The following is a 72,089-nucleotide window of genomic DNA, read 5'->3' as shown; positions in this document are numbered from 1 at the left end:
CTATCAGAAAACTTGAAAGGTTTAAAATGTGGCTCTTGTGAACAATTGGTATTGATATGACACCTTGATAGTATTTGAACGTGACACAAAAGTCATAAAAGTATATAAGCAATTGTAAGGTGTAAAGTGATTTTTTCCCACCAAAGCTAGGCTTTAATGTGTTTCCAAATAAAACACAAGATTAAGTAATTTATTTTGTCATATGATTTATTTATGGGCTGAAACACTGTAAACAACAGATAAAAGATACAGACTCAGATGTCAAAGTAAAAGATGAAAATCATTACATTTTATTAGCAGAAGATATATAAAAATGCCAAAATGAACTGTAAAGAGAGGGAAAGTGTTATGCTCAGAGGTCCTGCATCAGAGTTGCATTTGTTTTTCCCACCTCCCCTAAAGGGGAATAATAGCTCTGAATTTAATTAAAAATCTATTTTTTAAGATTAAAGTCATGAAAAAGTTAAAAGACTGGATCACAAAGAAGAGTAACTGTGAGGATCTCAGGGAATATGAACTGATGAACTCCCTTATATTTTATTTCCTCTCAACTATTTGTGGGAGGATCACTAGCGCTGCATAGGAATTGTTAGTCCTGGATAAAAGCAAGGATTTTATAAACCAATAAATTTTTCATTAGTTTTACATAAATTTTAGTAGCAATAGTTTAATTCCAGTCAAATTATTTCAATCAGATGAGTTGCTGCTGAATGCAACATTATACATTATATTAACTGGGGCATTTAGAAACCTGGTTCCTAACCGTGCTGCAATGCTTGAGGCATTGTTTGCCATACATTTTTTCTTAACATGTAAAATAAAAATAAAATAGAAGAGATAATGAGAATGAAACTAAAAAGGAATTTCACAAACTTCTCTACCACGGAGAGAATCGGAAAACCCAAACTGACTGTTTAGACACTCGTATGGCTTTTCAGTATATTTATATGCCTAAAGTTTTCTTGGTCCTCTCAGAAATAAGTCAAAAGTGCTATGAAGTAACTTCTCATGCTTCGTGAAGGAACTTCCATGCTTCAACTTCATCTGTCCTTTTTCTCAGCTCACATACTGACACTCCAAGAAAAAAAGTCAAAGAAATAATCATGTTGCATTTGATCCTGACAATTTCTGAACCTGGACTTGGGGAAGGCACAGTGATACATCCCTGCAAATACGTTCACAGCACACACGAACATCTCAGACAAACTCAGGTGGGGAAAGAGAATTTCTCAGATCATTCAGAAGCATTTAAGGCTTGTAGGTCAAGACCAACCTCTTCTTCATCTAGGTATCTGGTAAGAGATCATGGGACTAAGCATAATGCGGCCTCACGCAAAGCAGGGGCAGCATCTACTCCCAGTTAAGCTTAAGGTTTTCAGGGCAGCTTCCTCTGGAGCATATTCTGAAAGTGCAATTCAGAGGAGACGAAAGTTTGGGAAACCAAATTTATGAAAGAACCACTACCATGTTTCTTTCTCGCAAAGTGCAGCTGGTTGTAAGCATCCATGGCTACTTGGCCATCTGCGCTACTTGGCCAGCCTGAAAGAGGTGAGGATGCGGTCATGAGAAAAGAATCGGTATTAATCTTCAAAGAATAGTTTCATTTCAGGGGGTGCATTCCAATATTTACAGAATTATATACTCTTTACTATAATTTTGATAATACTCATACATTAACCTTCCCCTGTTTCCCATTTTGCCTCAGTCAAAATCACGGAATGGCACCCAAAGGCCCATACATAGAGCTTTCCAGCGCCAAATAAACCAAGTATATCTTTTTATGCTGTATGGTTTATAATTTTCTTGATCCTGACTTCAATGGAAATGCTGTGTGTGGAAGGATGACAAGATTGGGCCCTCAGGCAAGAGCTCTGTAGAATAATGTGTAGGAATGTTATTGTTGGAATTTTAAGAAACAACATCTCCTAATTGGGCCAAACCCAGGCCATCTCCCTCATGCGAGTAATCGGTCAAACTGCTCACGCGAGTAAAGAAAAAAGCTATGAATCTATTACAGTTTACTTGAAAAGAGCTGTATCTTTTGGGGAGTCTTTCTCTGTTATCTACATACAGTTGTACTAATGCCATTTAGTTGGCAGGAGAGATGGTTTCCTAGCTCATTGATCCCATGATACAGATAAATGGATTGGTCTGATCCTCCATTTCTAGCGGTTATTTTGCCCTGTTTAAAAACGGGCAGAAACTTTGCTACCTGTGTTCCAGCGAGATTACGCAAAGTATGGTTCCACGCTGCCAAACGTGGCAACTTGGAACGCTTGCTACCTGATGCTCAGCACACATCAAACTAGCTATTGCTCATTTTCATGAGTAATAAAATCATTATTCATACAATTTGAATTTATATAACTACTCAGAGAATTTCAAATTTGCTCTTTAAACACTACGGCTCATAATAACTCGACCCTTCTCACAGAAACGTTTTTAGCACACTATTTGAGGACCTTATTAAAGTTCACAGTATCTCAGTGCAATTTTATGCAATTACGCAACATGTTTTGGACGCTAAAGGAACACTCTGTTACCATTCCTTGTGCATGGAGTACTTTTTATTGATAACTTTATAAAATGTAGTGTCTTCTACTAGCAAGCTTAATGGAGTGAGGTGGAGAAGGAGACAGAAGGATAAAAATAACAATGAGAACACAAAGCTGTAATAAATTCTTAATCTTTATTGCTTGATGTACCCTGAGAAGCTTGGAAGTACAAGTCTTTTCCCTATGAATTTTGTCCTCTGTTTGCCAAACATTTTAATTTGTTGTTTTTCTCGCACTGAAGAAGCCAGCATGGTTTTGCCTTTTCCTTGCATTTCTGTCGGTGTGTTAAATTCATACTATTATATTTGCAAAGGTGTCAGCAGCAATGTGCACAGCTCTGGAAACACAGTTGCATACGAGAAAATTGCCATGTAGTCCACCTATTGCTTTTCCTTTGTATAAAAGGCACGTTGTTTGTTAATTACACACCACAGTACATAGAACAGAGGGAAGTCAGGCAGGCAACGAACACACTGAGCCATATCGTCCCCCGTAGCGTAAAAAGGAAGAGAATGAAAAGATGCACCAAAAATCTCTTCCCAAATAGAGCAGCGCAAAAAGCACCCAATATCCCCATCACCCCTGGGTGAGTTTGTTCTGCAAACAGAAATCAATTTGTGTTGCAGTGGGCGAGAAAGCCTCAATAATGAGAGGGCAGCATTTACCTCTGTGCAGTAAAAGCATCTGATCTTACATCTTCTGGGCACCTAAGATGCAGCCAGTTGCATATGACCATATTCTGTGAAGGGGTAAACTCTGTTCACCAGAGTCTTGCTGTTTTACTGAGCTGGGGGAAAACTCTCGCTAACAACTCGGGAAGCCAAAACAGGCTGACGGCGGCTCCATGCTGTCGATCACCCAGGTAACCCTGCGTGACCACTTGACCACAACACAGCAAAGGGATGTACAGTAAGGAGTTTGTTATGCTAAGCAAACAAAGCTGCAGATACTACTGAAACAGTCAACGCACACAACTGCAAAAAAGTTACATTACTGGTTAAATGTGTGAAGAGATGCTGCCTGCAGGGGTAAGGCTCGTGGGCAGCTGGCATAAACACTGACTGTAGTGGCCTTCAACAAGCAGGGGAGACCTGCGCCAGTAAATTAGCTTTCCCCTCCCTCTTTCCACTCACTGAACTCAAGTCCTTCCAACGGATGCTATGGTTTTTTAGGTGTCATTCTACACCTCATGCAGTTTAATCTCAAGTTTTAAACAAATTGCAGAGGGAAACATTTTGAATATAAAAAAGTAAAATGCAGACTTGCTGTACAAGCCACAAAACCATGAAAAGATTTTTTAATATGACCATCGGAGACAATAGCTAAGAAAAAGAAAGCATATACATAAGAGACATATTACCGATTATGAGAACAATAAATCACAGACACAGTGCACCGGCACTTAACAGCGGAAGACAGAATATGGAATAGCACCTAGCCACAAAGAGACAAGCTCAAATAAATGTACTTTTAAGAATGGAAGAATCCACCCTATATATGCTGTGTTCACTAAAGGGTAGTCACCCTACACTGCTTTCACAAATAGGCGTGTTTTCAGGTGCAGAAATGATGGTGAACATTTTATTGCCACTTCTGTCAGCGTTCATTCACTTTATTTTTGACATGTATCATTACTTTACATTGATTTCAGACAAAAGAGAAAAGAAATGGGCCTAGGCTTTGAAAACTTCTTTACAAGTCTGTACCTAGCTTTCCTCACAGAAGGCCTGATCCAGATTCCACTGAAGTCAAAAAGACTCTTCCCATTCCTTTAATGTGACTTTGTCCAAAACAAACAAGCATATAGGAACCTGCACATATTGCCACTCAACCAACCCAAGCACCTGATAGCAATTTCATGGCAATTTTCTTTATCTTGTATTTTTGTACTCCATCTTATTTTGACTCTTCCCAACATAAAGCGATCCTGTTCTACAAGCAGAGCTCTTAGGCAGCATGTAATAATACCGCTGAATAATACAAGTGCAGAAGCTGATAGCAGTTTATTAATTTGTGCAGAGTTTAGTTTCCTTTAACTCATGACTATGCGGATATATTTTCTAAATTCCTGTATGTATTATAGTCTGGATTAGAACTGAGGCAGGAGCCTTAAATACTGTACAAAGCACAAAAGGGCTTAGAAGCCTCACCAGACCACAAAGCAGCCCTGCACAGCACACCCTCAAAGGCTCCCTTCCTTCTCTGTCAACGACGGCCACTGGGAAGGGGAGGAGGACACTAACTGGGAACACCAATTTTTCAATGGGTGATACAACCGAAGGTGGCAATTGTAAATTGGTATGAATACTTAAGTCAAGAAATCTATCCGTATAGATTTATGCCAGTTCAGGATTTATCCCAGAAGTTTTAAAACTATCCCCAAGAAACAGGCAGCTCTCTATGGAAAAATACCTGCGTCATATTGTTGTAACTGTTGTCTTCCAGGCAAAAAACACTGTTGAGAGGCAGTAAACACCAAAGCAAGAAAGAAAACAAACCAAAAAAAAAAAAAAAAAACAAAAAACAATGCAAAAGGCAAAAAAAGAGCTTGAAACATATTGGGAAGGCTTCCTTTCCAGTTGCGCTGAGAAACATCAGTTCAATCAAACCAACGACAGTGAAAGAAGTGCTTTTTTTTTTTTTCAAATTAACATTTAAGGTAAGTCATTTTGTCAGACTGATAGCCTTTTAACTGATGTTTATTTTTCCACCAGATTACACAGGACAGGCTGATTAAAATAAGCACTTTGTTAGTTTACCTTTAAATGTAAAACTTAAATCAGAATGACCAAGTCCTGTATTACTAAGCAGCCTTTGAAATGAAAAATGCCTCACTCCTAAGAGTGGTTATATTTTTATCATACACAGCTTATTTGTCCACGTTCATCTCACACTGCTTTGATATTTGTAATAATCTGAACACTTATTACAAACCTAATTGTGCCATCAAAAGAATAAGAGAACAAAGTGACTACACTAATAATTCAAACAGCAAAACTGTTTGGTAAAAATACCAAATGAAATGAGAAAATACAATATAGTTTACAATTTGCCTTAGCTAAATTTCACAAAGCAGCTCTATACAGAGAGAAAAGCTTCTTACTCATCTACAACTGATTATCAGCAGCACTCATTGCATAGATCTATTTCATACAACAATAAGGTGGATTTTCATTTCATCTCTTTAAAATATATATAAACCAGCAAGCACAACATTTATTTCAACAGCAGAGAGTAAATACCCGTATTAACGTCCTTCATTTGGAGATACAGCAAAGAACTCCAACTACCTGAGGAGCTTGCTGTCATCATGAGACCAGGCTGTATGACTACGGTGTCCGTTCAGAAATACTGTACTTCTGGCGGAGCTCTACTGCTTGCATTTCTATATAGAAAGGGTGACAGAACCTTCCTATCAGTTTGTCCAACACACGTGTAATAGAAAATCATCAAGAAAAATTACTTAAGTTCAGCTGAAAGTTGAACGGAAGGTGGATACTACGTAGTTAAAAAAATAAAGGAAAGAAATGATTGCAAGACTCAAATTTACAAACATGCAGACAAGCAGCTTTATTTTCTGAACCTGTGAGTAGCTCTGCCGACCCCAATGAAGTCAGTTCAGACTCCTTTTCTGTGGAAAATCAGTCTTATATGAGACGAGGCATTTTTTGCAGAGACAAAAACCTGTTTAGGAGTAAATTGAGAATTAAAGTGCATGGATCCTTTTATCTGATCACATACCAGTGAAATAATAGAGATAATTCGAAGAGAGGAGAATAAAAATGGTTTGCATTGGAGATTCAATACTCTATTACTTAAGGATAAAGAATTTCTAATAGCCATTAAAACGAAAATCAAGGAATATATAAATTTTAATTTGGTCTTTGCTTCATATCATAGTGTACTGAAGGCTTTCAAAGTGACTTTTAGAAACTGGATTTTAGGTGTATGTCATGAAATTAGGAAATGCCAAAGGCAAGAAAAATTGGAGCTATTAGCAAAGCTAACAATAAAAAATTAGAACATCAAAAATCCCATAGTAAAAAGCTTACGTAGAATTGCTACAGATTAAGGCACTATTGAATAATATTGCTGTTAAAGAAGCCAATTATTTTTATAGAGCAAATAAATTTTTCTATGATAATTCATATAAAACTGGTAAATGGTTAACTGCCTTAATAAAAGGAGAAGAGAAATCTCAACATAACAGCAATTTATACAAAACAAGGTGTGATAATGAACAAGAAGAATTAGGTACGTGATATCTCCAGGGCATATTATGAGACTACATAAATCTGAAACTTCTGAAGACGATAACCAAATTTTGGGACTGAAAATTAAAAAACTTGAGTCTCATCTATCTTTTCCTTAACATTGGAATAAAGAGATTGGCTATGGTCCAAAAGACGCTGGGAGCAGTCAGATCTCAGTCACAGCAGGCAAAGATGGCTGTCCGTCAGATTTTTTTAATGCTGTATTTAAAGCCCTTGGCCTCTTCACACCACGGACCTTCACATTTTCTTTTGAATGGAGCTAAATAGTCCCTATTACATTACTAAAATCATTCCTATTTTGAGACAGAAGAAAAGGTCTTTGTGATTGTTCAGCTGTCAGCCTTTTTTTCTCATTTGTGACAATACCAAAATGTTTAGTCAGCAGGAAAAGCAAGGTAGTGGGAAATATTCACGGAGATTGGACGGGTTCCATAAAAAAAAAGACTCCTACCATAGAACACAAACAAGGTATTGAACATTACTACTAGCTGGGCCCAAAATATTTTCTTCTCCCTTAACTGGTAGCTGCAGTAGCTACTGAAAGACTGTTCGAGCAGCATGATTGGCAGGGCTGTATAGATTTGTTTGAAATAGTGTCTTAAAAAGGTAGCTATTGAGAGCGAATGCTCTCATGGAATTAAGTCTTCAAACTCAACTTTGTTTCAAAGAAACATGTATTAGATGGGATATCCTCCTCAGAGCTCTCCTAAAGAATTTGTCCTTATTCATGAGTAAAACCAACTCTGGCTGAACTTAGTAGCTGAACCTACAGCAACTTCAGTAAGTGAAGATTCAGTTTTATTCACGTCTTATTTGCCTGATATCACAGGCAAAGACCGTTAATCCAACAAATATTAACTGCATTTGGTTATTTTCATATTGTTCCCACTTACTCTGTTTTGCTAGAAAGAACAGACTTGGTGAAGAAGTTGTTCTTCCGTTTAGCATTTGCTATTCAGGAACAGAGGGACAATGCAGGAACATGGATGTTCAGGTGTCTTCCTTTTAACTCACCTACCTTTCCCTGATGCTACTTGAAGATGTTTTGTTTCATCCTGTATAAAGATTTATGCTGAGAAGAACAGGAGACTTGGTTTCTGCGTGACTCTTGGTCTCATACACAACCGGCTCCAACTGACCCACGTTCTTCTGCTCAGGATAAAATTGATAGTCAAGGAGAATCAAGCACACTGTATGAAGTTTAAAACCTTGGAGTTCTTACTTTCTCTTGTTTTCATTTTCCTTTGACGTAACAAGAAAAAAACTTGTGCCTGGGGAAGTCAAAAGTAATAATGTTCAAGATGAGGATAGGAACATAAGGTGTCTGCAGGTGGGTCATAAATAAAAGGGACATATTTACATTTGTCTAGCTAAAAAGATGTCCTTTGTGCGGTGTGTTTGAACTATCTGCCTTCAGTTGCTAATGTTACAGATTGACACTTGCATTTTTTTGCAAGAGAAACTGATTGTCCTTTCGAAGGTTTTTGTGTAGACTTGGTAAAGATAGGGAAAGGAATTACAAAAGGTCATAGAAGACATTACCTATTCTTCACACAGGTGTCAGTCCCCCCTCAAGAAAACTTGCCCTTTGATGGGAGAATGGCTTTTGTTTTACAACACTTGGGGTAGGGATGGTTACATCTCATTGGTGTGCTGGCACAATAGTAGTAGATACCCTCAAGCTTTATGATTATTTAGCACCACGGGGACTATTAACTGCTGGTAAGACTGCAGTTTGAGTTATTGGATTTCAATAACAGTTGCAGACTTGGCCTTTAATCTAATTTCCAGTGTGCTGTTTTATTTCTGCCTCATCCAGCATGGTGTCAGCAATGCAGGATCAGGCCCTTCAAATTTGCTTACTGACTGCTAATAAAACCCAATGCAGAAATCATGGTTTGAAGTCAGTATTTAACGAAGGACACAACAAGACTTCTCCTACTGAGAGACATTTTAAAAATGTGTAATAGTTTGACTTCTTGTGATCTCAGGAATATTTTCACTTAAAATGGGTTCAATGAATTAGTGCATTTCAGAAAGGAGTAGCAAAGCAAAAAATAGGCTTGTGTTCTCTGTGCTTTTATAACAAATTAAACATATTAGGAAGATTTTTTTGGCAAAGACAAGAACGTGTGCGTGCTCAAGGGATCTGTTTCATTTGCTTGGGCATCTTTTTATAGTACGAATTTATATTCCGTACAATTTGGAAGAATTTGTGATGATGGGCAAGTGACTGACAATGTTATATGAATGAAGAGACCAGCTACCTGAAAACTGAGAAAAGAATGTGGTTTTTACAAGGACTATAAACACAAAAATTTCTTCAGGGAAGAATTCTGCCATACCGAAGCTCTCCAAGGAAGGAGGAATCTACACCACACTGGGATTTTGGTCAGAGGGAAGGGAAGAAAAAGGGTTCAAGGAAAGAAAAAACTAATTGAAAGAGAAGGTGTGTCCTTTGCATGCCTTAGCTGACTTCAGATTTTAGAGGACATGATGGTAATGGAAAGCCATTTTCCTTTTCCCAGTCCCTGCTGAGTCTAAATAGAAAATTGGAGGACTAGTCTAGGTTTGTTCTCATAAATATCTATCAAAATCTTAGCTTAACAAATTCTTGACATATGATATACCACTGCTAACGTTTCGGCACTTTTCGTGTTCAGAGATGGTGCTAAAGATCAGTTTTCCCATCTCTGAAATTAGAGGTCCCCTAGCAAACTCATAGAAGATCATTCACTTTCATAAAATTTTGAAGAAGATTAAGGGAAGCCATCTGCCTTTCCTTTTCTGTTCTTCACTGCAGATCCTTGCAAGTTTTCAGACTCATCCTTGTAAAGAGTAAAGAAAAAGAAACAATAAAAACTTAATTGTGTTTAGAATTCTAAATCTTCTTGAAGAGCTCTATATAGTTCAGATTTGGGAAAAGAAACTGCTTTTAATTCAGATATCAAATTCAACGGTAGAGAGCCTGACCGTTTTTAAGGGACTGAAAGAAATTTGGAATGTAATTTCTGCATGTAGTAACATTTAGAGAGACTTTTCATTTCTTCAACACCTTCTAAAAGATGTCTAGAAAAAACAAACTTTTTTACAGCTTGCAGAATACATTATAAACATCCAAAGAAGACAGATGTTCAATTTCACAGAATCACAGAATATCTTAGATTGAAAGGGACCTCTGGGCGCTGCCTTTTCCAGCCACCTACTCAAACAGGACTAATTAGATCAAGTTGCTTATGGCCATGTCCAGCTCAGTCTTGAATACCTCAAAGAATGAAGATCCTCTCTAAGTAACCTCTTACAGTATTTGACCAATATAATAGTAAAAAAAAGGTATTCTTAATATCTAATGGGAATTTCCCATGCTCCAACTTGTGTCTGTTGCCTCCCTTGTTGCGCATCTCCAAGCGAAGTTTGTTTCTGTCTTCTCTGTATCCTCAGATCAGGTCGTTATAGACAGCAGTAAGGTCTGCCCTTCTCTTTTTAAGACTAAACAGGCCCAGTGCCCTCAGCGTCTCCTTGTCCATCATGTTCTCCAGTCCCCTGACCATTATGGCGGCCTCCACTGGACTGCCTCCGGTATGTCAACGCTTTTCCTTTACTAGGGAGCCCAAAGCTAGACACAGTACTCCATATGCAGTCTCACGAGTGCTGAAAAAGAATATAAATAAGTGCTAGTGGTAAGAATATTATGGGAGTCTGTATCGAAGGCTTTGCTAAAGTCGAAGCATACAACATCCATTGCCATTCCTTTGTCCCCAGCTCCAGTCTCCTTATTGTAGGAAGCAACTTACACTACTTTGAAATTGTTACAATTCGGAGCCATGTAAAAATAAGTCTAACCAGTTTATACTCTCCGGTTTATTCCTTGTTTGTGTCCTGCCCCGCTATGTGAGGATAAAGGCCGTTAGATTTTCTCTGTAGTTTCACTCCTGCAGCAACTTACCCACATATCACTTACACCCCTACCTAATACCAACAGAAAAAATGAAAAGCTGTTCAAAAAGGGTAGCAGTATAGATACAAATAATGGTAGTTGTCTTTATTTGTCTTCACACTGGCAAAGTGATTTTTTTCCACTGTCTTGTGTTGTCCCACTCAAAAGCCACAGAAGTTTATTCGGAGAGGAATAGGGCCAGCTGCCTCGGTTCACTCAAAGGGGAAAGAAGAATTACAGAGAGAACAGAAATAAGACAACCTTCCCCTGGCAGCACTGCGTAAAGTGTTCTAGAAGAAACAGTTGCTTTATCCCTTCCCAATCTCTCACCGGTTATTACACTAAAATGCACCCCAGACAATCACTATCATAATGAGGTTAACGGATATGATAAATTCAGCAGAAGCATTCTTTGTTTTTGATTGACTTTGTGGCTGTGAACACCTAAATTTCCCACGCTTTCCTCTATGACTGACAAATATTTTTAGGGCTAATCTGAATGTTCGTTGACATATTTAAAGCTTCTGTGAAATCCTTGAATGAAAATTGTGGCAATAAAAAGTAATATTATTTTGGAAACACCTTGGAGAGGGAGTTCCTTCTTTTTCTAGGACACCCCTCTGGTGAAGAGACATGCTGCTACATCAGATCACCAGAGAAGAAAAGATTGTGCTCGAGCACAGTGTACATTTTGCAGAGCCAGAGGGCAATTACTGTACTGTTGTCTGGCCCACACAAATACTGTATCAGGAAAAAAGAAAAATTAAAACACATTTTTAATGCTGCAGGATGGAAAAAGAGTGACATAAACAATTGGCACTATCCGGTGTTTGATATTTCACTCATTTCAAATTGTCAGTATCCCTTTTAAGAGCCATAAAAATCTTAACAGTTGTGCTGCTGTAGGGCTTACACTTAATTGTTGTAAAAAACAAGTGGGAGTCAGTGTAATGAAAGAGGTGCTCTTGCCCTCAAATTCCTTTAGGCACTAAATTAGAGTTCTCCAAAATAGGGCATGGATCAGAACTACCGTTTTCTGCTTACCAGGGGAACAGGCGTTTTCAGCATAAACGAAAGCCAGCGTGTGTTTTTTCACCTGTACGTGGGGATATTCCTTTATTAAATAAATTCTGGAAATCTAAAAATCAAAGTGAAAACGAGCACTCCCTTTTACTTTTTTTTTTTTTTTCTGCACCCTTGCTCCAAACTTCCACCTATACTGTACCTGCACGCTGGCAACGGTGTGCACAGCCAGCTATTCTGATCAATGTAAGCTGAAGGAATCTTCTGCATCAAGAAGCGAACAGCTGGGAGCATCCTCAATTATGTTCTAGGCTAGGGAAAGGACAGCATAAAATAACTACTGGCACGGCACATTAGTGTTTAAGAACAACAGCTTTAAGATTTGGGGTTATTTTTAGAAAAAATAGCATAAAGTTCTACGTGGAAAGCGACCGAGGAAAGAAAGCTAACTGCAGAAAAACTACTGAAGCAGCTGGACAGCAGAACAAGATTAAAAAAGCTGCCTGAGGAAAAGATACTCGAACTTTCAATTTACTACTCTTCTGTTCTCAGTTTTGGAGAACAGGCAGGCGCTCTACCCCGACTCTCTCCCACCTGCCCTGCCTTCAGTGCGGTTGCCTTCCTTCCCCATCTTCTTGCCTTCCTTCTTTCTTCACTTCACTAGCTTTAGTCCCTTCCCTTTATCGAGTGTCAGCAGCAAGAGAGACGACCTGTCACGCCGCCGCTGAGGAAGGCTGTGCTCAGAGGGCCGTGCTGCTCTGCGGTGGGCCGGCGCAGTGGGGGGAAGCCTACCAGAACCCCATCATCCCTGTCACTTTCAAACTGCTTTGTAATCTTCTGAAATAAATGAGCAATGCAGAGGAGTCTTAAAAACTGCCCTTTCAGTAAGGATCGCTGGTTACCAAGCACTAAACACGTATTACTATAAGGAGCAAAGGCTCTTTTAATCACGGGCGCTTTTTTTATTTTATGGAAGTACGGCTATAACACGAGCCTCACGCATGTATATCCAGCCAAGGCTGGAAAGCAGTCAGGATGCAGGCACTATCATCAGCGCAGCTAAAGACAGTATTAGTCTCATAGCAAGTTCCAAGTTTTAAATATCAAAATTGAATTACACAGCTTAAATAAAAAAAGACTAACCTTTTTCAACAATATTTTTATTTAAAGAATTGTCACTTTCAGCAGAGGAACAGATTTTGCTTAAACTAAAAAAAAAAAAAATCAAACAAAATTTTTCCCAAACTTATCATTTCTAAGTAAAGATAGGACCATCTGCCCACTTACACCAGCTGGGTGTCTGGCCATGAATGTCTGATATTTCATGCCAAATTGAGTAGTTATCAATGGCTATTTATTTATTTATTTATTTACTAAAAAAAAAAAAAAAATAATCACTCCTCAGTCAGTTAATTTGTATAGTTTGCAATTCCACATTTTTCCCTCCTTACATTTTTAATGCACCTGAAAAGTCTGGTTGCTGTGGTAGCCCCCCAGTTTGAAGCCAAATGAAGTCCCACCACTTCCAGTGGAACTCTAAGCAAATGCTATCCAGGGAATAAGACACTAGTTTTCAAAAGAACACAAATGTTCATTTACCAAAATAATAATATCAACTGCTATTTGAGTGTTTTATTTATATATCATATTTAAGTGGCTAATCAGAAGTAATAGCTTATTATTAAATACAAATGGTTTCTTATTTACATAAATAAGGCTTATCTTACTTCTCTTGCCAGTTTTGGCTTCCTTGCTAGCCATCACAGACTGTATTGGCAACCACAGTACCTTCACTGGTCTTGCCAGCTAAAGCAGAAATAAATCTGATCTTTTATTTTTAAATTGCAGTTTAATATTGCCGAAGTACACAAGACTGATTTGAAAATTTGGTTTTTATTCCGATTTTTTCTCAGACCCGCCTTTCCTACAGAGCTTGGAGTTTCACGGCTTAGTTCCATTGCCATCTTCACTGACTGCAGTTTGATCTCATCGCTGCTGTTCCTCAGCACGTTGGTGGTACAGTCACTGGAATTGTAAAAATTAAAGATTTCATCCCTTGCCAATGCAGAATTGCTATTTATTTAGTTTGGGGTCTATTTTAATTTTGACTCATTTGGGGACTTTATTCAATACACTAAGGGTTTGCTTAAACAGGGACACTCAGGAAAGTTAATCCAAAGTAATTAAAACAGTGAATTTAAAGTGGATTAGTTAAACCACATTAAACCCCAGTGTGGACTGGGGTTTAATGTGGTTTAACTAATCCACTTTAAATTCATACCTTTAGTTAATTTGGATTAATTTTCCTGAGTGTCTCTGTTTAGACAAGCCCTAAAGCCCCAATCCTGTAAACAATTTATGCACACGAGTATTTGTATGTGATGCACTTAATTAGCCTCGATTCAGGAAAGCACTTAAGCTCTGCTGAAATCAATGGAACTTAAGTGTCAATGGATGGTTTTGCCTGAATTGGGACCAAAGGCACCACATGCAAAAATGTTGCCCTGGACACTCACATTCACAGGAATCACTGTGTGTTTTCGGATAATCTTAGAAGAAACTTTTTCCAATAACCAGTTTATCTTCTTTTTGCCCATCTGCTTTAAATCTTTATTTTGCTCTGCTCTGCTCTAACCAGCTTCATCTCTCTGGGCACTGATCTGACAGCTATGTGGTACATCAGATTATGCTGATATGACTCTCCGCTGATGCACGGTGTCTTTCAAGATCAGGAGGTCGGTTTCTTTACACCTTTCAGAGAAAGTCTCACCTGCGGCAAATTTTAGTTGAGCTAATCTGGAGTCCCTGGTTCTTTTTATTCTTTCCAACAGTAGTTGATCAGTCTCTATTCCTCTTGCTCACTCCATTTTGCTTGATTCCTTTAAAAATTCTCAGAACGCATTTAGTGTGCCTCTGTAAAACTTATGTGATTAAACTTATAATTTTGAACATAACTGTCAGGATGCCAAGCTATTTTACTAAGAAACCATGAGATGTCTGGGTTTCCACTGGAAGATGCTGTATTTTTGGTTAGGTATTTGAGAAGTGTAAATAATAACAGGAGAATTACACTGAATCCTATCATTTGACATCCAGGTTCACTGAGAGCTGACCTAAGCTTCACTAAAAACAAGAATTTTAGAATTATTTAAGACACATTTCAGTTAAAGTGTGAATGCCTACAGCCAAGCCATATTGCAATTCAGAAACAAAACTTTAACTTTTTTCCTCAAGAAAGCTCAGATGGAAAAAAGGACAGAACAAAACTTCTATTATTTTTTTTTCTTCTAATTGGTAAATATTATAAAATAATGTACAAAACCAGAACTTGAGAGTAAGCGAATATTTACAATGGAAACGGAAAGCTGACAACGGTGTCAAACAGAGTCTACTGTTTAAAATCAGTATAACTTTGTTCTTAATGGGTCTGTATAGAATGCTTCTCATTATAGGGTCTAGAAACGCTAGAAGTACTCTGCAAGTATTTCTCAGTTTCTATATGAGAATACAGCTGATACAGAAGCAGAGCTTCTTTTGACTCCCGGGAGAAGCCGCAGTCATTACAACTTTCCTGAGATTTTTTTCAGATTCCTGAGATTCCAAAATTTCCTGGATTACAGATGAAATATGAAATCCAAACAAGATACTGTTACAATTTAAAATACAACTAGTGTGTGTATGTATATTTACATAAATATATTTGTATATGCACACAATCATACACATATATACATTCAATAAAATACTTTGTATACACTTCACATAAATATGTATTAAAAATCTGTAGCAATGTTTATATTCTGTTTGAATGCATGAGTTAACTAAGCCAAAAAGCCAAGACTTTTTACTTTATATTTTGTTAAACTGGCAAATCTATACTATATGCTTTCAAAACAGATGAAATCCTGCTAACTAGTTCATATGCATGTAATACCTTTACTCTATAATTGACAACCAAATTGGACACCAACCCCACGCCCCCAAAGGACTGGAAATTGGAATGTATTTCTAAATATTTTATCAGGTGAGACCTGGAAGGAATGAATACAGAAAGTAAGTATTTTCCACTTTTCCTACTCTTATATTGGCTTCTACCGAGAAAAGTATGCATTTTTTGTTATGGATACCACTTACATTTGAGATGTTAAGGACTTATATAAAACAGATTACAGACTAAACTATTTAAGTGAACAAGCAAATAGAAACCAAGATTTTTCACAAATCCAAAGTGCAGTCAAGTAAATTTAAAATATATTTCTAAATCTAAGAATATTTTAGTCAACACCGTTGAGTCAAAATGTTATTTTCTTCACCTATACAAAGCTTACACACCTTCACTCATGTCTCTGCAGTAGGACATCTTTTGAACATAAACTGAGACAGTCTAAGCAGTTTGTTCTTAACCCCCTGTAATCTTGAAAACAGAGAAATTATTTGGAATTTAATTTCCATTTATTGTTGTGTAAGTAAAAGGGATTAATCTCCTTACAATGTTTTAATTTTGGGGTGGAACCTCCATTCATGCTTAAATTGGCATTTTAAGTGTTATGATGAGCCTAACAATTGATTGCCAATGAAACAAGAATAAACTACTTTTGGCAGATTCTGCTGTTGTTTTTCCTGCTGGCTTTTGTTCTAGCTTTTATTTTCCATGGGAAAATTTTCATATTGAGAATACTGAGAGGGCCAAATCTTTTAAGACATCCCCTAAGTGCACAGACAATTAGATATCCTATGCTCATATAATTACTCCAGTAGTTATTTAGACAACTCACAATTGCCTGATTTGAGTACACAGTGGGAGTATGTGCCAAAGGCAGGTGCACACTTTTTTTTTTTTCTAAATAGTAGCACAAATCTAGAGGTTTATAAAGGTTTTAATGCTTTCAGTAAAATTTTTACTTAGTGAATTCTGCCTATACACCTGTATCTTCAACATATGATGTGCTATAATTCCTTACATTACCATTTCATCTCAAAGCACATGCTACTTTTGCATGCATGTATTCCAAAAGCTGAAAATACGCATTTCCACGTATTTAGAGTGGACAGGTCACTGTGATATACGCAGACTGACTGTAGATGGCTGTATGATTTCTAAATCAAATGCTGTGCCCCGTTATTGAACAGAATTATCATTTTATCACTGAACTCTTTGAAGTATTCAAAACATGATATTAGAAGAATTATATGCCTGACTGCTTGGCTTTTTTAAATATTAAGATCTACTCTAAGACAAAATAAATGTAAGGAGAGACAAACAGAAAATTGTGATTTTGAATAGAACTGTCTGTCCGAAATTAACGGATATATGGACGTGCAAAGAAATTCTTATGTCTTCATTTTTTTTTGTCCTGTGCTTTTTTCATCTACCAACATTTAACTTTAAATGTCTCTTTCTACTTTAAACAATCTGTTGTAGCAAGAAATTTAAATGCATTGCTGTAAAACACTATCATCAGCAGGCCCGAATCTACTTTGGTCTCTCTTTTCTTAATCAAACATCTGGGAATCAAAAACATCTGTAGACTGGCGTGGAGTTGAGACTTCCTCTATAAGTATCTTTGGTAAAACCACATAGACGGGCTGATTATCTTGCCCTGAAATGGCTCAAAACCAAAAAAGTTCCTTTCTGGGAATCAGCAGAATTATAAGAAATGACTTCAGAGATTACCTACAATATCATTTATTTAATGCTAAACTTACTAGGTTTTATTTGTGTTTCACATTTCTAGGTACATAGCAGATCAATCACCTTTCTTCCTATGTTGCCCTAAAGCATGACCTAATAGTCAAACAGTGCCAGTTTTAGGCTCATTTTTTCAAGACTCGGCTTCAAATGTGTAGATGATGGAGTATGTCTCTAGTTTGTCCTTTCTGTCTTGCACTGGAGCCGCCAAATCTGGCAAGCAAATGGCAGATTTACCGCATTTCCCAAAACTTAAGCAAGCCAACCTTTCTGATTAAGCTGATCTCAAAACGCATGCCAGTGATTCAAGTCTGCCTTGCAAATCTGCTTTTTGTCTCAGGTGAACTTCTACCGGTTTGTAGACAAACGTGTTTCAGAAGGGATTATTCATGCTCGGCAGCTCAGGAGACAACTGCTGCCGGGACACTGCCTCGGCTCAGGTGCAGGAGGCTCCAGCCCGGCCCCAGCAAACACGGCCTGCCACCCTCCATTTTTACCCCACCACCTGTCTCCCCCTTTCCATGAAGAAGTTTCCCAACCAGTCCGAACCCGGTCAGTCACTTCCAGGGAGCAATATACAACATTCACGTTAAATTACCTCAGTTTAAGCTTCTTTCCACCCCCACCACCCCCGGCCTTGCGTGACTGGTAACTACAACTCTGCATACGCCTCAGGTAAATAGAAGCTCCTCGGGCTTCCTCAGAAGCCAAAAGGCCGCGAACAAACGGAAAAACTCTCGATTTAAAAAAAAAAAATATCCCAGCGCCCGCCGGGGCTGGCGAGAAGCAGGCGGCGGCCCGGCTGCGCTACAACCCGCGACGAGGCAATCCCCGTCCCGCCCTTCCTTCCCCGTTCCCCTCCGCCTCCTCGCCGGCCCGGGCGGACCACAGCCGCGGCCCGGCTCCCCGGTCACCCCCAACCCGCGCCTGCCTAACGGCGGCGACACAGGCAGGGAGCAAACGCTGCGCCAGGGCCCCTGTGGGCGCCCGCGGCCTCACGGCATGGCCGACGCCTGCGCGGAGCGAGCGGGAAGGAGGCGGGGGGGGGAGGGGAAGGGGGAGGCGGCGCCACAGCGCGTCCCCGCGTGCGGGCAGGGAGCCCTTCCCCTTCCCATCCCTTCCCCGGGCCTCCCCCACCGCCTCCCCCTGCCCCGCGTCCCTCGTAGGGCGCCGGGCCGGCGCGGGGGGTCTGTGTGCCGCGCAGGGAGGGAGGGAGGGAGGCAGGCAGGCGGGGAGGGGGGGAGAGAGAGAGAGAGAGAGAGAGAGAGAGGCTGAGCCAGATCTTCATGCCACTGCAGGCAGCAGCAGCAGCAGGTAAAACCAACCAGCCCCAGAGCATCTGCTCCCCTTAACCCGCTTGCACCCTCTCCCCGCTGGCCGCCCTGCAGTCAAAGTGCGCCGGCCCCCGCCGAGGCCTTTGCTCCCGCCGGCCCCGGCCGTCAGTGGGCAGTAGCGGGGCCGGTAGGGGCGGCGAGGCCTGCGCGTACCGGGCTGCCGCCGCCGTCGCCGCCGCCGCTTCTCCTCGGCCTCCTCAGGCTCCTTCCCGCGGGGCTGCCCGCCGGAGCGGGCGGCGGCCCGCTGCCGGGCCTGGTGCTGGGCCCGGGGCGTGCTGAGGGCAGGTGCTCCCCGGCAAGGATCTCTGGAACCAGCGCCTCGTTTCTGGGAGGTGAAAGCCGGGAGGGAGGAGGAGGAGGAGGAGGCGGCGGCGGCTTCCTCCTCTGGATTTTTATTTATTTATTTATTTAGTGGTGGTGGTGGTGGTTCTGGTGGCTGAAGAGGGAAGTTAAGGTCTTCGTGATTTTTTTTTTTTTTAATTTTATTTTTTTCTTCCCCCTCCAGGCCTTGAAAAAGAGTTTATAGAAGCAGCTTGCTTTCCCTCCACTTTTCCTGCCCCAGAGCCTCTCTTCCTCCCTGTTCTCACCTCTCTGACTCAGGCTGTGCTACCTGTCCAGTTTATTGCCATCAGTGGTAGATGTTTAACTGTCACACTTGTTTTTCTTCTGGATACAGTAGTTCAAGTGGTGTACAAGTCTGGATTTCAGTGCAAGGGCTGCAATTAGCGCGTTTTAGCTGTTTTAAAAGTTTTATACTCTTAGATTGCTGGACCGTACCCATCAGTAGTTTAGTTTAGCTGCATATCCTATGGTATTGCACATCTTGGAGGCTTTATTGCTTTTAAGAAATAGTTGTTCTATCATATTGGCATAACATTCCTTTAGTGGTGTACACGCATGAAAGTGGTATTCATGTGAAACAATCATATTCCAAAATGTGCTGGGATGGGAGACAAGAATACTCTTCCAGTTCTACCACTCAGCTCTACAGCATCCGTGCACCACTTTACCCTCAGTAGTTCTGCTTGCCTTCCCTTACAAAGTACTCTGAAACTTGGTTAAAAAGCACCACATGAGAGAAGTATTTCTTTTCAGACCAATGAAAGTTCGTTAAAGTTCTTATTTGTCACTTCTGTTACTTGCCACACACTAATTCATCTATTTACTGATAGTCCCTCCTCTGTGAAAACTATAGCTTCCAAAATGTATTCCAAATAAATATGGGCTGATTATTGAAAATATTTTCAAGAATTTGGGGATCATGAAGCATTAAGTTAAATTAGTCTTAGATCCCACCTTGCTCTGAATTATCATCCACTGTTATGTTTGCAGCTCGCAGGTTGAAATACCATAAAATCTAAAACTGGGCAGTAAGAAAAATATCTTGATTGTGGATGATACTGATTTATATTTTTGAAACCAGTCCTTTTTTTGGTAAATGTAATAGTTGTCTGAGTTTACGCAGTTGTGAATTACCAGTTGTTAAACTTCTTTTTTACTGACACGTGCCTGTGTATGGCCTAAATGCTGTTATCATAAAAGTCATATGAATATATGTATAGTAGTAGTGATTACTGGAGTTGTTACAATTAAAGTTGTGTTGTAATACATTCAGACTGTCAGTTAACACAGACACAGCCTACTACAAAGCAATTGCTGAGTTTTTAAACTTTTTGTATATTTTCTTACTTGAAATTGGTAACTGCCACTGAGCCAACAACAGGAGCTTACTCTTGTATGAACTGTGAGCCTACATAATGAACTTCAGTTTATAACAAGGTATGAGAGCAGCAGCAATTACTATTTTTACGTAGAAGTGCATGCTGGGAAGAAGGTGCATTTTTTTTCGTCTAGATTTTATGATGGCTTTATAATTTAGGTACTACATATATGGTAAACTATGAAAACCAAACATTTCGAAAGATATCAATAGCATCCTTTTGTTAGTGAGATGAAGACAAGAGTCTGTTCTCCAGCCTTGTGGATGGGAAGGCGATTAAATAAAGCTTGTAGGGTAGCTTTGTTTAACGATTAGTTGAATGGATGAGATTCTTGTATGTTTCACTTCATTTCAGCTCAGAAATCTGAGGAAAGCCACAAACTTGATCATTTACAAACATTTTTTCAGTTTCTGCTGCCATATGAGCAAAGCTCACCTGTCATGCACAAATGATTCGGGGCTTTTCTTAAAATTTTGTTCCACCTGCGAGAGTGGCACTTACCTTTGAGGAATGTGAGTGAAAACATTCCCCTCACATTTTTCCTTCTTTGAGTTGCAGTGTTTGCTTTATCCAAACATTGCTCTTCTCTCTTTTGTTTGTATTTGAATAGCACTTGCATCTTTTGGACTTTGGTACCTCCTATTAATGTGGAAATAAAATGTAATTTGGTGGAAGTGTGTTATACATTCTCTGTCTGCCCATGATTTATGCTAATGTAGAGATCATCTTTGCTGTGTCTGGATTACTGTTGCTATTATGACTACATTTTTCACTGGGGAAGGGCGATGCAAAGAACTGTTTTGCCCTTTGTCCTGAAAGGAATTCTGTTGACAAAGTCTTAGAAAGTTTACTTTCTGCTCCATCCTTAGGAGTTTTATCTTAAACTGTTAGGTATGCTGCTGTAATTGACAGCAGCTGTTGCTGAGAATTGTGGAGGCTAGACACTTTCTGAGATAATCAGTTCCTAGTCCATTTGAGGCTTTGTTGATTAGCATGTGTAAGAGCATTTTGGATCAGGAGCCAGTGATGTCTGCAGAGTGCAAATGTGGTATGTTATCTAAACTTTGACTTAGACTCTACACTGCTCTGTAGTAAAGAAGCTATAGGCTTTGTGTGCTTTTTCTTCTAGCCCAGGAAAGTGCCCAAAGCAGTTCAGTCTGTAGTCTATAAAACCACAGATTTTTGTCTGAGTGTTTCTCAGAGGAACAGGGCTGTTAAACTAGAAGGAATTGCTTGTCTGTGATTGGTTGTTATGTTAGTGAGGCTTAAACTCAATTTCTGACCTGCAAAAGAAGGGGCATAGCTGTTGCCATTTTAAGTTTTTAGGAAGGTTGCTACTGTGGTCTGTTTTACTTAAGAATGTTTTTATCAGTTATGCAAATGTCATTTTTTTTTCTGATGTCACCGCTTCAGTGATCAAATACTTTTAAAAAAAGGACTTGAAAATGATGCAGAGTTTGAGATCCCTGTCATGTTGGATAACATTATAGTCTAATAATTCATGTACTTTTTATTGATGTTGAATAGAAAAAAGCATGTTTACTCTGAATCTTATGGGAATCTGTGTGTGACAGTCTTTGAGGAGAAATGGTTGACTATAGTTATACTCAGAGAGTTGGGATAAGAAGCAAGAGCCAAGCTGGAGCAGGTAGTCAAACTGCATCTAGACCTTGGAGATGAACATTCAACATTGAGCATATTTTGGATAAAGGTTGATGAATTACCAAACAGAACAGAAATGGGTATTCTGCCCCTGTTAATGTTTAGATGTAGATTTCACAAAAACACTGAGTCTTAACATGACCTGAAGCCTGGTTGTGAATCGTTTGAAAATAATAGGAAGAATAATGTGTCAGTGATGTTGAACTGAATGCAGCAGAAAAGAGACAGTATCATGGTATCTTGTGTTCTTTTTTAAAAAAACCAACATTTTCCTTCTGTACTATTTAACTTGAGGGGCTTTTTGTTCTGTTAATGGGCTGGGAAATCGTTATTTTAGGTTTATTAAAGAACATTATTACCACACTACTAATTAATCTAGTTGTGTGTATGTGAAAAGTTCATGTGCTTGCTTAAGTTGCTTGCATTTAGTGCAGTAGAGTAGGGATCAAATCTGTCTTAATACATGAACATTTCACCTTAAATGTATTACAGCATCAGTTTTTGTCTCTTTTATTTTCTGAACTTCTATTTGGCTAAGCTGTTTGGGTTTTTTTTTTGGTTTTGTTTTTTTTTTTTTTTTTTTAAGTGTATCAAGATACCAAGTATCTACCATTTACTTCTCTGGATGACTAGTTTCAGTGATTCATCTTTTCCACTATTTAAAAATAAGGCATGCAATTATTGTTTGAATACATTTGAATGCATCTGTCTTTCACTGGTTCTTGTTAACTCATCTGAATTCTCTATCTGCCTTAAAACTTGATTTGTCCCTTTGACACTGTGTTTTCATTCCTCTGCATGGTGGCAGTCCCAAGCATTTAAAGGCAGATACAAATACTAAAATACATAGTTTTAAAAGAGCATCAACAGATCATAGATTTGCTGGGCCGACTACTCCAGGACTCTTGGATAAGTTTAACAAGTATGCTGATTTAAAATGTTTGTCTCACAATGTTTTTTAACATCTGATCTGAAACATCTGTTTAACAAATGAGTTGGAAAAAAAAAATCAATATAATGTGTTGCAATTATACCATTTTGAATCTTTCCAACTATAGAATGAAAGTATTTATTGACTATTTTTGATCTTTCCTTACAATTTTTAACACTTGTGCCACCTCTGTCTATTCACAGGCCTCTGCTGTTGTTGAGATGGTGTTTGTTACTAACACTCTTGATTGTGTGATACGTGGATGTTTCATATATCTCAGTTTTTACACTCCATAACTCTAATTTATGTTGATGGTGATCCATCTTCCCCTTTTGAACATTGTTGATCCTGCGTATTTTTTTTTCTTTTTCAAAAACATCAGGTTTTGAACAACTAGGATGAGCTGTAGCCAAAATTGTCCTCTTTGTTAGCTGTAGAATTGCCTGACCATAGATAAAAGCTCTCTTAAGGAAGTTTCCATTTTCATGTTTTTCTGTCTAACAGTTTTCTTCCCAGTCAACTTTGTTCATAACCCTTTTCAGCTTCTGAAATTTTGAAACCTCAGGACTATGATATGTGCATCAGATGTTTACACAGATGTCAGTAATCTCTATCTGGCTACATAATCTGATCATGATGAGTAATTCTTAGACTATCCCCAATTTCTTGTCCAGCAATTTACTCATTTTAGCCATTGTAATGGGATATATGATAATTTCTCTGTGTCGGTTATGGTGAGTGCTCTTAGAAAACTGTTGCTAACAATTTTTAAAACCTGATGTTTTTACTGTTGGCTGGTTAAGATCCTGATATATTAGGTTTCATTATTAAAGACTTCAGTTTGACATTTCTCTTTCTGCACGTTACAAATATGGGCTTATAAAAAAAATCCTACTGTTCTCTAGTTTGAGCTGATGGTCTGTAACAGACCTCTACTGTCACCACCTACTGAGTGAGCTGTCTTATTTAACCCTTAGGCTCACATATAGTCAGTATCCTTTGGTTCTGAGCTATCAAGTAATTGAATGCCTGAATGATGTTTCCTGAAACCTGGATTGTGCCTGCTTCATAATAAGTGGTATTTTTATTTAATCTCTAGCTTTTACACAAATGGACTTTTGGCCTTTTTCCTGTTGGGAAGAAGTATAGCTATGTGATGTGTATTGAGAATAGACTAGAATTTCAGGAAGGTATGGAACTTGTTGAAGGATTTAAAGAATCTTTCTAGAACTGTAGAAGTGCGGTTTTGGCAGTTAGACTTTGCTCTGATGTTAGCAGAAGAATTGTACCTGGCATCTGATGAATTGTCATCTGGGCCATTGTTTTGTCACTTGCAGTGGCCAACAGCAGGTGTTTTAAAGGAAGTTACAAAAAAATTCTCACTTGTCGAGTAATCACCATGCTGTGAAGCTCCTCAAATTTTTGTCAGTTTATAATGGTTTACAGTGCTGATCCTGAGTGTTCTTCCCCATAGTATTTTTCTTGTTGATATGTAATTTTATATAGGTGGGTGTTTTCATTATCCATGGAAATATGTAATCTTTTTACAAATTTTACAATGTTGTATTTATAATCACTGTCATGCTCAGCACTCTGTTCTGAATTGCTAACAGTAGCTTATAGCTCAGTAGTTACTTGAGCAACACCGATGGTTAGTTCTTATCTACTGTGCTTTAGATGTGTTAACAACAAATTTGATTTGCCAGCATGCTGCCCATTTACTTATATTTTTTAACGTCATTTATCTCGCGTGACGTTGATGAATATGATTGTATTCTGGGTCCTGAAGTATTCCATTAACACTGGTGGATGTGACCAGTGGCTCCTGCATCCTGTATAATGTGGATACACACCCTCTTTCTTCCAACCTTTTTTTCTTCCTGTCATTGTTCACAGCAAGGCAGTATCTGTATCTAGATGAAGATCTGCCTGTATTTCACTGATTGAAGCTTGAGATGTTGCAGAATTGAAAACTGTTGATGTATTTGCTGATCTTCCCCAACAGATTCTCTTTCAAAATTCAGATTATTTTCTTACACTGTGATTAGTTTTTCTATCATCTTTGCTTTAAAAGGGTTTGTTGGTTTTCCCACTGACATTTCAGGTGTAAGTTTGACCTCTTTTAAAAGTAGAGACTTTTAAGCCTGTTATGGTATGTTTCATGTTTATTTCGTAATCATTCTCATATCACCATGCTTGTTGCGCTGTAAATCTGAATAAGAGAATCCAGTGTCAAGGTGGTGCTTTGATTTCTTGTACCTTCTTGACTAAACTTTATCTGGAGTATTCATGACTAACATTTAGTAGTTTTGTAGAGCCTTTCATCTATAAATGAAAATAGCAGTGGGAGGGAAGTGACTTATTGAAGGCCAAAAAACAACTCAAAGGGGAAGCTCCAGTTAGAACCCAGATTTTATACTGTCCCATCACAGCTAATACAGGAGTGCACTGTAAAATATTTAATAAATTGCACAATTTAAATGAATTTGTTAAATGGGAGAAATGAAGAGTAATTTATACGTGTTAAATAGTAGACTATGTAAAAGAAATTTGAGGAGTGGAAGAGTGGATATAATGAGAATAGTACTAATGCTTATGGGACAAGTACTAGTAAACTTTTAGTATACTTCTCTTAATGTAAATCTGCTAAGTTATTTGGTAATTGTGCTGGGGAGGATAATGGGGTTACTAATTTCTTTAGTGAGAAGAGTGGCTCTCAGCTGATACTTATACTTGTTTTGCATGTCCTGCTTCATATAAAACTTATCTCTACATTCAGAATGATGGCTTGAACACCTGCAGCATATACAGCCTGTTATTTCTATTGGAATGACATATTTAAAAAAAAAATATGTGGGAGCCTTTCTTGTCTTTCAGTTATTCATGAGTCAATAGCATAGTGTTTCCTCCTTTAGGCCTGACTCATTTTTAATTTACATCATTTACACGTATGCCTATGGTGCTAATAAATGTACACATTTCGGGGAAAAGTTAATAAATTCAAATACGTAACTGGGAAATTCTTTTATATATGTGTGTATTTTTTTATAGACTGAAAACTCAACCTGGTGCTGCTTGTGACGATACCTTTTAAAGTTTGTTATACCCCATAATCTTTATGCACAATGCATTAAGCAGTTGAGGCTAACAGGCCGAAGATTTTACCTCCTTTGGTTTTCATTGTGGATTCACATTTATACATAAAACTTATACTGATTGTACCCTGCCAATTTTACTGCTTCATGAAAATATGTAGCAGATAATATTGAAAAGGTTCTTTTCTTTTCAAGTATGCAGAAATCTGGACTCCTGTTAATTTAATTTTTGTGACTGGATGAGAGAATGGTGGATGAGTGCAAGTAGAGGGAAGTGCAACAAGCAGGAAGTTTCTGACTTCCTGTAATCAGAGGAAACTTGTGTCCAAATCAGTGGAAAGGTTTCTTCTAAACGCATCAGTGGTATATGTTTGTTGTGCACAAAATGCCTATAAAATGCTCAATCAAAAGTCAGTGTCTTGAAAACTGAAAAAAGGAAGGAAAAAGTTAGCATTTTAGATCGATGGAGTGTCTGTGTTACAGTTAGGACTTGTGGAGGTGTGGTGGTGGTGTTTTTTTTTTTTTTCAAAGAATGCAGTGAATTAGAAGAACTGAGAATATTTTATGACTGAAGGTAAACTTCAGCTTTTTTGAATTTACAATTTTTTGGAGAAATACTTATGTCAGCATGACATGCCCTTTGAAATTTTATGTTAACACTTCGTGTATTACTTTAAATAAGTTCATTTTGGGCAGTTCTACTTTGAAATTAAAAATTTGTTCCTATATAACATTTCTAAAAAATCCAACAAACTGAATTACCTTTTTCCCCACTCTGGCTGTATATTTATACAGTTGGAACTTCAGTGTTCCTTTTGCACAAGGTTCCCTTCTGTAGGCAGGGTGGATTTCACCTAGTAGAAAGCTACTTTGGTTTTTGGATTTATGCAGTGGTCCCAACTTTCATTTGTCATACTGCCCATGAGTCTTGAGTTGAAGATTGCTTGATTCAGGTGCAAGATGAAAGTTGAGGCTCAACTGCAAGTCAGGGAATTGGAAAGAGATTTAAGGGATAGGCAGAGTAAGATAAGTATAGAGTAGGATATATGTTCTCCATTTCTAGCTAATTGCCAACTGTTTGTGTCCCCTTTCGTACTACAGAATTTTCAGAACTATATATAGACCTGAGCAGTTTGCTGATTGCTTTTGTTTCCCACCTTTGGTCCGTGAAGTTGTTTGTTGATTTGACACACCTTCAAGATAAAATGTCAAACTTAAGTTTGCAGAGATGGAAAAGCTGCCTAGTCTTTTGCATCTTATGACTTTTGTCTGGAGCCTTAAATACATTCTTAGGCTGGAGTGAGAGGAATTCTGTACCTGAGAAGAAATGAAACATATATTGGACAGATACAAGTTAATATTAATTTTTAATATCTGATGGTGATGTCAGACATATACTTGGTGCAGTCATGCTGCCTTTACCCACAAATGCAGAATCCATTTAAACGCAAGGTTCAGTCCTTCTGAAACTGAGTGGGGAGGAGCAGGGGACGGTAGCAGCTGCTGTCACTGGACATAACTCCACTTTGATGTTGTGCACTGGGATGGACTGAGGTGCACATTTGGAATGAACAAGTGGCACTATCATTTGTTGCAAATCCAGCTGAGATGCTGTGTTACTTTACTTTAATAGCACTCCTGCGCACTCTGCAGCCTCAGTGATTGGAGAAAGTCCTAATTTCTTTATAGTATATTATGTATTTTTGTTCTGGTCTTTAGGGCTTTTAGATAAACTATCAGTGTTCTTTTATATTAGAAGAAAAATATGTAGCTCTACCTATAAGTCAGTATTCAAAACTGACATATGCCAGGAATTAGAGCATGCTGTTGCTGTTTCATAGCTGTTGGGTGAGACTAGATTTTCACATTAATTTACAGTAATAGTGTATGATCCGTCATGTTTATAATTTCCACTGTGAGTAATTTTAACTGAGAAGAGGGCAAATGTGGGCTGAGTGAACATCATTTTACTCCTTGTAACAGCTTACCCAGATTGGGATAAAAGTATGTTGATAGACTTATGTTATAATTTTTGTAGGTTGACTGGAGTGCTTCATTTTCCAGAGCTGCTGTTATTTATCATTTAGTCCATGAGTGTGTTAGACACCTCTTAATACAGATAGTCAGTCTTTTGCCAGTGTTTCAAGGTAGCTTTCAGTAAGACTCCCATTTTCTGCTAGGCTCAGAAGCTTCAGACTTGCACCATCCCTTTCTGGAAGTAATGGATCAATCGAGCTCAAGCCGTATGAACTTGAGAAAGAAGAACGGCAGGGTAGAAGTGGGTGACTAGGGCTTAAACCAGTGGGTTTAAGAGGAAAACCTTCAATTTAAAGCTTATTAACAGGCATTTAATAGCTTTTTTTTTTTTTTTAACACTGAGCCTTTCTTTTAGGTCCCTCTTAGCTGTTTCTCTGCAGTCTCACTCTGCTTGCAGCCCTGGACATTCCTGAGCATGAAAGAACCTAGCATACTTCTAAGATTCCACCTTCCGGAAAAATGGAATAAAATCAAACCCAGGAAAACAGAACGTGTGTCTTGAACTCTTGCTGGCCATTATTCTTTTTTGTTTTGTTTATTACAGTGTATGTCTCAACATTTTGTTTGCCTGGTTTTTGTGCATGTCAAGCTCCTCTGCTTCTGTGTTTTCAAGCCATGAGTAGGTCCAGCTGCAACAGAAATAATTGTGAGGTAGTGTTGTGGGTTAACCACAGTAGGCAGCTAAGCACCACATAACTGCTCACTAGAAAAGAAATGTGGGCAAGGAGGAACAAATACACTACAAGTAAAGATACAGTGTTAGATATTGAAGCAGATTGTATTGGCTAACTGCATTTGTGGCAGTAACAGAAGACATAGGCTTTTACAAGGGTTTTTCCAAAGGTCATCTTTGATTATTGTAGAATGGTATGCAATGATAAAGATGCAAACAAAAATAATAATGTAAAATTGCTGATGAGAGGCTTGATCATTAAAGTCTTTACAGTTATTGAAGACTTTGGCAATCAGTGAGATGAGCATTTTAGAGGTTGCACACTGCATGAATTGGTTGGGAGGCAAGTTGGATCACATGGATAAGTGGGGTAAATGAGAATTTTAGCTGAATAGGCAGGTTGACTCTTGCATGCATAGATCTTATTAAAAAAAAACAAGAACAACAACAAAGTTTCAGGTGAGATCTTAATATATTGGCAGATGAAGAGGAGCTGATGATGATCACCTCCTCATTTTGAACCTAGGTGGTGAAGATGGTGACAAAGATGTATTTGATATTGAGGGAAGAAGTGGTCAAGGATTTCTCATGTTTTTCAAACATGTAGTTTCCTTTAGAAAGAAAGGTACCTGTAGTACTATGTTACACTAAGCTGACACTCTTTCTGATGTGCTTGGTATACAATCTGTACTTTCTCCTCTAAAAAAAAAAGACTCAAGTTGCTCGCAAGTCACTAGATTGCTAGTATTGTATTTCAGCTAATGTTTCTTACTCACCCTGGCTGGACAACTTCTAAAATTATTAGTCTGGTTAACTTTGGAGTAAGTGAAGGTTAGGTGACAGTTTCATTTTTATAACAGAGAATTTATCTTTCAAAGTCCTGAGTTACAGTTTGCAATGATTTCATCATTGAAAAGTATCCTGAACTGACAACAATGAATTAACTGCCATTTCACTTGAGACTAATTCCTGTCTACAGTTAAGGATTTTGCTTGGTGAAATGTTACGGCCATACCAATTTTATTCTTGTTTGTTTTGCTCAGTTTTGAAGGAACCGAAACAAGTGTCAATTCCAGAATTCTGTTGTAGCAGCTAGTAATGGGTTTATCATGATTCATTGCTGTGTCATTTTTAGCATCCACTGGATACTGTGGCTTTCCAGGGAGTCCCTTCTGATATGCTGACCTCTTCCCTGTAACTTGAGATACATTTCTGTACTTTCACTGTCTTTACAGAATGTTTCAAAGTATTTTTACTCCCATTTGACATTTGCCTTTTCTGAGGCTGAAGCTATGTTTTACTGTCAGTTTCTCTCAAACAAAGTCTCTGTCATGGTTATGATATATTGACTTGAAGACACAGGTAAAGGATGACAGTGAAATGAAATTGAAATGCAAGAAGTCTTTCTAATCATACATGTAAACAAATGAAGAACAAAACACATTTAACTGACATCTGTCATCTTGCATAGGTGAAAGACAGAGGGAGACGTTCTCTCTTCCACCCTGGACATTGGGTTTGATACCTTCCTCTCAGAGCTCTAGCTCTGACATCCAGCCTCTTTAGTGTTTCTGAAGTGGACTGTTTTAGAGCCAGAGCTCAAAGTTCAACACCCCGCTGTAAGCTCTGTCATCTGTGACAGTTGGTCACAGTTCATCTAACTGCACCAGACATTGCTGGGCATTCCTGCATCCATGGATGTATGTAACTTGGAAGGACTGGTTATTTTATTAATACTATGATGAAGAAAAAAAGCCCAAATAAACCCCCAAACTCCTTGTGTCCTCAGCCGACCTGGTCTCTTGAGGAGAGCTTCTTTGTGACTTCTCTTGTAGGAAAGATCTGACATGGAGTCTGGAATAGACTGCCCCTTGTTAGTGACCCAACTGCACCTTGATGATGGAATGGCAGAGATTTATGTGCTCTAGATCTTGAGGGAATGACAGTGGTGAGGTGAGATTAAAGCTGTACTTTTGTTTCTCTATGCCCAATTAAACCTTCATTTGAAATGCCCTTCTGCAGAAATATTGTGGGGAGTGTCTGGTTGCTCAGTGTGTCTGCCCTCTTGAAAGCATTGTCAAATCCCGCCAAGCGATGTTTGGCAAGGAATGTAAAAGGAAATGCCTGTCACCAAAAATAAGTAAATAAAACCCAACACTGTACTGGATGTGAATGGCTACATCTGAATTTAGTCCCAGTCTGTTGACTGGGTGCAATGGAAGTCTTAGATAATGACCTTTACATGGCTTAGAACAAACAGTTTCATTTTGTTTGGCTGCATGTCCCCTGATGATGTTCTGCCCAAAGGTGAATTCTATTTTTGCTTTGTTTTTTCTCTTTAGACATATGATCATCACACTTTTTAATGTTCAGTAAGCCTTATATAAGGCCAATTGATAATGTACAACTGACTAAGAAAAACCTGTTCTCATTCTTTAATTGAAATACTTGTACATGGTGTCATGTGTCTTTGACCATTCAGCTGTGGTGGATCTTGATATATGTGCTTGTGTCACCCAGTCTTTCTTGGTTATGACAGATCATGAAATGTGTTTCCAAGTACCAACTGTTCACTTAATTCTGTAATGAATTAAAAAAAAAAAGAGTTTTTATTTTTTTTTATTTTATTTATTTATTTACATTTCTTTCATAAAGCCATAGTAGGTACTGGGAGATTTTCAATATTTAGTCAGTGCAAAAGTTGCTGTGTATACATATAAGCATTTTAGAATTCTAAATTGGATACATAAACCTTATATATATGCACAGTATTATAAGCAAATTTTCTGCTTTCAGTGACTCTTGATCCTAAGAAGGTGTCTAGAGCATTCTGGCCAGAAAACAGCTGACATTCCTAGAACAGCACTGGAATGTGCATACATGGGGGAAAAAAGCCAGGAAAAACTGTTCTGTGATAGCTCACCATGTGGACTTTCTTCTCCCACTCTGTTAGTGCTGCCTTAGTCCATCAGAGATTTCCTACAGTCCTACAGGTGGACTGTATTTACTAAACTAAAGTCTACTTGTTAGGTATTACTATCCTCAGTGACTGATTTGTAGATAAAGACAATGTTACGGCAGCTGGTCTTGTATTACAGCTAGTGGAATGGTTCATTCTTAGATTTGAACTGTGAGAGCATAACAAAGTTTTGAAATGCACAGGAGTAAAAAGTAAAGTAGACTTGGATTTATTAAGAACTTTGTATCTTAGTTTTAGTTCTTCAGCTTGTTCACTTGATCAGGTATGCAGTCAGTGAATTGAGAATTTTTGTTCAAGGAATATCTAGTCCAGTATGTGGAATAAAGGAGGGTGAATGACTAACTAGGGCTTTGAGTGGTGACCCAGACTAATAATTCAACACACAACTGTCTTGTTAATCCTTCAGTGATGTAGTCTTATGTAGATTTTGAGCTTTAACTGATTTCATTCTCTTTTTAGTAAGTATTATTTGCTTTGTGTGTAGACATTTAAGGTTAAAATGAAATGGGTATTTGTAATGGTAAGCACTCTGGACAGGTAGCCTATGCCATGCTTTTCTGGCAGGCATATGATTTCAAGAAATTGGTTTACTGTGAAGCATTGTGAGTGATACTGTACATTACTGAAAACAGCTTTAACAGTAGTATAGAGAATTACTTCAATGCAGTTTATTTTTTTTAAACTTAGTTCACTTCCTCACAGCATGTATACTTTGGATTTTTCTAGCATTTGAGAGGATTTCTTCTGTTGTCTTGCTTTACTGTTCTGAAGGCATTTGTCTCTGTTACAGAAATTAATTGGTCTGACAGGGGTCAGAGGAAATATCTGTTGGTTGCCCATATGTTTTTGCTGCATGTCAAACAATAAGCTTGTTATCGTTGTGAATTCTTACATAAAATGGATAATAAAGTGCTGGAGTGGCGAAGTGAAATAATGCATTACTTTCTGGATGCCTGCTGAGCAAGCACTTGGTTCATGAAGTCAAATGTTGAAGTTCTGTGCTTCTGGATGCTTAAGATTTGATCCAGGAAGAAAAAATATTCTGTACTTTTAAGTTCTGAGTGACTTCACTGTTGACTTCAGTGATGGAAAGACCTGCAGCTAAACAAACTTGAACTGGCCAATATAGTTATAATCAAGATAAATTTACTGGAGGTAAGAGAAGGTGAGAAGAAGAGGGTATGTACCAATCAGTTAAGTTAAACTATTGTCTATCCATTGTTTCTGGCTCTGTTTTCAGTCATTAACTGTTTATTTCTGCTGTTAATCTTCTGTAGTGGTTATGATATCCGCAGTATGTTAATATTAGTTTATTTGAATCATAGAATCATAGAATTAGTGAGGTTGGAAGAGACCCTTAAGATCATCAAGTCCAACCGTTAACCTACCCTGATAAAAACACCACCACTCCTAAACCATGTCCCTAAGCACCTCATCTACCCTTTTCTTAAACACCTCCAGGGATGGTGAATCCACCACCTCTCTGGGCAGCCTATTCCAATGTTTAATAACCCTTTCAGTGAAAAAATGCTTCCTAATATCCAATCTAAACCTGCCCTGACATAACTTGAACCCGTTTCCTCTTGTCCTATCACTTGTCACCAGGGAGAAGAGGTCAGCTCCCATCTCTAAAACCTCCTTTCAGGTAGTTGTAGAGGATGATAAGGTCTCCCCTCAGCCTCCTCTTCTCCAAGCTAAACAACCCCAGATCCCTCAGTCGTTCCTCATAAGGTTTGTCCTCCAGACCCTTCACCAGCTTTGTAGCCCTTCTCTGGACACGCTCCAACACCTCAATGTCCTTCTTGTAGTGAGGGGCCCAAAACTGAACACAGTACTCAAGGTGAGGCCTCACCAGTGCCGAGTACAGGGGGATGGTTACTTCCCTAGTCCGGCTCACCACACTATTCATGATGCAGGCCAGGATGGTGTTGGCCTTCTTGGCTGCCTGGGCACACTGCTGGCTCATGCTCAGCCGGCTGTCCACCAACACCCCCAGGTCCTTTTCTGCCAGGCAGCTTTCGAGCCACTCCGCCCCCAGTCTGTAGCGCTGCATGGGGTTGTTGTGACCCAAGTGCAGGACCCGACACTTGGCCTTGTTGAACCTCATACCATTGGCCTCAGCCCATCTGTCCAGCCTGTCCAGATCCTCCTGCAGAGCCAATCTACCCTCAAGCAGATCAACACGCCCCCCTAGTTTAGTGTCGTCTGCGAACTTACTGAGGGTGCATTTGATCCCCTCATCCAGATCATTGATAAAGATATTAAAGAGAACGGGCCCCAGCACCGATCCCTGGGGGACACCACTTGTGACTGGACACCAACTGGATTTAACTCCATTTACCACCACTCTCTGGACACGGCCATCCAGCCAGTTTTTTACCCAGCGAAGAGTACACCTGTCCAGGCCATGAGCAGCCAGTTTCTCCAGGAGAATGCTATGGGAAACGGTGTCAAAAGCCTTGCAAAAATCCAGGTAGATAACATCCACAGCTTTTCCCTCGTCCACTAAGTGGGTCACCTTGTCATAGAAGGAGATCAGGTTTGACAGGCATGACCTGCCTTTCACAAACCCATGCTGACTGGGCCTGATCACCCTGTTCTCTTGCATGTGCCGTGTGATGGTACTGAGGATGATCTGCTCCATGACCTTCCCAGGCACCGATGTCAGACTGACTGGCCTGTAGTTCCCTGGATCCTCCTTCGGGCCCTTCTTATGAATGGGTGTCACATTTGCCAACCTCCAGTCAGCTGGGACCTCCCCGGTTATCCAGGACTGTTCATAAATGATGCAGAGTAGCCTGGTGAGCACTTCCGCCAGCTCCTTCAGTACCATTGGATGGATCCCATCCGGCCCCATAGATTTGTGCACCCCCAGGTGCTGAAGCAGGTCCCTCACCATTTCCCTTTGAATTACAGGGGCTTCATTCTGCTCCCCATCCCTGTATTCTAGCTCAGGGGTCGGGGAACTCAAGGAACAACTGGTCCTACTGCTGAAGACTGAGGCAAAGACGGCATTAAGTACCTCAGCCTTTTCCTCATCCTTGGTTACTACGTTACCGGCCCCATCTACTAGAGGACAGATATTATCCTTGGTCCTCTTTTTATTGCTAATATATTTATAGAAACTTTTTTTGTTGTCCTTGACAACAGAAGCCAGGTTTAGTTCTAGCTGAGCTTTGGCCCTTCTGATTTTTTCCCTTTTTTGGTACGGGTTAAAATTTTATTTCAAATAAAGTCATATCTAAAATTAAAAAGTAAACATTGATAAATGTGATTTTTAATGAGTAGCAGCAGAAGTCTTACAAATACACTGTGAAATTACACTGGAAGTTACATTGAAGGGGATTTACTGAATGTAGGCTTTTATTTGATTAGAATTGTTTGTGAAGTAAGGATGGACAGAATTCTGAAGGACATTAGAAGCGATATTTGAATTAAGAGCATGAAATAATGTATCTTAAGGTTGTTAGTCTTTGAACGGGATGAATTTTAGGTTTTGATCTGTGTCAGTGAAGTATTTTATCGTAAAGTCTTGTGGGTAGCAAACCAATTTCCATGTGACTAAAAATAGGGATACTTTGGAGTTTAGTCAATGAATAAATCTGAACAATTGTTCAGATTTAGATAATGAATGAAAAAAACTGCATTGGTTAAAAGCTGGTTAAAACCTTAAGGTTAATTAATTAATTAAGAAGTCTTGGTAATGAAATGTAGGTGACAGCAGGAATAACAGTCCTGTGGTTGTTTATGGGCCTGGGTCATATACATTTGCCTTGCTAATGCTCTTTTAGTGTGACTGAAAATATCCAGACCTTATGACAACTAGAAATTCACTGTGTGGAAAAACCGAAAGGATTCCTTATTGTTGGCTGCAGTGTTATGTTTGGCTTTGAAGAAACTGACTTGTTTTACAGTTTCAGTTAAAGATCAGCACAATCATTTGAGCCTTGACTTTCTCTTCCAGGAGTCTGACACAGCCAGCGGCGTTTTTTTCTGTCAGGCTTTTGTTGTTTAAGATCAACCCTTTGACTCACTGACACCGTAATGAGGAGTAAACAAGCCTTGTTTCTTTGAGGCAATTTGTAGTATGCTTCTAGTGGATTCTGAATTTAACAGTATTGGTTTAGCAGTTGTTAAATCATGTAGCTGTAGTAAACTTCTTTACTAGTGGTAATAACTGTGTTGAGGAGATGAGTATCACAGCCCCATATGGAGGGGTTTATCTTTGGTCCTGCTGGTATCAGCTTCTGTCCTCCACTGCTGCCTGTATGCTTGCTTCAGAATACTGTCGCCTTGGTTCTCCTCCTGTATTTAACCACTACTTTGTAGTCACTGGATTTCAAATGTCCTGCTTGGTCTTTTTTTCCCCACTGAGAAATGAGTTAGGTAATTGCAGGTCCACATGTGCTTCCGATCAACTACATGATTGAATGTTCTAATACATAGGGTTTAAAAGTATGTGTCTGCCTGAGAATAGGTACTCAGCAGGGTATAGAGGGTAGGATGTTGCTGAGAAGCAAAGGTTTAAATTTCATGTACTGTCTGTGATTAGAGAACATAACAGTGGTGTCCCTTAAAACCACCGTAAGAATCAACATCTACAGGTACTGATCCTGTCTAACAGGTATATAAACATCTGAAGCCTTTTGGATCTCTGATCTTAAAAGGAGACAGTATGTTGTGCCTTGTAGAACCTTTAATAAAAATAAGTTAAAAAAAAAATTATTGAAATCAAGATTCCATTGTTGTTTTTTTTTTTTTCCTTCTGTGTTCTAAGCAAAAAAAAAGTTATCTTCGTTTACTTCTCAGTGGTTGGTGTCTATTTACTGTGCAATTTATTGTTCATTGAAGACATTTTCACCAGGCCTGAAAATTATGATAATTAGGTAACAAGAGTTAAAGGAAAGTTATGTTGGCATAATCATTTGAGGAAATTTGCCTCTTGTATTCAAAATTCCATATGGGGTAAGCTAAAGGATTATTTCCATGATTTTTCAGTACTTCCATACAGTCGTTAATTAACGTTGAAATCTGTCATTAACAAGTGAAATTATTTATTCAGAATAGAGAACAGATTACCTGCTTATTTGCCTGGAAAATAATGAATATTGCATAATTCAGGTACCCTTCACTGGGGTTTTGTTGTAAAGTTTTAGGTAAGAAAGCAATCTATTTAGGATGAGGAAAAGGTAAACCTTCTTCCATGCATCCTAAGATTAATATATTGGAGTTGGTCTTACGTAAATCAGCAGTGCATGTTCCTTGATTTGAGGTTCTGTGAACAATTCCATGCAGACCTAAGTTTTCCACTCAGTGAACAAAAAGACCAAGAAGGAAAAAAATCTCAGATGATTTGGAAACACTAAGTCAGCAAAACTCCTGCGGGATGGAATGGTGGTGCCATTGCCAATACTTTTTTTTTTTTTTTTTTTTTTTTTTTTTTTGTTACTACCTCAGTTGCTGGAGCACTCCCATCAATTGTGGGAGACCAGGTTCAATTAACTCCTTTTTGCACCAGAGAATTATCTTGTACCTCTTACCCCCTAGACTACTGCTGCAAATTTTGGGTATGACATGCTTATTGTCTCCTGTCCAATAGTCAACTGAGGTTACAAATGGTGTTCAGACATCCTACGTGATGGGTAAATATTGTAATCAACAGGGAAAAGAGTAAATCTCGGTGTTTCACTGACAGTGCGCATTTTTATACAAAGTGAAGCAGAGATAAGAGTGAGAGGCAAATGGCTGCTCTCAAGCAGAGGAAGGATTGGTTTCTCCGCTTTGTGTCGATCCTCAAACCACATGCACCTTGGTGCATCTTAGAAGATCCTACTGTTCTTAGACATGTAACGACAAGGCTCTTTTTGACTGCAAGCTGTCTTCATAGGTTGAGTAACAGGTATCATGATCATTGCCAAACACCGATCAAAGTGGAGACTAACAAAAGCTGCAGCTGGCATATTTCATTGTCCATTTCACTGCTAATTGTAACTATAGGAAAGTGTCATATGTAGTTCATCAAACAGTTTCATTAATAATTCTAAACATAATAAAGGGAACAAAGCATCTGTGTATATGTGTTTAGTTGAATTAGCTTTAAAAAGCATTGGTACAAGTATGTTTTGTTAATCATCAATTACTATAGATAGTGAAGGTTCTATATGGAAAATAATGGGGGTCCTGTTTTAGAGGTGGCACAATGAAAAGAGTTCTTAGTTAGAAAAAGTTATTTTGTTGTTTTCAGTTCACATTGGAGCCCGAAATACCTAATCTATAATGCCTAAAGAAGTAAAACAACTATTTCTTCCCCATGTACAATTTAGATACACAGTTGCTAATCTGAAGCATTTTACCCGATTTAAATCTAACATGGGGTCCTTTTCTTCTTCTAAGAACTTAAATTCTTCTGTATCTGATTCCATTAATGAATTACTGAACCTGGCTCAAGTTTTTCATGTAACAGTTAGAAAAGAGGTGAGTGCAGTACTGTTACATCATGTAAAATATTAATTTGCCTTAATGAGAGATTTACTTTTAGTTAAGGGAGTATAAACAGTGAATGAGTACAAAATATATTATTACCTCAGTTTTTGCCTAAAATAACAAAAAGTGAATTTTTGGACATTCAAACTTAATTCAAAGATGTAATTTAATGCAGACATAATGATCTTGTTTAGTTGGTAGTTAATGTTCTCATAATAACATTAGTTCTGTCTTCATACAGGTACTTTATATAACAGAGTATACTGCCATGTAACTTATTACCAATACGATTCCCATTAATGATCGTTATCTTGGAAACCTTTGTGCTTAGGTTGTCTTAATTAAAAAACCAAACAAAAAAAAACCCAAAACAAAAAAAAGCAACCCCAAAAAACTGTAATAGCATGGGACTTTGTTTTTCCTACTTACCACCAGTTTAGGTAACTTGTCTTCTGAGAAATAATATCACAGACTTAAATGTTGCCGTTTAAGTTTCTGTTAGTTGAATCTTTCCCCCCTCCCCTTTTTACTGTTTTATAGTATGCTGGCAAAATTACAGCGTTTTTGACAATTAATCCTTTTTTTTTTTTTCCGTACAAGACTGGTATTCATCAGCCTTCTAATTCATCTGAGTAACTTACAGGACATAGCAATTTCTGACATGTACTTTTGTCTTTTGCAGGCCAGATGTTTCTATCCTTTTATATTTAAAGGTGAAGCCCTGATTTTTACTTCACTAATAACATATGATACTATAAATCTAATGATCTCTTTGGGGATTTGAGTTTAAAAAGTACTCCCAGTCTCACTCTAGTAGATAAACCAACTTCTTTTGTATGGTGCTTACTAACAGAGATGGCCATTTTATTGATGAATATGGAAAAAGTGTATAGTCCAGTGCTTTGTTCCATTCCTCTAATTTATGACACCAGTAATAATGGATGATGAATGAGAGATCCAAAACATTAATAAATTATCTTAAGAGGTGTACTAAATCAAAGAGGAGGAGACTACGAAATAATCTCATATAATGCCTCCAAGAAAAGTAAGCTAATTCCAGAGTCATTTATTCAGCAATATGCAAAAACCCAGAGAAATTTGTTGAAATTGAACTGCTATAGTTAGTATGATGTTAATATAACTCAGTGTTCCAAGTGTGCTATTCTAGGCATTTGGATCGCCAGCTTCAGGTGGCAAGAGATGTAAAATGTACAGATCAAAAATCATTCTTAAATATTTAAGTTAAAACGTTGAGTTTAAGCATGTTTAAAATAAAACCCAGCAATTTTGTCCTACATTGATGATGCTTACATCTTCTTCCCTAAATTCATCTATCCACTAACAGAGTTGAAATTTGCAGCAGTTTTCTGCTGTGGTTTGCATTCACTAACTTGATGATTCTCTGAAATATTCACTTGTTCTACGAGAAGCTGTGCAGCGTTTCAGGTTTTTTAGCACTGACATTTCCATGTTTTGTCTACTTGGATGCCACGAGCAATAGTTCTCCCAGAAACCCTGGCTATCTCAGAAGTAATCTTCATGTCAGAAGAGGCATTTGGCTGCTTACACAGTATTCGTGTCCATTTGGCTATAGACAGGGAGTGTTAAAGTAGTGGGCCAGTTTTATGCAAGCAAAGAAACAATTGGATTCTTATTAATCTGTTTCTAATTAATATTATTAAATCCAGTGAAATTTAGTCACCATTATAAAATATATTGAGATTTAGGGAGTGCAAATGTTATTGATGTTGGTAGAAATAAAACATCCTGGAGGTTGTGTAAGGTTTTTCATTTCACAGACTGGTGATTTTGATGTTCTATGAATGTATTTTTTTATCACATTTAGATGACCTATGTGTGGGTTTAGATAATTTTGTCATCAAAATGAGAAATACGTCTTTTGTGTCTACCCATTCTTTTTTGGTATTTTCTTTCCATGCTTTTGCTGGGGTTTACATGGCTGTATGGAACTGATCCAGCTGATAGATAATATATTTTTTCTTTGTTGACATTATACCATGAGTTACAAAGTAGTTAAATGTTTTTGGTATGGAGTTAATATCATAAAGGCTATACTTTCTACATCAAAGACAATGGAAAACCCTTATCCGTGATGATTTCTAACCAAATTGTATCATCTTTGGGTACAGATAATTGAACTTATCTACCTGGTTGTATTAAACTTATTATCCATTTCCATGTTTATTTCTTACATGTAAAATAGTGCAACAGGACCAGGATAGTAATTGGTTTTCTATATTTAATTGATCTCAAGTTCATTTTTATGACTAAGATTATGCAGTGACAGATGGATACTAAGCCACTTGTAGCTTCTGGAATTTTTTTCCCCCATTCCCCATCATGATTGCCTTAAGAATCTCAGTGATCCAAACTGGCCATAGCGGTCTGGATGGTGGCATGCTATCACTGCACTCATAATGTTTGTCTTACAGCTGGACATTTTCTACCTGTGCTACTTTCTCATTTCCCAGAATGCATTTTACTGGTCTTCTTTCTACTCACAGCCTTAATTTAACCTTTAACTGTAGAATTTATTGTAGGTGCAATTCTTTACATAAAACTGGTCATCAGAAGGTGGTACCTTCTGAAAGCGGTTGCATTCTACTTTTTGTTTCCTCTTTGTTTTTAATAAATATACTGAGTATTGTTAGTGATATTCTAGTTCTAATCATTGATCTTTATGATGAACAATTTTTTTTTTTTTTTAGATAGTGAGTTGCAAACAGTATTTTTTTGTTTTGTTTTCCACCTTAATCTAAGTTCAGGCATCTTGTGAAAATGTTGTTATTAATTCTAACTTAAATGAATGTTCTGTATCTGTGAGTCAGACTAGGACTGCTTTGGCTCAGTAAGCCCATACTTACGCAGTTGTTTTAAATTTTACTTCTTTTCCTCCATAGCTGACGTGACCAGGTCTGTAATTTTTAGCACTGTCAAGTTTAAAGAGAAGTGGAGGATGTGAAGCATTTTTAGAAACTAGGAATTACATCTATTTTCCAAATTTATTAGATCTTTACACATGAAGTATATATATAGATTTTCTTCTCAGTGTATTTATCCTGCCTTTTATTTCCCACTGTTTTCTTCTGACCATTTATATTGAAGTTTCACATATAACTTTACTTCACCCTTTCATTTATCTTATGGTCTGCCTTGGCTACACAAGTATAAACCTTATAGTCAGTCTTCAAGGTGGTTACTTATAGCACTGCATTGTACAAAAGAAACCAGGGTCTTTCTGCTTTGGTATCTGTGGTGCTAAAACTTAAGTTAGTGATTAGAATGGGAGGGATTTCCCCTTTCTGCAGACCCCCAGACTTCCTCATTATGTTCAGGATGAAATCAAGATCTGTTGAGCACCAGGAAGCTATTTGCCAATGGGGGAAAAATTAACAAGAATTTATTTGCATTATCAATATTTGCCATGATGCCAGACCTTATTTAAATAAAAATAACTATTAAGAAAGCAACAGAATCCTATCATATATTCGATACCTCTCTCATGTTCAGTGTGAAATCAAGACCTTTTAAAAATCAGAAAATTCCTTAAATAGTGTTTTAGAGGCTATGGTGTTTGTTCATGGCTGTGGTAGCATGGCTTTAAGTTTCTTGTGTCCATGATACATCACAGGAACTTGAATCAGCATTATATATCTGAGATGAGTGCTTTAATGTCTCTATGCTGCTTTTTATTTGGAGAATGTATCTCAAAATCTCATAATGGATAAATTTCACTTGAAATTTATTGGAGCAGACAGCCAAAAAGAGAATGGTAGCAGAACTTGGAGTGTATGATGCTTACCTGGATAAAAGATGAATAGACTCAGCACCTCATTCAGTTAGTTTGGAAAGTAGAAAGATTCTGCATTTTGCTGTATTGGTATTAAAATATACAAAGAAAGGGATTCAGGAGCTCTTGCTTTACCAAATTGGAGCATAAGCCTTTAGTCCAGCAATGATTAAGGCCTAAATTGGGAGAGCCCTTCTATGGAATAAGACATGATCGGATCTTTTTGAGAGTAAGATGCAATAGCCACTCTCTTTTATATGAATATCCTTAAAGAACAACAACCATTAATTGTGTAAGATGATGATTGCACACTGTATAAACTTACAAAGTGGTCAGTCCTTCACATGTAAATGATTTGTATGATAAACAATTTGTAATTTTGTATTTGATGCTTCAATAAATAGGGCATCTGAAATAAAAATGTAATTGCAAAGAATAATTTTTCAGCCATTTAAAAAAAAGTAACTGATTCAATAATACATTTTGAGATGGCAACAGAGGAATGCTTTGGCCTTAAGCATGTTACTTGAGAAATAAGGATCTTAAATGTAGGGTTTTACTCTGTCACGTATATGACATTTGAGGGCTTACTAGAATCAAGAAGTGCATGACTAAGGTTCTTTGAAAAAGAGAAAAGAACTTTTAAGTAGCAAAATGTGAATATGAAATAACTGTAAATTAATTTTTTGCCCAGTCCATTTATTTAAACGTTAATTATGTTTCATCATTTCTAATTAACAGACAATGCATTGTTTAAATAGGGGTTTTTAAACACAATAGAAGAGTGTCTTTAATTGGAAAAATCAAATTTTGCTACCAAAATGAAGATTCCATAGTTTGGAGTACTTTCAGGTTAACATATTATGGAGAAGTCTGCAGTGAATACTGCAAATCAATAGAATGAAGGGTTAATTGTGAAAACTGATACAAGTTTTATTTTCTTATAAATCAAGAGGTTGGTAAAATGTGCACTTACTGTTGATCATTAGAATACAAAACTATCTGTTAAAATCAATTAACATGCATATCTGATGACTGATTGTATAAATATGAAAGTCAAATAATTGTAATCGTTAACCATGGCTTCAGGTCATATGAGTTGTCAGCTCAAAAAAACTAGAGGAGAAAGGGGTTGATTTGCATATATTTAATGTGGCATGCTGTACATGTGGGAATTTGAGATAAACCTTTGCTAGTGATCTGCTTGTTTTTATCTAAAAATCGACTAGGAAACGTGGGTCATAACAGTCAAATGAGCTATGTGTTGTATTGAGAGCAGTTGATTCAATAGTTTGGGATTTAACATTTTACTGTAAGTTTTAATATTTTAGAATTGATTTTTACTAAGAGACAATTGGAAGGAGCTGGTTAAAAAGTTATTCAAGAAATGCTCAAAGTTCTTACCAGGAACTTACTCAAAATTATCCTATAACTGACTGTAAGAATGGGCTACTTTTACAGGTTTTAGCTGGACTTACACAATATGTATAACAAGCACTTCTTTGCTTTTTATGATTAAAATTTTTAATATATCTCTGATTTTTTTTTTTTATGAAGTATTGTACTGATTCACAAAAGTATCTTTCTATGTAAAGGGGACCAAACAGATAATTTTTAATTTAATTGATTAATTGTAATAGAGGGAGGGAAGTGTGGCAGAGGAATGAGGCATCTGGCCTGGAAAGGATTTACATATTATTTAAGTTCCTGAATAGAATAATCTATTGCAGGTTTGTGTGTTGCTTGGTGTTTTTGTTTTCCTTGATAATACAAAATATTCCATGTAACTCATAACAACTCAAAGAATCCTTGAAACATGAGTCAGAATGTAGTGGTCAGTACCTTACATTACCTATAATTTGGTTAAGCATGCCTGGCCAGCCTTTCTCTTTTCCCCTGTGTTTTTTTTTAAACAAAAAATACTTCCTGTCCTAAATTTTGAAATTATGTGGTAAGCTCTTTCTAAAATTTCCTCTGGTTCCTATGTTCATGAGTTCCCAAAAGGGAAGAAGCAGCAGTATGGGGTTTCTTTTTGATCTGTACCTTGAAACTAAGAAACTTTCTGATGAGGGCAGTATCAAAAGGTGGAGAAGAATAGAATATCTTGTTGCTTGGTGCTTTTTACTGTAACCCTATTTTTAATTTTGCCATTGTAAATATCTAATATTTGTTCTTGGGTTTGTGGTACAATAGAGTTCCTTGCATTGTCACCCAAATTAACCTGAGTACCAGCGAGGTGGCCTCCGTATTGTAGCATTCAGCTTCTCAGCCCGGGCAGAGTACAGAACGCACACAATTACTCTACTTCTGATATTCTTGCTCTGTGAAGTACACCTGAATGGCACTTCCTTTTGCTTTAGTCCTCTGTTGACCAGTCTTTTGCGTGATCTGTTGAGTAAAGGCACTTACACTGTGTTTGAGGGTTGAGGGGGACCAGCTGGCAGAACAGAGGAATGGAATCAAATTCAGTTTCTGTCTTTTACCTCTTGTATAGGATGGAATTTGCATTTGATTGCAAGAGAGAGAAAGGCGGCTGGTCATTGGCTGTTTTCTGTCCTTTCTTTAAATGATTTACATATCTATTTGAGCAGGGAATTATGACCCTCTAACTTAGGCAGAAAGAGTTGTGTGAGGAGGTCAGTTTGGTAACCATTGATTAGAAGGCCAAATTAAACATGAAAGTAGTTAAAAACTAAGCTAATTTTAAAAGTAAGGAAAAAATGTGGTTTTAAGTCATCGGTGACAGTAGTTACAGTTTTAGCTCTACCGTAACCCATTGGTGAAAAATCCCTTTGCTACCAGAGACTGCCGAGCTGCAGATGAATGAAGATGATTTATGACTAAGTGGTACTTCCTAGAGAAGGTCTGATTCCAGAACCTCAGGATGATTCTGCACCATTGTGTGTCCCAGTAATCCTCAAAATCTTTTAGAGTGTGAAAGTATATATTGCTTTTACCAGGATCTCTTATTTTAAAAAAGGCTTTGGGATATGTATGATTTGTTTTGGGGGTAGAAGGGATTTGCAGGTGTGATGTAGGAATGAATTGTTACTTCCAAACAGAAATCTGGGCACTAGAAGAGAATACCTTGGCAAAAAAAAAAACAGTCTTACTTGTCTCACTTCAGAAACATATATTGTGAGGAAAAAAAGGGCTTCAGGTGCCTTAAGATAGAGAAGTTTTTTGTACTCTTGTGTTTTGGGGCTTGCAGTGTTATTAGCTCGAAGGGGAGGTATGGTTTTTCATGATGACTATATTTAGCCAGGAGGAATAGTCCTTTTTAAAGCAAATTGAAATGAGTGTATGAGAGCGTGAAATTATCAGCAGCGCTGGTGCACATTTACATTACTTCTACATACTCTTTTGAATGACCACACAACATAACAAGTACTTCATTTCCACTGTGTTGATTTTTCTTGACAAAACATGGCAGTCTATCCAAAGGAGGGTGTTTAGCCAAGATAAATATAAAATTTATGATTAAGCAAAGTGTTTCCTTATTATAATCCCTAAAGAGAATTTGAGACTTGTTAAATATAATGTGCCCAGGTAGTTTTAAGAGTAAATTATCCTTTATGCTTTTAAATGCTGAAATACAGCAACACCATCAACCGAGATCTTACTGGTAGAAACAACACTGCATATTGTTTTCCATTGACCCGAGTAGCAAAAAAAACATACATATGTACAATATATAACCTCAGATTTGATGTATTCATTCAGTTTTATGGGCCTGTACAGAGACCGAGAATCCACGTCAGTGGCATGGTTTATAAAACCATGTCTCACTCTTTCCTGTAATGTGTGTTATAGAAGAAAGCAAATAAACCTTTTTGACGGGATGGATAAAAATTGATAACATGATTACACTTCTGGCACATTTCTTTAACTGCTATATTTATGGAATACCACTTTGAAGAAAACTATGGTGACTGTCAATGTTATTTGTTAAAATAAATGGAGAATGAAAACTGATGCAGGAGATGAGTGGATTTTGACCTTTGTGGTGCCAGTGTTGGCTTTGGAGTGCAGTGTTCTAATTAAATTGTGAATGTACTTAGATACTGGATATTAAATGATCTCACTATATTCTTTCAAGGACTATGAACTTCCAAAATCAAGGATAACATTAGATGTCAGCCAAGTATTTTGTCCTTCTCGTGGTTTGTCTTTACATCTGAATTAGTGCCAGTTTGCACAGATTGTGTGTCAGCTTAAATACAAGAAACAGGCCTCAGTCTGCTTGAACTCGTTCCACCAAAGACTTCTAAAAACTTTTGGTAGTCTGCAAACTGTAATGGTTGTTTCACATTAAGTTGCTTTGTAGAATTATAAAACAGCTTTTCTTGTGCTTTCAAATAAAATGTTGTCATCCGCTAATGAATGAGATACCATCTGTAATAATTAAGGTTATTCTACTTGTTTTCCCCCTGCAGCAAAACTTCTGAAGGTTTGCAGAAGACAGTAAAAGACCCACCAAGAAGGCTATTGCAGTATTGTAAGTACTGCACCCAGGAAAAAAAAATAATATCTGAATTAAGAATGTTGTAAAGAGATTTTCATTTTTGGGGGGGGGAAATGAGCAACATAAAGGGATTACGTGTAAAATACAGAGCAGGATGTATTGTAGCAATCATGTTAATAATTTACAAGGGAAAATCTGCACTCTTGTAAAATCTAAAATTGTATCCTTGTGCAGTGTAATCAGGAATTTACCAATAGCAGTGAAAAATATTTCTCTATCCACCAAAGATTGATCTAGTTTATATACATTTGTTTATTTAAAACTATCAGAATTTAGAAAATCATTGTAGTTTTGTAGGTTTGTCATTTGTTTTAGTGACTTATTGTTTAGGTTATTTTGCAGAATTATTTATTTGCTGATTTATTTATGTATTTCATTATTTATTTATTTGATTATTTAGTAAATTATTTATCTGATGAATTATTAATACATCTTCATGACATGCTTTAAATTATTTATAACTTAATTTTGAGTTTATTGCTTTTCGACGCTGCATTGTTACTGACTAGTTTTGATTTTTTTTTTTTTTCTTGGTTCTTGAAAATTAAAGTACTAGCTCTAAGGCAAAAGTATATTCTTTGCAGAATCCATAGATGGTTTTCAATGAAGTAATTTACCATGTAGATACTAATTTTGTTTAGCTCTATATTGCTTAATATCACTTTTCTACTTACTTAGCTTTTGCATCTATTATATCATAGATGTGTCAAGATCAAATGAGTGACCTTTAAGGAACAAAGATAAATGTTTACTTTAAAATGTGTGGAAACAGAATAGCTCTATTTTTCCATTATTAAGTACTCTTTAATTATTCTTAAAGTTGACTTGAGATATTTTTGTCCAAATAAAATAGATGTTTTCTTAAACACGACTCTTGATATTTGAAGTAATACATTTCAGTTCTAAAAAGAAAATAATGTATTCACATTAATAACTCATATGAAGAGTTCCTTTTTAGCAGCAAGGTTTTAAATACATGGGGAGGAATGGTGGTATCTTTAGACACACACAGAAGAAGATAGGTGTCGAGAGGGGAAAGTGGGTAGTAGGGTTTTTTAACCCTACGATGTTAACCCTGCATGCGTAGGAATTTATAAGCTCCAAGAATTTAGCATCTCTGCGTTGTATCTAAACTGCTCTCAGGTTCTGCATTCACAAAGAATCATTCCTAGTGCACAACGTACTGTTGTGAAGCCTGGTTTTGCGTTGCTTTCTTTTGCCAATTAAACAGGTCTGAAATCTCATCTTTTTGTCTGAAGAGGCGTGAGTGAATGTATAAAAACAGCGTAAGGGGCCGATTTTAGGCTTTGTGTATGAGCACCAGCTCTGTGGAGTTAAAACGAGGGCCTGGGATTGGAATTGGACTCGGAGTCAATTCGGAGGGGTGGGTTTTCCAGGAAGGACGAGCCTCTTACCTGAAGTTGCCTGTTTGACCTCAGTTCCCAGTGGGCGCCTCGTTGGGCAGTCTGAAGCCACCTCGCAGGAGAGCGCTGTGGCTGACAGCCCTGTTTCAGAGCCGTAAGGAATAGGGCAGAGCAGCAGCTCCCCCGCAAAAGTGCCGTGTGCATAATGTGGCCTTTATTCTATGTTTAGTGCTTGAAATGAATTACTATAGACTTTAAAGTTTTAACACAGCATGGAAAGGCTGCATTGTACATTTCAAGTTTCAATGCTGTTGAAATACAGTAGAAATGGCCTCTGTAGACAGGTTTCACTATAGAACTTAAATTATGCATGTGTATATCCAAATTCCTTATTTTGAAATATTGAATGTATGAATATTTAATTTGTATCTTGCTTTAGTATCTTCATATGCTTGCCTTAAAGGAAGCTGTTTCCTTTGATTTATATACATGGATAAAAATGTGTGTACAGTATGTATCAATGGTTTTTCTCTCTACCGTGTTAGATGAACAGCTTTAGATAATGATAGCTACTGATTTTTATTCTGCAGCTTGCTACCGTTGTATAAAACGTAAATTTTTCGTATTTGTTCTATTAATCTTACTTGAATTTCAAATTCATTTGCTTTCCAGAAATATTTTCTTAATTGCATACGTTAAGAAAAGTCAAGTATGTTGCAGATCTTAACGATGCAGTATTTTTGGTCTGTGCACAGTAACAAAGCTCTGAATATTATTATTTGGGGCAGAGTTCCAATCTGAAATTTACATTTCTCCTGATTTGAATGTTTTCACTGAAGCTGAGAACTCCAAGGGAGTTCCTCAACATATACTAGTTTATGCGACATGCTCTACGAAATTTAGTACAGTCACTGTTATTTCCTTGTGAAAATGAGGTCTTATTGTTGAATAAGACCTATTATAAGCAGTTACAAAGGTAAGTGCTGTCAATGCATTCTACCACCAGTTTCTCGGCGTATGAAACACTTCCTGAAAGATGTGCTACTACTGTTATAGGGTAATATAACGCAGCTTATGTGTTGGCACTGAAAGTAGCTACTTCATAATGATGACAAGTGAAAGTACAGCCAAAGGTCACATTAAACAAGAGATTTCTTTCACACCTCATCCATTTTCTGGATGTGGTATGAAAATAGCTTTGTTCCCTACACTTCAGTATTTTTAAAAGGAAATTATCTCGGAATAATTTTTTATGCCTTTTATATTACCTTCTTTGCGTTTTAAGAGATGGACCGTGGAATACTAGCATGCTAACTTTGGTGCTACAAAAGTGTTTGAAATTAGCTTAAATTTTGGGTGCAATTAGACAACATAAGTAGTATTTCATCTCACTACGTTTTTTTGGTTTGCAAATTTGCTTAAAGGCATAGATTTAAGTTCTAGAAAAAGAACTATTAATGTGCAAAGTGGTATTTATATCGATGTTGCATGACTAACTATGGTTTTATTCTTTTTTGTATCTTTTAAGAAGAAAGATACAGGTTTTTTTTTCTGAAAATTGCAGTCTGTTGTTCAGAAATAGAAAAAGAGTGAACCTATCTGTGTTGACAGACTGTTTCTTAGCTCTGTTTTAAAGAGATTCTGCCAGTAATGTGAAAGGATAATTTACGCTGTATGCTCAATCAGTTCCTCATCGTAGACTGAAACGGCCAACCAGAATGCTAAAATAAGGTGTCGTTTTAAAAACGTGAATAGTAAATGTGTTAGATAATGAAAATGATGCTGGCTTGTTTCACAGAGGTTGCTGAGCAGTTAGGAGATATGCTGGTTGGGAAGCCTAAATCTGGTGTATTATTGGTAGGTGTATTTCTGTTCTAATCTAACTCCATAGAAATCGCAGAAGCCATATTAAGCTCTTCTTCAATTTATTTCATACAGATAAAAGAATTTACATCTCATGAGTCATATATTTCCTGTTGTATCTTTAATACAGCCATTTTTAGTATTTTTCTTGCCTCACTCCTCTATTGGTATGCTTAGAGCGTCTGTGTGTAGGAGCTTGTTATTTCACCCGTGAGGCAAGGAGGAGTTCAAATCAATAGCAGCGTGTTGTTGACACTAAATGATGTTTCTTCTTGCCACAATAAGACTTGATTTTGTCATCCTAGTGACGCGAGCTTGCTTCACAGAATAGGGATCAGCACTCTCTCAAATCCAACTTTACAAGTATTTAAAGAACTCCTTTGAAAGAAATACTAGAGAAATACTCCAGTATTTGTAACCAAACACATACATTGGCTTTATAAAACGTATATTCGAGGTCTGTTTCACTTTGTAGTGAAGCTGCTTTGCAATGCGTTTTGGAAAGGATGTGGGATTGATCAGAGTTGACAGTGACAAAAGCTTGATGTTTTAAAAAGAAATGATGCTAGCATTATTTAAAATATAAGTTCACATAAAATATGGATCATAGTAAGACCTCAGCTAAACAAAACAAAACAAAAACCCTCAAGCTAGTAGAAATTGTTTATGTTTCACAGAGAAATCTTTGCAATGCTACCTAGAAAGAGGATGTCTGCAAGTGGAAAAGGGTATAGCCAGCAAGATGTTACCGTGTCAGGTCCAGGATTGCACTCGAGCATGGTCAAAAAGGAGTAAGCAGTTTTTCTTGAACTAAGTTGAACTAAGGATCCCATAGGCGGACAGGAGCTGTAGAAATCTGTGAATTTGAGAGGAAGTAGTGTAACCATGGGAAGCAATAGTATGATGATAGGAACTTATGGGCATAATGTTGGTAGCAACAGTGGGTTTTTGAGAAGCACACGGTCCTTTGTGTTAGACATCTGAAAGCAATAGCAGGGTTGAATCATCATATTATTAAAATGTCCTCCTTCTTACAACATATTTGTACATTTATATACATATCTTTCATTGTATGATAGATGTAACTTTAACTGAAAGAACATTGGAAGATATTATGGTTGCATGGTTAAACATTCACATAGTAAGTTGTGAATTTTAACTTGAATATTGAACCCCAGCAGCCTGTTCTATGAAAGCCTTTTAACAGTAAGCAGCCACACACAGGTAACTTTTCTGTTCTACTTGCGCTGTTTTCATTGTTTTATATTTTTATGCTAAACATGGGTTCTCAGATGTTCATAGTGTAAACGGCAATCTAATATTTTGGGGTTTTACAGTATCTCCCCTTCTCACTTCTTCTGTATGATTTTCATAAATTCACCTGACATAAACTGTCCCCATACCATGCTGACCTTTCCTGGAGAGAAAATGCCTCCTATTTTGCAGGCGCTGAAAAAAATCCTCATGAGAGTTACAGTAGTTAGTTGTATTTCAGTAATGGTAGTGAGCATTATATAAACTTTAAACAATGTTTTGTGGGTTTTTTTGAGTGCATGTTAACTGCAGGAAATGAGTAGCACCCAAAAGAAGATGACCAGCGGGTTCAGAAAGGTTGTTCATTGAGTTTATCTGCCTCAAATCCAGAAAGCTTTTGATGATTTTCTTTCTCATTGAAATATGTTTTAATGACTTAGGTCAAGTTTACATGAGGAGCACTTTGACAGCTTATTTATACTAGCAACACACATCTACCTCAGATGCAACTTCCTAGAAAAGTGGTAGTCAGAATAGCTTAGTTTTGTTCATGCATCTCCACTTCTTCATTCTGTCTCCGGTGCTGAAAGAAGCTAAAAATTAACTTTGCTTTCCCGTATTTGCATGAAGTTAGCACACTTGTGGAATACTACAAGCATACTCTGTCCTGCCGTATGTAGGTATAATAGCTTACCATATACACTACAATGCCTACCAGAAAGAGCCTCTAACATCTTTTCAGCAGTACAGTGAAGGTGCAGGAAGTTCAATGAATAAGTCTGTGCCTAGTGTGGTGGCTTGTCTCCGTTGAAACGTGTTTTTCCTTTCAGGTGTAATTCTGACCTTGTAATCGTTTGAGCATAACTTAGGACAAGCTGATAGTGGCACTGAAGTTGATGAATATATTCTCTTACAGCATGATATTTAGTAAACACTAATTTTAGATTATTTTCTTTATCCCAGGCTCTTGCATTTGACATATGGTTATAGCTGGATTTAATGTTCCTTACTCTTTTGTGAGGATCAACAAACATTAAAAACATCCCTTGTACTAGTTGCAAAACCAGCAAAAATTTAAAATGCAAAGAACTTTGTTATTCTCCCTTTTTTGGTTGTTGTTTATATTGTTTCTCCTGTGTATATGTACATGTTTCAGTTGACCAGAGTTTTCAAAGACCTTAGGCATCTGAGATTGTCCCATTTTATCATATTTATGATAATCCAAACATTTGATAAAAAATTTGGGAGCTTTTTAAATTAATACTGCAAAACTTAACTTTTGTACAATAAACTGTAACATGAATTTCATATGATTTGTGGATTCAGGTAAACAAGAAGTAATTCCTTTGGAATTACAATATCTGTTGATATAGATACAATTGGTGTGTACAAGTAATCTAGAAACTTGATGTATAAGCTTTTCTTTGAAATTTCTCCTAATTTGCAGCCAACAAATGAAATTCTTGAAATTATATGACTAGATAAATTTACTTTTTTCTGTTTCTATATAGAACTGGTTTTGTGTCTATACAATGCAACTCCTCACCATGGCATGTCTAAGATATCTTATTTTTTAATTGATTCAGAAGATAATTTTCATAACATTTTCATTCACAATTTATAAAGAGTTCTATTTGCCTTGCTATGCCTACTTCTTCTTAATAAATATCTGCACTACCTGGGAGTAAATGTAAAAGTAACTTGGGAGTGAGAAGTCTATTTTGGTAACAACCTTTAATTACCTAAAATCTACCGTACTACTCTTAAGACTCTTTCTTAGAGAGAGACTTTATTGTGTGCATGTGCATGCAATACATTCTTAGAACAATTAGTAAAACTACAGGCACATCTGAAAGCATATTCTGCATTTTCAGTGAAACATACTTTGAATAAGTAGCTGATCTTTTGAGTAGAGTTGTCCATTGATTCTAAAGATATTTTTTCTGTGCTCAGAGAAATCAAGATGGTAATCATTTATAATTTCTTGCCTTCATGAAAAGGAGTGATGAATAATATGATTGGAAGGAATGCATGACTCATGGGGAGCTGGGCAATCATGGAGAAATTCACTTTAAAAACTGTCTTCTGCTTACCGGGATCCATAATGTGAGTTCAGTTTTCTGTAACATAATCCAGAAATTATGAAGGTAGAGGTTTTAATAAAAGCCTTGGATAGATGAACAACAGCTCTGTAGATCAATTCTAACGTTGGTTGGTGAGTTATAAAAAGGAGTTCTTTAACAGCCAGCTAAAAGTCATCACAGGTACGGTGATCAGAGGACACTCCCTCTTCTGACCCCCATGTGAATGTGAAAATAAAATATCTTAAAATATATTACAGTTAATATGGAGTGAATGTAGACCCTACGGTCCTGAAAGTATCTGCACTACTATAAAACAGTTTTAAGAGCTGTTAAAATATTGATAACTTGGTAGTGCACTTCAAAAACTCTTTGTTTCTATTTCAGATGTAGATCTGTGTAGCCAGTCAACATTTGTACTCTTCTTGGTTGTACAACTACATATAAAAGAGAATAAACCCAAATATTGGTACTAAATTAATGGCTTAATTTGTCATAGCTCCACCCACAAAAAAAATCCATCTGGTTTTCAGCTTTTCTCCCATACTGAAATCATCAAGCACATATTAATAAGTTGCCTGGTAGAATCAAGCACCAACTCTGTGTCCCAGACAAGACTCACATAACCAGCTGTTGTTCTCCCTGCAGTGACCTGGGCTAGGCAGCCTAGCATCTGCCTCTGTTTTCTTTTCAGTGACCCAAGCCAGATTTCTTCAAAGCCTATTGCCGATATTTTCCCTGCAGTCACTCATGCTAATTTCTTCTACATGCTACAGCTGTTTTTGAAAGATCTCTTCCCTTTTTCTTTTCTGACTCGCTCTTTCTGTAAATTCAAAGAAATACTTTTTAAAATTCCTGGGTAACGTTGAGCATAGTACTGTTCTGGTTGTCTTGCTTTAAGGCGTATGTCAGCACTATAGAAAAAGGGCAAATCAGATTTACGTGGCGAAGGAAAGCTCAATCGCACCTGTGGTTCTTTTGGACAAAGAATCCCAATTGTGAACTGAGTGAATTACATTCATTTAACTTGTGAGAATCAAGGTGAAGCTGTTCTTAGTGGCTTGGGACAGGGCAGAGTTCAGAAACATGCAGAAACGTAAAGGGAGATTTTCCTCTCTGAACTAAAAGTATGAAAGAATTATGTGGCAAAATGCTCTAAATGTGAATAAAAGGCTATTAATGATATAAAGCTTAATCAGTAGGATTAAGCTGACCTTAGGAAGGCAATATTGCTAAATAGTTAAATGCAGACCAATAAAGTGCAAGTTTGCCATTTTGGGGAAATACAACTCAGCTTTCATAATCATTACCAATGGAAATTATGGGAAATATATTAGAAAGGCTATTTTGGGGGGGGGAGGGGAAGGGAGGGGGGCAGGAGGGGAGGGGTGAAAACAAAAGTATGTTTGTTCTTTTTGTTCTTTTTTCCTGTTGGGCATTCAAACGTTAAAGTGATCCAGAGGTTCTTCGTTCTTTGCGCGGTTTATAGTGACTATATTTTAGGAGAGATTGTGCACCTTGCTTTCAGTTTGCAGTCTTAAATTCCTTGGCAACTCTTAAACAGTTTATGTAGGCAAGTGATCAAAAAAAAACCAAAAACCCAATGACTGAGTAACTAGAATTTACCTTAGCTGAAAATGCAAATGATATGCATAATATGAACATTTTACCCTTTCTAGATCAACATGAAGTGCTTTTTCAGATATCTTTGTTCTGGGACAACTAGAGTAATTATTGTTTGAATAAATACTGCTCTACAGTATAAATTGAGGCATAGTAAGGATGATTGATTGGGAGAATCATTTCAAAAGCTGAAGAAAGTAGACTTGCTAAGCCGCTTTCCCTAGCCATGTGTTCTCACAACTTTGTATGGATGCACAAGCAGCGCCTGCATCATTCTTTTACTGTGTTAGTTTTAATCTTTATTAATTTTCTGATCTGTCTACATTAGTGCTAGTTCAAGGAAGGAGTGAGAAAATGTGTTCCGGTTGTGTATATATTTTTGTGTGTATATATTTTTGATTTTAAAGAAATATTTTTGTGTGGTTATTTCATGTAGATCATGCTATCAAGTACAGTGTCTTCTTCACATGATGCTTTCAAGAGTCTTAAAAAAAAAAAAGAAAAATAATGCATGTGACAAAACATTTGAAGAAACAAGGTTCATACAGTGATTTGGGAAGACCTACATTAAAAAGCTATTTAAGGTCCGTTTGCTGATTTCTATATAAATAACACTAGTGATGTTTAAATATCTGTTGAATACAAATAATTGAGCAAAACCATTTATGGTTTCTCATAAATCAAATTACAGAATCACGCTATAGTTGAGGTTATAAGGCACCTTTGGAGATCATCTGGTTCAAAGCAGGGTCAGCTAGAGCAGATTCCTCAGGACATTGTCTGGTTGGGTTTTGAATATCTGCAAAGATGGAGACTCCACAATTGCTGTGGACAATCTGTTCCAGTCTTTGATTTTCCTCACAGTAAAAGAAGTTTTTCTTATTTTTCAGATGAGATTTCTTTTATTTGTATCCATTAACTTTGGTCAATTCACTGGATACCACTGAGAAGAGTTAGGCTCCATCTTCTGTACTCCTTCCTGTCAGAAATGTCTAGAAATAGTAAAATCCCATGAGCCTTCTCTTCTCAAGGCTAAACAATCCCAGCTCTCTTAGCATCTGCTCATATTTAGTGTGCTTCAGATGTCTTTCAGGCCCTCTGCTGGACTCACTTTTGTGAGTGTCTGTGTCTTATGTGTTGGGGAGTCCAGAACTGCATGCAGTATGCTGCCAGTAGTGTATCGCTGGTGTTGTCTAAGAGGGAATAATCACCTCCCTCGACTTCCTGGTAATACTCTTCCTAATCACAGAATGGTCAGGGTTGGAAAGGACCTCTGGAGATCATCTAGTCCAACCCCCTGCCAGAGCAGGGTCACCTACAGCAGGTTGCACAGGACAGCATCCAGGCAGGTTTTGAATGTCTCCAGAGTAGGAAACTCCACAGCCTCTCTGGGCAGCCTGTTCCAGTGCGCTGCCACCCTCAAAGTAAAGAAGTTCCTCTTCATGTTAAGATGGAACTTGCTACGTTCAAGTTTGTGTCCATTACCTCTTGTCCTATCACTGGGCACCACTGAAAAAAGACTGTTCCCATCCCCCTGGCACCCTCCCTTTGAGTATTTGTAAGCATTAATAAGATCCCCCCTCAATCTTCTTTTCTCTAGACTAAAAAGACCAAATTCCCTCAGTCTTTCCTCATAGGAGAGATGTTCTAATCCCCTGTTCATCTTTGTAGCCCTTTGCTGGATCCTTTCCAGCAGATCCCTGTCTTTCTTGAACTGGGGAGCCCAGAACTGGACCCAATACTCCAGATGCAGCCTCACCAGGGCAGAGTAGAGGGGGAGGATGACTTCCCTTGACCTGCTGGCCACACTCTTCTTGATGCACCCTAGGATGCCATTCGCTGCCTTGGACACCAGGGCACGTTGCTGGCTCATGGTCATGCTGTTGTCCACCAGGACTCCCAGGTCCCTTTCCACAGAGCCACTCTCCAGGAGGTCAACCCCTAACCTGTACTGCTGCATGGGGTTATTCCTCCCCAGGTGCAGTACTTTACACTTGCCCTTGTTGAATTTCATAAAGTTTCTCTCTGCCCACCTCTCCAGCCTGTCCAGGTCGTGCTGTAAGGCTGCACAGCCTTCTGGCATGTCAGCCACTCCTCCCAGTTTTGTGTCATCAGCAAACTTGCTGATGGTACACTCTATCCCTTTATCCATGTTGTTGATGAATATATTGAACAGGACTGGACCCAGTACTGACCCCTGAGGGACACCACTCGTTACTGACCTCCAACTAGACTCTGCACCACTAACCACAACCTTCTGAGCTCTATCTGTCAGTCAGTTCTCAATCCACCCCACTGTCCATTCATCTAACCCAGAACAAGCTGTTCCATCATCTTTCCAGGGATGGAGGTGAGGCTGACCAGCCTGTAGTTTCCTGGGTCATCCTTCTTGCCCTTTTTGAAGACTGGAGTGACATTGGGTTTCCTCCAGTCCTCAGGCACCTCACCTGTTCTCCAGGACCTTTCAAAGATGATGGAGAGCAGCTCAGCAATGACTTCCCCCAGCTCCCTCAGCACTCAAGGGTGCATCCCATCGGGCCCCGTGGACTTGTGGATATCCAGTTTATCTAACTGATCTCTTAACTTGTTCCTCATCAACCAAGGGAAAGTCTTGCTTCCTCCAGACTTTTTCTGTTACCCACAAACTTTGGGTCTCCCGAGGACTGGCCCGAGCAGTGAAGACAGAAGCAAAGAAGGCATTTAGCAACTCTACTTTGTCTGCATCATCTGTCACCATGGCACCTTATTCAACAGTGGGCCCACATTTTCCCTAGTTCCCTATTCACATTTCCCTAGTTTTCCTTTTGTCTCCTATATACTTAAAGAAACCCTTCCTATTGGCCTTGACATCCCTTGCCCATCCCTAATGGTCTTGGCCTTTTTTTGGTGTGAGGACACATTGCTGGCTCATGTTCAACTAGGTGTCCTCAAGGATGCTTGGGTCCTTTTCTGCAAAACTGCTTTCCAGATGTTTGGCCCGCAGTCTGTATTTCTTTTTGGTGATTGATGTGAGACTGACCAGCCTGTAGTTCCATGGATCCTCCTTCTTGTTCTTCTTCAAGGCAGGAGTGACATTTGGTTAGCTCAGATTCTTAGGACCCTGCTGTGATCTCCTTGCCCTTTCTAAGATTATTGTGAGTGACCTTGCAATAAAATTAGCCAGTTCCCTCAGCACTTGTGAGTCTATCTCCTCAGGGCCCAGTTTGTTTAAATATTCCCAAACTTGATCCTGCTCAACCTGGGTCAGCCTACTGTGCCCTGGACTTTCACACTGGTTTCATGCACCTCGGATTGCTGAAGGCTGGTGTCACCAGTAAAGGCTGAGGTGAAGAAGGCATTGAGGATCTTGGCCTCCTATTCCTCCTTTGTGATCAAGTTCGTATTCAGCAGTAGGCCCACACATTCCCTAGTCTTCCTTTTGCTGCTGATGTACCTGATGCCCTTCAAATCCCTTGCCAGGTTCAACTCCAGCTGGGATTTTGCTTTCCTAACCCCATCCCTGCACATGTGGACAATATCTCTGTATTCCTCTCAGGTTACCTGTCCCTGCTTCCATCTTCCGTAGGCTTTATTTTTGTGTTTGAGTTTTGCCAGCTGCTCCTTGTTCATCCATTCAGCCCTCTTGCCATGTTTGCTTGTTTTCCTGCTTTTTGGGATGAACTGTTCTTAAGCTTAGAGGAAGGCATCCTTGACAGTTAACCAGCTTTCCTGGACCCTTCTCTCCACAACTGCCTGCCTCGGGGTTCTTCCAAGCAGACCCCTGAACAGGTCGGAGTCTCCTTTACTGAAGTCTGGGGTTATGATCCTGCTTTTTGCTTTTTTCCTCTACTCTCAGGATGCGGAATTCCACCATCTTGTGGTCACTGCAGCTTAGGTTGCATCCAGCTTTTATATCCCTGATCAGTTCTTCTTTGTTTGTAAGTATGAGATCCAGCAGAAAGCCTCCCTCTCAGCAGCTCCTTGATAATTTGTGTCATTAAGTTGTTGTAAATGCACTCCAGAAAACCTCTGGATTGCTGTGTTATTCCTCAGGCGGGCACTGGCATGGTTAAAATCCACCATGAGGACCAGGGCCTGCAAATGTGAGAGGAGTCACAGGGATGTTATCCAAGAGATTGTTCCACTCATAGATTAAGTTGTTGAAGATAAGAAAAAAATATTTCCTTCCTAAAAAGGAAAGGGGGTAGAATATGTGGAATAGGTTAGAAAAAAATACACTTTCTTGTCTGATATTAGGAATTGGTAATTGGCCTGATTAGGTAGAGCGAATTTGGGGTAGAAATCTTATTTTTACCCAGATACTTTATATGAAGCAAGAGGTTAGTGAATATTTTGCTAAAAAGCTTAGAAAATTGCAGCTAAATATTTTTCATTTCCTCATGCATTATTGACAGTGCTTCTGTGAAAACATGATTATCCTCAGTATTTCTTTTTGACAACCAATTCCACAAAAAATTCTACTAACAGATGATTAAATATATGGAAGAGTAGAGGAGGAAGGGGTCACATGGAAGAATTGCTGAAAGTCCCGGGATGCAAGGCTTCATTTTTGTCACTGATTTTTTTCTGATATTAAATCTTTTTCAAGTTACCTTCAATTATATTTTTCAAATATATCGTTAGAAACTACAACTCAAGTTTAGTGATTTTTTTTTTTTTGAGTAGGACAGTTAGAGCATGATAGAGAACTTGTGTTTGATGGTATTTGAGCTTCAGAAGTTGCAATGTTCTAGCTTTCTTACATTGTCTCAAGTAGATAGTATGCCCATAATCTTAGTAATTTAAGGGCAGCAAAGACACAGCTGAAGTGCATTCCATTCATTCAGTACAGGAGGCGTTACTTGTTCCATATGGTTGTGTCTACCAACCTGTTAGCTAAAACGTGATTAGAAGTTGAGTTGCTTTCCCTCATGCTGCCTTTGTTATGCTGATTACAAGAGTATGTTATTCTATAAGTCTGAGCATTTCTTTACACGGAGCATGATTTTTCACTAAATGCTTATTATGCCTTTGTTATATGAAGTAGCAAAATGAAGTGGTTTGCGCAACACTTTTTTGTGCAGAATACTGGAAAGATCATAGCCTGTGCTGGTGTTGGTTTTATTTCAGAGATGGACTATATATCGCCCAAGATGTGGGCAACATGAATGAGGCCTCCTTCTACTACTAAATAATAAACCTTCTGTACTCCCTTATGTAATGTCACTTCCTATCTTATCTCAATTTATTTCATCCGTTTCAGTCTTTGAGGGTGATCCTTATGTGTAGAAAGAAAAGACGACTTTACAGTAGGATAGACATGAATGTCTGCAGATAAGAACTGCGATAATGAAAATCTTTTTCTTCTCTAATCAGACTTTTACATATTGCTGGCTTGACTGGGCTGACTAGCTGAGCAACTTGCATGTTAAAACTATAAATAAAATCAAACAATCAAAAGCTTCCTTCAAGGTGGTGGTGGGGAATGGGCTATTTTTACTTATTTTTTCAAGTAGTCCTACACTGGTGTGGTTGACTTTTATTGACGAAACATCTGGGAGTGAGCTGCTTCATTTTTGGTGTGTTGTGTTTTGTCGTGTCGTCCCACTCCCCCCCCCCCCCCCCCCCCCTCCCCATTCCCTGGAATCTTCAGGTGGTTTGAAGCCTTTATGACAATTCAGATGACTCAGAGGTCAATGCAACATCTGATGACTGCCCAGACTTTGGTTTGTAACTCTCTGAATTAGGTCAAGAAGTTATCTGATTCTTAATAGCTTGCATGGATTTTTACAGACGTTGTTTTATAGTGTTTTTTTTTGCTTAAAGTTATTTACAAGCCCTGATTTTGGAAGGAAAATAACTCCTATGAACATTTACCTGAATAAAAGCCTCTCATTTGTTGTAGTGTATTGAAAACTTCTTGTTCAATGTTTCTATTCAGAAATGTGCCTAGCAGGATCCATAATTTTGGCTTACCTTGCATACCCTGTAGTTAGCTCAGGTTGCCATTTTTTGGTGGTGGTGGACAGAAACAGGTCTTTGGTAGCTCAGGTTAAAATGCAGCTCTAGAAAGTCTTGGAGGTTGAACCTACGCTTTCTGCCAAAATGGTAATGATGGATGCGTTGATTTGTATACCTCGGAGAGTGTTGCTGTGAGAATTGGGAGATGACAGGTTGAGTTCCTAGTTTACTGCCATGTGCGCTCTTGGCCCTCCTCTGCCTCACTTCCTTTTTGTAAAACGGAGATGACAGATTTACTGAATGGTAAATGCAGATAAAACTGAGTGTTCCTTTCTTCTTCATCTCAATGTACAAATGTCAGAATGTACAAATAGCTGTGATGAAAAAATGCGAGGAAAGGAAACTAGATTGATGGAGGTAGAAAATCATAGAAGAGTGACTGAGAGTGAGAAAATCTGTGAACCTATGCCTTAGGTAAGGATGTTTTGTCAAAACTGACATTTGCCAACAAGATTCTTCTTTTGGGATAAATACAATTACAAATTTACCTACTTCTCCCTTAGGGACATTTCGTATAAGCAGGCATTATTGACTGTAGATAGACCCAGCACTGATAGGCGCATGAAAAAATGCAGTTAGTTTCTTATACATGAGAATTTATTGTATGCTTTCTTTGCATTCTTATAGAGGCAGTGAAGATTTCAGTGAGACTTTGTAATTGGGGAAATTAAGGCTGACTTACTCTCTTTGGGCTTGATACTTCTCACCCCCGTTTTTTAATCTCAATCACTTTTTTATTTAACCTTTGAAGAAAGTCTAAATGAGTCTACATACTTAAAACGTTACTACATCATTTATGTATGAGAGAGGTCATTTGGGAAGTTTCTGATTATATCAATAGCTATAACTGCATTTTAATCAGAAAAAGATCAAGGATTGATCCTGTTTTCTTACCAAAATTGTTTCAACTGCTATATTAGCCCATTAATTTCTGTGACCAGCTATCACTTTGGAATGCTTTTGCATAAAAGTGTGAACAAACTCAAGAAGTGAAGTCTGGACACACAGTTTTTTCTGATGTTTTGTTGTTTTGTTTTGGTGTTTTTTTAATCTATAAGGAAACCTGTGTACAACAACAGACCTTCATTGTATACTTGCATTCAAGACTCCTGTTAAGGGAATTGGTGTCCAAATCCATTTTTCTCCAAGGCAAAAAGTCCATGCAGTTGTTCAAGAAAGATGCCATAGTAAGTTGGCATCAAAAGCTAAATTACAAAACAGCCTCGTGGATCTCTTTATTTATAGGGCCCATGTCCAGGCTGTTTGAACAACAGGCAATGTATTTTGTAATTTTTTTTTTTTTTAAGTTGACCACAATAAGTACTTTCTTATGAATTTAAATAACTGACTCCAAGGGCAAGTGACTTTTGGCTCAGTGATGTGATGCTGGGATCAGGTGTATTTTTATCTTTGGTAGGCTTCCCAAAGCACGTTGCCTCTGTCTACTAAGACCTAGGTTTTTTGAAGGCTCTTTTGGCCCAGCTGCTGAGGAAGGCATAGATACCAATAACTTGCCTGTGATTTAGTTTCTCCAAGTTTTGTTTTATTTATGGTATTGCATTTTTTTTTTTTTTTTAGATTCAGGATTGTTTTAGAATATCCCTTGTCATACTGATAATAATACTCAGACCTTTCTCTTGAAAATTTTGGGAGATTGAGTTCATCTTACGCTTGGTTGGTTGCAGCAGCTGATGATCTGTATTTTAAATGAAGAAAGGAAATACCCTAATGTACAGTAAAATTCGAATACAGATTTTACAGTCTTACTAAAAAGAATAATTGATGTTTGAGAAATACATAGGAAAATTAGTTGCTTTCAAATAAATAATCTTAAATTTCCTGTATTTGTCAAAATTTCTTATATTGTTAAAAGTAGTGTGAAAACATTTTTGTATGTCAGCTATTTTGGACTTGTATTTCATACTGTAGTTTTCTCTACATTGAGATTAATGATGAGAAAAAGGGTAAGGCATTTTTGTTATGGCCAATTTATTTCATTTCAGACTGTATTATCATTTGGTGAAAGCCCTATTGATTAGCCTTCACAGCTTTACAGAGCTTTTCTTCTAAGCACTTAAAGTTTGAGTTGTCTCAGTCCCATAGGACTGAAAGAAAGCTGTTAGTACCATGAAATTCTTCTTCTGTATGTTTCCAACAGCTTGAAGCCTCTTCTTGGAATGCAAAATATTAGCACATTAATGTTATTAACCCCTTTAGTACAAAATGCTTTTGGAAGTAAAAATATTTTTATATCTTCAAAGTCTGGATTGTTTCTTCTATATAAGTACAGTTTCTTAAAGCTGAAAAATGTGTTGCTGTGCAACAAACAGATGCTGCTCTAACAATGCAATACATTATGTACCCAAAATGATCTTGGTTTTAATCATAGATGCTGATTTAATGAGACAAGACTAGCTTACATCAAAAATGGATTTAGGGTGTGATTTTGTTTTCTCTGTGTTTTCTCTACATAATTAATAGGAATATGGTACCTTATATATTCTGTTTTAAATTTGAAAGTGTACTTTGGTTTTATGCCATTTTATACTCCTGGTTTCTAATTCTGCCTTGTATATTACTCTTTTTATTCCTTTATGTGAGATGAACACAAGGGCATTAGTAAATCTTGTATCTTTAATGTATTTCCTCAAAAAGTATTGCCTTTTTACCAAATCATTCTGTTCATGCTTAATCCTTCCATTTTGCCCTCATGTCCTTTTTCATTTATTTTCTGAATGTTTCCTGTCCAGTGTTTTCATTGTGCATTTACCATGTGGGACATGTAAGATGTTTGTCTGTAACTAATGTTAGTTTATGGATCAGAAAAACAATGCTAATCAATATCTTCAGACACTATCAGTAGTTTATATCTTGAGAACATGCCTGACCCCCTGGGAGCATTTCATTGTTGATATCTCTTCAGTTTAACTTTCATTTTATTCTGCAGATATTTTGTAACTCAGCCTTAGTTGCTAGCTCTAATCCTTCTACCACTGATATAAATTTTGATTGACAATTTTACTTTTAGATAAAGTCAGATAATACTATAGTTGGGGGGGGGGGGGGGGGGGGAGGGGGAGGGAAGTCTTCATATTGTGTTTTTAATTCCACTGAACCCAGCAGAGTTAAATGTAGTTTGGATGCACAGGGAAGAATTAATGATTGGAAGATACAGAGTTGGTAAATTATTTATTCTGGCCCTGAGGAAGCTGAAAAGCTGAGTGAAAGACTAATAAATCATTTGTGGTAGTGCTGGTTGTCACTTCCAATTATTTTAGACGGTTTTGTGATAAACTGCAGCACCTGCTAGATATCCCTGCACCATCCCTTGATGCTTGCAGTGCAGCTTGTTCAGTCGATTATCAAAGGCAAATTTGTCTAAAGTTTCCTCAGGTTGGAGGGAGAATTACTTTTCTCGGGCACTCCTTCCCCCATTTTTTAAGCTCCTTTTTCATTGCATGCTTGAAATAGATAAAATTGATGACATATGTAGAATTTTATTGATATAATGTACATTCAGGTATGGTCGATTGAACCACTGAGGAACGGGATGAGGGGTGACGTGTCTGTGATTGTAAACCTACCCGTGAAAGGCTGGCTTGCTTTCATCCTCCTGAATAGCAGCTGTTTCTAAGGTATGAAAACGAGTATTCATCCTCTGGTTTTGAGGTTTGTGTTGGAGCTAGTGCTGAAGTTACAGAGGAGACTGACTTGAATATCAGTTACTTTGCCACAATTTAAACTTTTCTGCCGCTTTTATTCAGAAAGCCTTTGTTTAAAATTACAATTACACGTACAGAGGCTCAGTTGATCCTCAGCACTTGAATGAGTAAGGCAGAGAAAAGTAGTTGGAGGACTGGAGAGAAGATTTAGAAAGAGTAATGGAGTGGTTTTCAGGAAGGAGAGGGAGCAAAATTTTGGAAAGATTAAGGTTGTTGGTAGAGAAAGACTGAAAGCAAGGTGAAAGATGAAGGGAAAAAGAACTGGGATGGGTTAGTGGGAGGCAGCTGTTTCTTTATGCCACCTCACTGAGAATAGCGTTGTTAGGCATTGTGTCATTTAGCTGCAGTCTGACCACCTTTTTCTCTGAGACAAAAGAACCAGGCCTACCCTGAAAATACTTGTCTTTCCAAACTGAAAAAGTGGTAAAATGTAATGCCATTCTATATGCATTACTTGCATGCTTCTAAATTGCTCATCTTGGAAGAGAGTTTTAGAAAGTTGAGCTCTAAGTTCACTTTGCGTGTTGTCCGAAGGATGATGAGGAGGGAGCTCCTGGTTGTGCAAGCACTCATGTATTCTGTTTCTGCTTGTCTTGTGGAAAGGACTATGAAAACTGAAAATTACATTTATTTAAAAAATCAGAGTACATCAAGCAGTCATCTTACAGCTGTTGAGATTCTCTTTCACGTTTCTGTTACTGGTGAAAGGATGCATTTTGCATACAGTGCTGAAATACTTGCTAGCAAATGTTGAATGCTGTAACTTAACAGGTATACAGTATGTTTTCATTATCTTTTCCATTATCTTCCTAACCTGATCCATCCAAGTAATATTGAATTCTAAACATTCTGGGTTAATACAACCTAGAACGCCAATCCTTGGAAGGTAAAAAATACAAGGTTTTTTATATTTATTTCTGTTTTTCCATCAGTGGGTCCCATCTTGGAATTTCAAGTGAGATCTTTGTCTTAGAAAGCGATGGTATTTTGACCCAAATAACTAGTTCAAGACAAATCAGAGAAGTGACCATGCTGACTATAATCAGAATTAAAAGGGTTTTGTTTTCTTGCTCTAAATCTTGTTCAGATAGAAACTTGTTTTTTTCATTGTGCTCCTGTAGGTCAGGAAAGAATCAGATGGAAATACCAAGCACGGTCACCTTGCTTCCCCAGATGACTTCAGTAGAAAGAGGTCTGCAGAATTTCAGCTCTAGATCTGTGAACTTTAAGAAAGCTCCATGAATACATCTGTTCAAGTTCAAGAAAGTAGATACTAGGTGCCAGAAAAAACATACCAAGCTCTGTTAAGGGGGTATTCTGAACTTGTTTTGGGGGCAGGATTTTTTTCTCAGTTTCCTGGAAGCTTTTTTTTTTGTATTCTATCAGTGTCTGTTATTTACAACCACTGATGACAGTATAGAAAGAACAGGCTGTAGGAGCTAACCTGTATTATTATAGTTGTACTACTATGATGAAATGTTTCTGTAAGCATGGTATATCTGATGGTAACAGAAATCAGTGGAATTTTTTGTGTGGCTTGAATCAGCCATTTATTCATGATTTGAACATCTACAATTCATCGATATTAATTGTTGGGTTTTTACTTTCTTATGTTCCTAAAGAAACATGATGTCCATAGTAAATGTTTGTTTTCAAATAAATATACTTTTGCTGTAGTAGTTTTATATTTATTTATTGGTAAACACAAATGGTGCATTTATGTGTTTTTTAAAGCAATTACAGACCTTAACATGTACAAAATTAATATTTTTAATAGTTTTGCATAAAAGTTGAAAACCAATTAATTTATTTTTAGAACTTTTAAAATTCATTATGTCTAGTTCATATTGAGTTAAGTGCACAAAGATAGCAATATGTAATTTTTTTAAGGTAATTTCATTTATAAGTATGCTGGATATATGTCAAAAGGCAAAGAAGAAAAAAACCTAGCATTTTGAAATTAAAATGGATTTCTTTTATGAGATATTGCTTATAATAAACTGAACGTTAATTGTGCTTTAAACAAACAGTGAATTTTTGTCTTCAGACATTTTTTTTATTCTTACTTGAAAATAGGAGAACAAGTCTTCTTACTTTTCTTATTGTTTTACAACTTTGAAAGTCATTGAACTCTCCCCATCAAAAAACCTGGAAAAATCAGATGTGGTATTTAGCACCCACCTGAAAGACTGTCACAGTCTGAGATGCTTGATAAGGAGCAAACTATTTCCAGGTTTTCACCCGTCTTTTCTTTATATCTTTAGCAGTGAGGCTTATGACAAGCACAGAGGCTTGGGCCAGACACACTTCTAACCTAGTCTCCTTTTTCCAGCCTGTCTGAAGAAAGATGTTTAGAAAGAAGTTTGAGAAGTCTGTGACATTATTTTCCGCATATACTCTTCTGCCGTCTGGAGATCTGAAAGCTTTTGGGCAAGGAGAATCAGCAATGGTGTCTTTTTATCTAGCAACTTTCAGCTGTATTGTTTTGGTTTTTTCTCCCTGGTTTTCTCTGCTGTCCAAAAAAGTGATCACTTTTTGAACTCCTGTAAAGTTTTAATGTCCTGTGGCAAGGAGTTCCATGGCTTGACTTTTAACTCTGTGAAGAAACGGCTCCTTTTGTTTGTTTTGGAAATGCCACTTATTAACTTAATGTTTCTTTCCTCCAGTTCTGTGAGGTTATAGCAGCAAACACATGGAAACATTTAGGTTTTGTTGTTTTTATTTAAATTAATTTTCATAAGTAATTTTATGCCCTAAAATGGATTGCCATGATTTCAGTTTTAATTTTAAATATATTTTAGAAGGAATAATATTTAACTTAAATATTTCAAAATGTATACATCTTTAGCCTAAGGCACTTGGCTTTTTGACTCGGGGACGAGAAAAGATAGGTCAGTTAGTTGAGGTTCCTTAAATGGAAAAAGAAATGAAAGGAAATTTTTCACAGTATTTTAAGTTCTCATGACACTGTTTTCCACACTATAGGTGAAGCTGTTGTTACTCACTGTTAAAAAGCTGCGATTGTTTTACCTTTTAAAAACTGCCTCATGCTATGAAACAGAAAGGAACCTAATCCGTTATGCCTTCTGTTGAACATCTCAGTAGGATTGCTTTTTAAGCATCTTACATGTATTTCCAGAAAAAAAGATGATGTAGAAGGGCTTTCCTCCAACAAATAACTAGTGATCTGTCTTTGCGTATTGCAGAATGAAATAGCGTGGTCAAAGTAATTTGGTTGCTAAAGACAAACTATAGAGTAAAGAACATTATCCTTGTTTTCCTTGAAAAAAGAGTATGAATCCCAGATTTCTGGTGAAGACATGCATTGATTCGTTGAACTAGACTGCATACAGTGATTAAAATATTGATTTAAAGACAGTTTATCACTTCTGTAAATATCTAAGTAGTGCACTTCCTTTTCCAATTAAGTTAATTTTAGGAGCTATTCCCAAATATTGAAGCCTTTTTTCTCTGCTGTTGAAAATAGTGAGAAATTATAGAGTTAGTAAGCCTTACATCACCGATAGGGTAATTATTGGAAACTATTTTAAAAGTTGTAGTAGGAGTACATCTGGGAAAAAAATCCCAAGTATAGGTAACCTTGATTCAAGCATGGAAGGTCATACATATGTAATTTACTGGAGTTCTTTATTATATTTCTACCATAAAAGCTAGGAGGAATACACTGTATACAGTGCAAGCAAATGCTTAAAACAATTTTGACTAACAAGCAATGGAATACAGAAGAAGATAGAACTCAATATAAAGAAAAAAACAAAACAACTTTTTGCCTTCTACATTAGATCAGATTTTAAATCTGTCTCGTCTTCGTAATTTAAAGCAGGTATCCACAAAGCATGGCAAAGGTATTTGCCAATGAAAAGTGATTCATGTGTGAAGATGACTGTGAGCTTTTTAGAGTTTGCTTCCTTTGGAACAACAGTGTGAAGTGAATGCTATAAAAAGAGAGGTAAACTTCCTCTAATAATAGTAGGGAAGGTGGTAGGAGCATGGCAGCTGTTGACAGACAAATGTAATAGCGAGGTGGACTGGGATCTTGCTTCTCTGCTGAGGTCTGACACTCTTCCCCACAGTGCTTTTAGGCAATGCTCCAGTGGTGCAGAAAGCGCTATGTTCTATCAGTCTCTCCCAATGGAAGAAGTGTTAGCAAAAGAGAGTCTTGTTTTGTAGCAAAAGCAAGAAACGCACTTTGGACTTGGAGCTGATGATGACGGTGGTTATTAACTGCTGGGAATGTTTGTTTTGTGGTCTTGGACCCACCACCAAGAAAGTTCTGTCCTTCTCATGGAAGAGTTTTGTCTTTGTAATCATAAGAAATTTTCTTCCCCGTGGAACTTTGGATACTTATTTAAACTGAAGTGAAGCAAGTGCACAGAAGAGAGACCTCAAACCCAGAATTTTATGCCTTGATGTTGAAATATGCTGCAGCTGAGTGATGATGAAGATATGAATAATTGAATAACTTCTAGTCATTGCTAGATGGAGTAGAGTTTTCCAGCTAACAGAAGAGGTGATAAGTGTTTTTTCTGCAGATGCTGCCAAATACCAGGTTAGCATCAACGAAGAATGTAAGAGTGTTGCTAAGCTACAGAGTAGATTGGCCAATTGTTGATTAAAAAAAAAATTCTACTAAATTACATTTTTAGTTGTTTTCTTTTGACCATCCCTTATCCATTCTCTTCACTGTGTTCAGCATCAGCCAGCCGTTTGTCCATGAGGGTTTTTTTTCCAAGTGCTTTAAGGTGGTAGCATGATCACAGGAAGCAGAGGGAATGGTGTATTGGTACACTGTTAATCCGATGCTTGTGTCACTTACCAAGTCTCAGAACAGCTGCATGTAGATCTTGAGAAGGGGCAGAAAAAGAAATGATACTTTAGAAATTTCACAGGCAAGGGACTATTGGGAATCGTCTGGAGTTTTCTACCAGAATAACTCAAATGACTCTAGTTCTGTAACCAGGTCTTGTGTCACATCTTTTAAAGTAGGTGAGAGTTCATCATTGGTCAAAAGCTATTGATACACAGAATAGTGAAAATTGATATTTTTCCTCTTCATTGACAGACATCATTCAGAGATGCTGCTAAGTGCTTTTAGTCCATTGCTTGCTCTGAAACTAAATAAGCTTGTAGTTGGCCTTTTTTAAGTAATTTCATGACTTGCTTAGGGACAGGTAATGTGATTCTGAGGGGTAAACTACCGTTCGTGACTCTGCCACAAGAGTCACAGCTCATGGATTAAATTTGGAAATCTTTACATCACAGTCCAGACCTTCATTCAAAAATGTGCTGAAGATTGAAAGTATGGGTGATTACTGCTTGTGGAAAAGAGCTAAATAGTTCCTCGTTGTTGCAAAGGCCTTGTATATGTGCCTGTTCTTGATAATGCTTTTATGTACTCAGCATTGAGAAAGATCATTCTTGGAGAAACCTTTTGAGGCCCGCGCTTCACGCTGTATCACTGCGGTTAGGTGGTTACCAGGACCCATGCTATCCAAGCACTTCTCTCTTCTGAATAATCAGCTACCGGCCTGGATATTTCTCTGAGGAAGAATTTGACAGTTTCCTGGGCACTGTTGGAAAAACTCCCTAGGCTTGTGGTGTGGCCCCAGCCCAGGCCTGGAGACATATGTTTCGATTATAATACTTTGCTTTCTGGCAATTAACATTTTAATTTTTGGGTGCTATTTTATTTTATCATCTTTCGGAAAACCTGCATTAACTAATAGAGAAGATGTCTGTTTTGACGGGCCACTGTGTTCATGTATAGAACTGAAATACAGTGATCTAAGTGATCGTTTCACCATGGTTTCGTCAGTACTGGAGTTTGGGGACACCCTTGGCCCTTCCTGGTGTAACCACCAGCCTTGGACACTCTTGTTGACCACTGCCTTAAAAAAAGCAATGTTCTGTCAAAGGCACTGATTGGGTTGCAGTGGTCTTAATTTTGACATCTTGCTTTTCTTGCTTTTGTTTAGATTTCCACCAGACTTCCCTGTTTGTCTCTTCTAAATGCCTCCATCCTGCTGCATGGTGTTGGCGATAGATCTCTTGTGGGCTATTCTCAGAAGTAACAACAGAGTCAGACTAAGGACAAAGTCACATTGTAGCTCCAGATTGTTAGTATTTCTCTCTAAAGATTTAGAAGATGATACAGAGATTATTGGATAGTGTTTGAACACTAATTAAAGGTACTAAATATAAAATTGTGAATATTACTGTTCTTTGTGGAAGCTGAAATTTACTTCATTGCAGAACAGTATAGGCTGCTAACTGGACAGTGGCTTCAGTTATCTCTTTCTTCACTTTGCTCTTATCTGGATATTAACATTGTAGATATTTTCAGACCTAGGAGCTTAGTATTTCGTAATAGAAATCAGGCTGATTAATGTAACCAGCAACTGGAAAAACATAAATATGCTCTTTAACCGAGTCTTTTCTTGATGAAAATGTGTGTAATGAGATGTAATTTTTTAAAAGTCTGTGTTGCTACTTATCCATTGTGGATTTATTTGGGGGGAAAGAGATGCAAGATGTGGGCATTTGGTTTCTAACTTCTGCATTCAGGCTTGCTTATTTGTATGATGCATTATTTATTTAAATGGTAAAATAGTAACTTTAGGGCTTATGGCATATTTTATTTTTCTGTCTCGAACATGTTTGTTACTGTCTATGTATCAGTGCTGCTGTTTGCTGAATTGTTCTCTGAAAGAGTGCTTTCTTTTAGTAAACTTGAGTTGAAATTTGTTTTTTTTGCCTGTGTCTAGGAAAATGCTGTTACATTGAATATTTGGCTGAAGAATTAGGTTTTGACTTCAGCCATTAGGTTTCAAAGATAATTCTGTTTTTATTTTGCCTAAAGATGTATCACTCTAGGGTGCAGTTTTTCAGCGTGACATGTTGGGAAAATGCTTTGTTTCATAAGAAGAAGTTTGGGAATTGGGAAAGCAAAGACCAGGGCAATTCAAAATCAATCGTGACTTTTATTTCATGCAAATAGCTTCTGTGCTGTTCGCAGCCTGCTGATATTTTAAGTATTGCAGCTACTTGAACACATGTGGTTTTTAATGCTACGTGCATGCAGTGGGAGAGGTGATACAAATTCATTGTGTCTGGATAGTCTTTGTGATTCACTTGACCATAATAATATAAATGAGAGTCTTTGTCCTAGCTACAAAAGCACAAGTTTGTGACTGCTTAAAAAGTTCTGTTTTAAAGATGTGTGAACCACTTGTTTGGTTTCTGGGCTAATAGCTCTATTTGAAGAGAAAGAGTTTCACATAGCCCAACTTTTGAGCCTGACATTGGTGACTCTGCTAATTGTAATAGAGCTGTGGAACCGTTTCATTCCAGATGGAACTTTAATCTGGCTTCTGATTGAGCTGAGTGTCCTTGTAGAGTCTCTTAGCATCTGCTTTGGAAATGTATATAACA

General features: G+C 37.7%; 1 long non-coding RNA gene across 1 annotated transcript; it reads left to right on the top strand.

Moving 5' to 3' along the window:
* Positions 1–18,735: 18,735 nt before the first annotated feature.
* Positions 18,736–64,511, top strand: LOC309669178. The gene is made up of 3 exons (XR_014268887.1): positions 18,736–18,792; positions 46,642–46,703; positions 64,436–64,511. It is a non-coding gene; the product is annotated as an uncharacterized lncRNA (long non-coding RNA).
* Positions 64,512–72,089: the final 7,578 nt, after the last annotated feature.

Source organism: Vanellus vanellus, assembly GCF_965231255.1.
Source record: "Vanellus vanellus genome assembly, chromosome: 2".
Taxonomy (NCBI): domain Eukaryota; kingdom Metazoa; phylum Chordata; class Aves; order Charadriiformes; family Charadriidae; genus Vanellus; species Vanellus vanellus.
The sequence above is the reverse complement of the archived record's forward strand: the minus strand, read 5'-3'. Positions and strand labels throughout refer to the sequence as shown.